At 38.4% G+C, this 72,089-nt stretch overlaps 4 protein-coding genes across 4 annotated transcripts; all 4 read right to left on the bottom strand.

Moving 5' to 3' along the window:
• Nucleotides 1-16,846: 16,846 nt before the first annotated feature.
• On the bottom strand, nucleotides 16,847-17,782 carry LOC129405789 (olfactory receptor 4C15-like). Its single transcript, XM_055143232.1, has one exon. The coding sequence runs from the start codon at nucleotides 17,780-17,782 to the stop codon at nucleotides 16,847-16,849; it is 936 nt and encodes a 311-aa protein (XP_054999207.1).
• Nucleotides 17,783-26,923: 9,141 nt separating this feature from the next.
• LOC129405674 (olfactory receptor 4C15-like) lies at nucleotides 26,924-27,859 on the bottom strand. Its single transcript, XM_055142669.1, has one exon. The coding sequence runs from the start codon at nucleotides 27,857-27,859 to the stop codon at nucleotides 26,924-26,926; it is 936 nt and encodes a 311-aa protein (XP_054998644.1).
• An 11,231-nt stretch (nucleotides 27,860-39,090) lies between these two features.
• LOC129406074 (olfactory receptor 4C15-like) lies at nucleotides 39,091-40,026 on the bottom strand. The gene has a single exon (XM_055143851.1). The coding sequence runs from the start codon at nucleotides 40,024-40,026 to the stop codon at nucleotides 39,091-39,093; it is 936 nt and encodes a 311-aa protein (XP_054999826.1).
• A 30,436-nt stretch (nucleotides 40,027-70,462) lies between these two features.
• On the bottom strand, nucleotides 70,463-71,401 carry LOC101544229 (olfactory receptor 4C15-like). The gene has a single exon (XM_004622113.2). The coding sequence runs from the start codon at nucleotides 71,396-71,398 to the stop codon at nucleotides 70,463-70,465; it is 936 nt and encodes a 311-aa protein (XP_004622170.2). The 5' UTR covers nucleotides 71,399-71,401.
• Between the last annotated feature and the right edge of the window lie 688 nt (nucleotides 71,402-72,089).

Genomic DNA, 72,089 nt, shown 5'->3' with positions numbered 1-72,089 from the left:
TTGAAAATTCAATGCTGCAGAAGAATATTATATTCTTATTGTTAACCCATCATTCATATTCCTCATCATCTAAAAGCTCAAGAGAAGGAGATCAGATGTAACTACAGTCTTCTAATTATTTTTTGTTTTGTTCTGCTTTTACTTTGGGGCTACACTCAGTGGTGCTCAGAACATTTTCCTGGCTCTTTGCTCAGGAATTATTCATGGCAGGGCTCAGGGGATCCCATATAATGCTGTGGACCAAATCCAGGATTGCAAAGTGCAAAGGAACCCCTACCTGCTGCGCTATCAATCCAGCCCCTGTCTTGTTTTCTATCCAGAATAATTAGTTTGCGTGCTTGGAACTAACATGCTAACATAATATACAATTTTATAATGAATGGTTTAATTATTGGAAACATTATCAAAGTGTTACTTCTTCTGTCTAATGTTCTTATCCTCAAAATTCATGGTGACATCAATTTAGCTCTACATACTCCTCTAGGAAGAAATGTATTCCAATCCTGATTGCCATAGAAAATTCTACAATCTTTTGATCCCATTTCCACTCCTGAAAGCGCTGTGTGTATCTCATTGATCTTCCTGGCCATTATCTCTACACTCAGGGATCTCTTGCGGCTCTGAACCTTGTATCTGACCTTTGTGGTGTCCCTACACACAAGAATTTCTTTCTGATTGTTTTGGCAACAAAATAGTTTTCTAATAACGTAATGACTCTTAATACAAATTTCAGTTTTAACTTTTAAATGGGTGCAATTTTCAAAATTATATGAAAATTTGTAGTAGATTAACTTTAAAGCTTTTAGTGTGGGATGGAGCATAGTGACATCTCAACAAACTGTAGTCCATGCAGGAGGCTGAATTTGAGGCACCACCAGGCACCCAGCACTAATATTGATCCCTGAAAAGCAGAAAAACTCCTGAACAACACCAGGTGTGAGTCATTCTAAAAGAATATAATACAACTCCATTATTTTCTTCCCTGTCGAATGTTCCTTAAACCCTTTGTAAATATGATTCAATATTACTGTATAGCATAAAAATAGAAGGTTTATTTTTTCTCTCTCTACCTAAACACCATAATATGTACTTTTCACAATAATCTGGGAATTATATTCTCTTCTCAGATCCGTTTCTCTACTCAAAGTAGAGTTGTGTTGGTTTATCTGATATTTAGAAATTTGGTGTACTAATATTGATGTAAGATTAAAATTCTCCTTTCTATTTTTCTAATATATATATTTTATGCTTTTTGGGTCATAACCAGTGATGCACATGGGTTACTCATGGCTCATGCACTCAGGACTTACTCCTGACAGTGCTCAGGAGACCATATGAGACGATGAGAATTGAACCTGGGTGGGCTGTGGGCAAGGCAAACGCCCTAGCCGCTGTGCTATTGCTCCAGCCCCTTTTCTGATACTTTTATAAATGCATTATTAAAATTTATGACTTCATGCTGACTGAGTTATAAAAGAATGAGACAAAACTACTGCCACTAATACAAAATCATCTCAGACTACCTCCACTGAAACATATCTGTTCAATTGCGGACAGAAAGGTCAATTTTTTTAATGTGATTCTAGTCCATTCTTCAGCATGAAAAATAATACTTATAGTTTTAAGTACTATATTACAAATTTTAATCCTTCCTGAAATCACAAAAATACAAATTCTACATCTCACCCTGTGTCAGAAATATCAAATATCAAATTTGCAATATTGATAACAATTATAAAATTTATTGGACTTTTTAAATGAAGGACTTGCTTTGTAACATACATCACTTTTTCAAGTCAACTAGACTTTTAGTGAAATACTCAATGGCATGTTTCATATCAATAGTCTATGAACTCTGAAAAGTATTTGCTTCTCAGTGCACCTAGTATCAGTCTCTATATAGCCCCTCAAATCTCAAACACCTGAGTGAAAAGAGTACTTGTGTTACCTGATAAAAGAAAGCTATAGGAAGAATAAATGAAGTGCTGATGGAGAGCTGAGACAGAGTAAGGCATGCTATTCTAACAACAGTGACTCCAAACACACTCCCAGAATATTTGTTTTCATATACCACATATTAATGACTGTTTATAATATCACAAATGCTGTTTTTTGACATAGATATGCTATTTTATTTGAGTTTTCAAAGTCTCAGGACTTGGAACTATAATAGAAAATTCTTAAGTATAATCAGATTCAGAAAAGTTTATGACTAGTTCTCATGCACACAATTAAATGACAGGCCTGTGATTTTAGTTAATTCAGAAGAATGAGAGGCAATACTTACAGTTTTAAGTGCTATATCACAATTTTTAATCCTTCCTGAAATCACAAAAATTCAAATTATACATCTCAACCGCTGGTAGTCTCTGGAAAGTTCTGGTGATGACAAACTCCTGTTCTCTGTGGATAAATGCCCATCCAGAGGCTGATCAACAAGTGAAGGTTGTTCCACAGTCCTAATACTACTTCTACGGGGAAAATTAAGAGTATCTCTGACTGACAGACTAGAGAGTGTTTTCCATTGCTTGTGCAGCACTGCTCTCAACATGATTTGATATTGGTGGGGATAAAGAAACCCAAATTGCCTCCGATTTCTGAATGTAATTTAAGAGTTTTACCCGGGAAATTATGGACCTATAGAATTGTGTCTCATTCTCCTGGGAATGTGGACATTTCCAAACAATACGGTCTTCAGTGCTTGGTACCTTACTCAACTTTAATGTAGTTTACTAATTAAGATTTTTTTATTTTTCATTCTTTACACCTGTTTTATAATTGCTCCTAGATTTCTCTTTGAAGATGCTTTCATTCCCATCAGAAGAAAGCATTGGATATTTATGGGTGAGATATATTGGATTTGCAGAATAAGCCTGAAATTTCTAATAGATAATCAAAGTTTTAATATTTTAGTTCAGAATCTCACAATCTCTTAGCTTCGGAAGAATTTACTCTGGAACTGTATCTCTGGCATTATTTTTATGTTTATCAAAAGTAACAATAGATGACAGGATAAATTTATTAAAAATTTACAATGTGTACGGAGTTTTTCCTTGGAATATTTCACTTAATTTTAAAGAAAATATTATTCTCATAGTACCCATTTATGACTCATACAGCTAAGAATTATAGAAGCTATTCAGCTAGGAAATAGGAAAGTTAGAATTTAAACTCAAAGCACCTAGTTCTAAAGTTTTACCTTCTTAGCTTGCTTGAATCTTAGATTTCTATTGGTAGGAACTGACCTTCATGTCAAGCATCCAAATCCTTCTTTCTCAGATATGATATTCTATATTCATAAGTAAGCCAAGACCTCTCCAAAAAATTGTATCAGTTAACTAAACCATAGTGTAACTATTCTGAGCAACATGAAATTAAGAATCACACCATAAATACACTCTTGCTATTATTGAAAAATATACTTCTCTCAAAATAAAGAGTACCAGTTGGCCCTTTGGACCCTGCCGCGGAGCGAGCATGATGGAAGAGCCCAAGGAAGCACCCTTGGACTCCAAGTAGCCCACTGAACTAATTCCGGCACGGGATCGGAGAACCCACGGCGGGCTGAAACAGTGGGAACCGGGCATCCCCCAATTCTTTTAACCTCTTTCTCTCAACTCCTTCCTCCCGAGCACAGCGCAGGGTCCGCGGCTTTCTGAGCGCAAAATGGAGATGCCGAGCCTCTCTCTAGGTTTCTCCATCTTATGAGCACCATAAAAGTGTAAAAGTTTGCAGTGATGTTATTTCTGGTTGTACTTTCCCTGGACTTTATACAGAAACCCAAAACCGCGCGGCCGCGGCAGCGGCCACGCAACCTAATGTCATCTTAGCATCAGCAATATGTAATGGTTCCTTTTTAATGGGTCAGACTTTTGTGGGATATCCTAACAAGAATAATAAGTCTGTTGCTGAAATATTGAAGGCAATCAAAGTGGTAGCCATCTCTCTAGACTGAACTAAGCTATATCCCCACGCCGGCTGAGAAGAAATTTTCTTCTTTCTCGGGAAGAAACGCGGCGTGTCGTCAACTACAGTGTGATGTCCATTAAGCAAACAGACCTGGTGGTGTGGGAATGGGATATAAGGGGAAAAATTATGTACATGGAACAGTGGGACGCTGGTGGAATCTCGAGCCAGAGCCGATACCAGCGCAAGACCTTCGGTTCCAGAAACTGCTTGCAGACACTCTACTAGTCTATCAACTAAGCCAGAGCCCAACGCCGGCTGATGACGGGAAATAACCATCCTTTTCGTTTTTTTTTCCCTTGTCAGGCAGCATGGTGATTACTAAACAGGCGTGATCTCGGTGGCGCAGGGCAAGGGGGAAAAAGAAAAGTTATGTAACAAACAGCGGGACTTAATATCTCTATATTCTTAGCAGTGGAAAACTATCAAATGTCTCCTTGGCAATAGGACTGTCTTTTTCTTTTTTGGGGGAAACCCCAACAACGGTAGTGAGTTGTGTGTTGAAACATGGAATGTAATCGAGATAAGGTGTAAACGAAGTGAAACTTATCACTTACAAGGGTGGGGACTGGGGAGGTGGAAGGGGGCGGAAGGTATACTGGGTGGTTGGTAATGGAAGATGGGCACTGGTGAAGGGAAGGGTGTTTGAGTATTGTATAACTGACATAATCCTGAGAACTATGTAACCCTCCACATGGTGATTCAATAAAATTAAAAAAAAAAAGAGTACCAGTTGGAAAAATAATTATTTCATAACATTTGTCCGAGATAGGCAGAATTTGACTAACAGTTCCTATTATCTATAAACATAAGTCTCAAATATGAAACACTCTTCATATAAGAGAAAGTATGTTTGTCAAAAAATCATGTTTATTTTTACTGATCGTTACATATTTCTCTATATTAGAACTGTGACTGATGCCTAAATAAAAATTCATTTCCTTGATAGAATTTTATATTTCTAATTGCCTATCTCATTTTTCAAATTTGGCAAGGATTAATTTTTCACTGGCTCTATTTCTTAATATTCTGACAATCATTTTAGTGATTCAATATTATTCAGTATGCTACAATATTATTCAGTATACTATTTTATATCTCAGAAATTTCTGAGCATAATATTATTTGCAGAGCCTGCCAAGCAATCCATGGCATACTCAATATGCTAAAAAGAGTAACAATAATGGTCTCATTGCTCTGAACCTCAAAGAGCCCCCAGTATTATACAATCAGGCGACACTATCATGCGAAAGGGATGAAAGGAGATGTTACTGGCTTCTGCTTGAGCAAATCAATGAACAACAGACTGACAGTGATACAGTGATACGGTGATAATTATTATCAATAGGTTTGAATTAATAACTATATATAGTGATAGAAGGAAATTAATATTTATATATATGCCTCATTAAGAGGTGCTCAGGGATGACTCCAGGCCAGGGCTTGGGGATCACATGTGGTAAGGATTAAACACAGGTTTGACAGCATGCAAGTCAACTACTTACCTATAGTACTATCTCTTCTGTCCAGTTACAAAGAATTTTACATGAGAGTACAACATGAATTTTGGGTCTAGAAGTTAAGAATTCCTAGCAAATCAACAGATTGACAAAATATTCCAAATGCCAACAAAGTAGAGTTATAGTCTATTCAGATTCTAGATCTATTCATTATTCACAACAGCTCATTGGTTTACCTAAATATTTCAACTATAATCTTTATGTTAATGGGATTCATAAGAAATTTCTATTTCTACCTCCTTTGATTAACGCATTGCTTTATTTTCTGTTTTTCTGCAGATTGAGTTTCTCTTAGGAGAGATAGACAACTAACACAAAACACATAGAGTTCTTGCATTTGAATAAATGTTATAAACTTCAGTCACAAATAGAAAGCTATTTGTTACATCATATGCATTTAAGACATGAAATGCAATTTTGTAATTGAAAAACTGTTAGAAGCTACTTTTCACCCTTGGTTTCCTTCCATGTGGTATTTGATAGGATTGTGTGTTAAAATATTAAGTCCAACTTCTGTAAATTGGGTGCATCAATTGAGTCACAATGTTCTTACTTTAGTATTCTTTAAATTTCATCTGACATCTAAAAGACTACAGTGGAAAAATATTTTTTTATTTATTTATTTTTTATTAGTGAATCACTGTGAGGGTACATTTACAGATTTATACATTTTTGTGCTCATGTTTCCCCCATACAAAGTTCGAGAACCCATCCCTTCACCAGTGCCCATTCTCCACCACCAGTAAACCCAGCATCCCTCCCACCCTCCCCAGTCCCATCTCCCCCCACCCCACACTGCCAATATGGCAGGGTATTCCCTTTTGTTCTCTCTCTCTGATTAGGTGTTGTGGTTTGCAATAAAGGTGTTGAGTGGCCATTGTGTTCAGTCTCTAGTCTACATTCGGCCCGCGTCACCCTTCCCACGTATGACCTCCGGCCACATTTTTCTTGGTGTTCCCTTCTCTGAGTTGCCCAGAATGGGAGACCAGCCTCCAAACCATGAGACAGCCTCCTGGTACTTATTTCTATTATTCTTGGGTGTTAGACTCCTAATCTATTATTCTATATCCCACAGATGAGCGCAATCTTTCTATGTCTCTCTCTTTCTGACTCATTTCACTTAGCATGATACTTTCCATGTTGATCCACTTATATGCAAACTTCATGACCTCCTTTTTTTAACAGCTGCATAGTATTCCATTGTATAGATGTACCAAAGTTTCTTCAGCCAGTCATCTGTTCTAGGGCACTCAGGTTTTTTCCAGATTCTGGCTATTGTAAACAGTGCTGCGATGAACATATAAGTGCAGATGTCATTTCTACTATACTTTTTTGCTCCTCTGGGATATATTCCCAGCAGTGGTATTGCTGGGTCAAATGGAAGCTCAACCTCTAGTTTTTTGAGTATCGTCCATATTGTTTTCCAAAAGGGCTGAGCTAGTCGGCATTCCCACCAGCAGTGTAGAAGGGTCCCTTTCTCCCCACATCCTCTCAAACAGTGGTAGCTTTTGTTCTTTTGGATATGTGCAAGTCTCTGTGGTGTGAGGTGGTATCTCATGGTTGTTTTGATCTGCATCTCTCTGATGATTAGTGATGTAGAGCACTTTTTCATGTACCTTTTGGCCATTCGTATCTCTTCCTTGGGAAAGGTTCTGTTCATTTCTTCGCCCCATTTTCTAATGGGGTTGGATGTTTTCTTCTTGTAGTGTTCTACCAGTGCCTTATATACCGTTGATATCAACCCCTTATCTGATGGGTATTGTGTAAATATCCTTCGCCATTCTGTAGATAGTCTTTGTATTTTGGTAACTGTATCTTTTGCGGTGCAGAAGATTTTTAGTTTAATGTAGTCCCATTTATTGATCTCTGTTTCTACTAGATTGCTTAGTTCCGTGTCATCTTTGAAGATACCTTTATCTTCAATATCGTGGAGTGGAAAAAGATTTTTTTAAATGTCTGGTTAAGTGTAAAAAACTAAAGTATGCCGAGGGCTGTGTGCACTCAAGGGCTCTCCGAGCAGCTCTGTCTCACTGCCCACATTCGGTGTTCTGGCACCGCCATGTGTGTTGTCAGTTAAGGGCAGGCAATGGAAGGAAGAAGGCCAAACTGGTTGCTAGATCAGTTCATTTCATTCTCTCTCTCTGCTTCTCTCCCGGCTCTTGATCTCTCTCAGGATCTCTGGATCTGACCCCCCAGCCACTCTTACAGCCTAGTTAAATCCCCCCAGCATGAGGGGATTGAGGCGTACACATAGGTGTGGTCACCATCAATAGGGGTAAGGGGATGCTTCTCCTAGGACTTAATTCTCTTTCAGCAGGAGGATCCACCCAAGGGCGGAGTCCCATGAGTGTGTTTCTCCTCTCCTCATCTAGCAAACATATAAGCATTCATAATATTAATCCTTTTGTATGGACACAATAAGAGATGCATTAAAGCTTATAGAATTGCTCTCCTGGGGCCATCTCAATCTCAGACTACAGTGCTCAGGCCAGATCAGTCTTTCCTATCCCTAGCAGGGTCATAGTCTCGTCATTTTGGATCATGACAGCATTTGTCTATAATCAAGCTCTTAACTTATAGTTAAGAATTAGTCACTTTGGCCAGGCCCATCTAGATGCCAGGGTAGCACATAACTCACGGCTTGCCCTGGATCCATCTCGTCCCTCATCGGGACCCTGATTTTGGGGTGCTAGGAACTGAGGGCAACTGAGGCTTATGTGGAGAAATCAGATGCCTGGGAATAAATAATATTCGAAGCCAATTAAGTCCCAAGTTACAAAAGCATAATATTGTCTTCTTCTGTCTATACAAAAAGGACATTGCTTTAAAGTAAATTATTCAAGAGGCATAAGGAGAGGAGAAAGGCAATATTATAATATTCAGTGTCCTAGGAAGGTCTTACCTTACAAATTAGCAGAGTCAGATTAGGGGAAAGCTGATTAACTGTTTAGGGGAAGAGAGCACAGAGAAGCGATTACAGCTAAACAAAGAGATGGAAGTGACTTGGGAACACCTTGATGGGTATGACTGGCGTAAGCCTAAACTCCAAGAAAAACCAGGATGCGCTCCTTGAGGCAAGGGAGGGGGGAAAGAACAAAGTAATGTCATCCTACAGTTAAGGAGAGCTTAATAAAGAATGAGTGCTAACAGAGAATTAACACAAAATGACGCATGTGCTTCATTTCCAATTCATATTTAATGTGAAAATTAAAATTAAAAAAAAGATGGGGGCCAGAGCAATATTACAGTGAGTAGGGCATTTGCTTTACCTACAGCCGACCCAGGTTCAATCCTCGGCATCCCATATGGTCCCCCAAGCACCACCATGAGTAATATTGGAGTGAGAACCAAGAGAAACCCTTGAAGATAGCTGGGTGTAATCCAAAAAGCAAAATAAATAAACAAATAAATAAATAAATAAAGTGATCCTTTGTTTTTTTTTAAGTTTTATTGAATCACCATGTGGAGGGTTACATAGTTCTCAGGATTATATCAGTTATACAATACTCAAACACCCTTCCCTTCACCAGTGCCCATATACCATCACCAACCACCCCAGTATACCTACCGCCCCCTCCCATCCCCCCGTCCCCGCCCTAGTAAGTGATAAGTTGCACTTTGTTTATGCTTTATCTTGATTACATTCCATGTTTCAACACATAACTCACTATTGTTGCTAGGGTTTCCCCCCAATAAGAAAAAGACAGTCCTATTGCCAAGGAAGCATTTGATAGTTCCCCATTGCTGAGAATGTATAGATATTAAGTCCCGCTGTTTGTTACATAACTTTTCTTTTTTCCCCCCTTGCCCCGCGCCACCGAGTTCATGCCTGTTTAGTAATCGCCACGCTGCCTGACAAAGGGAAAAAAACCGAAAAAATGGTTATTTCCCGTCATCAGCCGGCGTGGGGCTCTGGCTTAGTTGATAGTCTAGTAGAATGTCTGCAAGCAGTTTCTGGAACCAAAAGTAGTGCACTGGTATCGGCTCCAGCTCGCGATTCCAACAGCATCCCGCTGTTCCATGTACATAATTTTTCCCCTTATATCCCATTCCCACGCCACCAGGTCTGTGTTAGCTTAATGGACATCATACTATGGTTAACGCCACGCTGCGTTTCTTCCCGAGAAAGAAGGATATTTCTTCTCAGGCGGCGTGCAGATATGGCTTAGTTCAGTCTAGAGAGATGGCTACCACTTTGATTGCCTTCAATATTTCAGCAACAGACTTACTATTCTTGTTAGGATTTTTCCCCCAAAGTCCGACCCATTAAAAAGGAACCATTACATATTGCTGATGCTTAGATGACATTAGGTTGTGTGGCCGCTGCCGCGGCCACGCGGTTTTGGGTTTCTGTATAAAGTCCAGGGAAAGTACAGCCAGAAATAACATCACTACAAACTTTTACCCTTTTATGGTGCTCATAAGATGGAGAAACCTAGAGAGAGCTGGCTCGGCGTCTCCATTTTGCACTCAGAAAGCCCCGGAACCTGTGCTGTGCTCAGGAGGAAGGGGTTGAGAGAGAGAGGCTAGAAAAATTGGAGAATGCACGGCTTCCACTGTCGCAGCAGGGCGTAGGGTCTCCGTTCCCATGGTGGAATTAGTTCTGTGGCCTGCTTGGAGTCCAGGGGTGCTCTTTTGGGCTCTTCTATCATACTCGATCTGCAGCAGCGCCAAAAGGGCGATCCTTTGGTTATTAAAAACATATTTTATTATTAAATTAGTTTTTTTCAGTCACTTCCCCAAATAATTGTTTCCAGTAACAAATATTTATTGAGTGTGAATTATTTCACACATGCTGTCCTATAGAGACTGATATATCACTCATTTTCTGCTTGCAAATCCTTCAAACTAGTAAACATAATACAAATTTAAAAAACTGACTCTGAGCCAAAGTTGTACGTCATTGAGTGTGATCTAGTTAAATGATAAGCCTATAGTACTATGAAATTCAGAAGGCTCAAATACAACATCCATCATTTTACATGCTATATTACAAAGTGGGAAACTTTTTTAAATATTTCAGGTAAGCCAGGGACTTTTTGACTGAAATATCTCAGCCTTTTTGGAGTGGAGATGCACAACCTCCCCCGCCTCCTGTACTTCCCAAAACGTTGGTAGTCACCACATTTCATCCCCACTGCCATGTAGGCTCATCTACCTGTCCTGTTTCAGAGACTCATAATCAAATCTCCAAAGAAATCAATAGGGGCCAAAATTTCTTTGATGTACTCTCCTGGATGTCATTTCTGGGTTTAATTTAAAGGAGGATGACTCAAGTTTCCATCCTTTAAAAGCCCCACTGTACTCAGATCCCAACATCTGCCACAGTGCTCCAGATGGACTGCCTAGTTAATTATTCTGGATTTTTCTAGAGTGCATGGCCAAATTCATGGCCATGCCATTCATTTAAAGTCTACAATTCTAGCACTCCAGTACGTGTACCTGGGTGATTGGTTAGAAATGTAACGTTTGCTCTCTTGCTAGCACTGTAGCAGTGACGTCCATTGTTCATTGATCTGCTCGAGCGGGCACTAGTAAGGTTTCCATTGTGAGACTTCTTGCTACTGGTTTTGGCATATTGAATAGACCCTGGGTAGCTTGCCAGGTTCTGCCTTGCAGACAAGATACTCTCGATAACTTGCTGGATCTCCAAGAGGGACAGAGGAATAGAAAAAGGGCGGTTGCGTGCAAGGCGAACGCCCTGGCCGCTGTGCTATCACTCCAGCCCCCAAGCCCATGATTAATTATTATATATTGCTTGTTACATGTAACTGGTTAAAGGAATGATCAAAAAATGCTTCAGTCAAAGAAAATTTGTGAAAATTTCTCTATTTTGCCATGGATATATGAAGTCCTTATCTGGGGGTTATCACAGCTGTTTTTGTTAGTTAAGTCTTCTGTGGTACTGTTTCAAGGTCTCTGGTGGGAGTTGGGCCCATTTCCACCCTATCAAAATCCCAACAGCTGGACCCACACCCCAACAATTGTTGCCATGACTCTGGGTGGATTCCACTGCCTCACTGAGTTCCACAGAGAAGCTAACCTGATGAACATTTTTGGTACACGATGGATTTTATGGTCCCAAACTCTGGGCCTCAATGAAGTCGAGATGTACAACCACCTCCCACCTACCTGTATTTACCTGGTACGGCACCCATGATCCACTGCCTCTGCCTTTAAGTTCAATTACCTGCCACGTTTCAGAGGCTCATAATTAAATCTCAAAAGAGATCAACTAGCAGCTAAAATTTCAGAGACACCCAGTCCTGCTGAGATCTACAGGACAAGGTTTGTAAGAGAGTAAGACACGTTTTCCCCCTGCCAAAGTTTTGACAATCTCACTCATACCCAAACATCCGGCACCATTATTGCAGCTGGAACATCCAGTTAAATATTCTGGATTTTCTGGAGAGTATGGCAAGAATTTACTGTGGAACTGTATCTCTGGTGTTATTTTTATGTTTATCAAAAGTCAATAATAGGGGGCTGGAGAGATAGCACAGCGGGTAGGGCATTTGCCTTGCATGCGGCCGACCCGGGTTCAAATCCCAGCATCCCATATGGTCCCCTGAGCATGGCCAGGGGTAATTCCTGAGTGCAGAGCCAGGAGTAACCCCTGTGCATTGCCAGGTGTGACCCAAAAAAGCAAAAAAAAAAAGTCAATAATAGATGATAGGATTAATTTATTAAAAATTTACAATGTGTGTGGAGTTTTTCCTTGGAATATTTCACTTAATTTTAAACAAAATATTATTTTCATAGTACCCATTTATGACTCATATGGCTAAGAATTATAGAAGCTATTCAGCTGAGAAATAGGAAAGGTAGAATTTAAACTCAAGCACCAACATTCTAAAGTTTTATCTTCTTAGCTTGCTTGAATCTTAGATTTCTATTGGTAGGAACGGACCTTCATGTCAAGCACCCAAGTCCTTCTTTCTCAGACATGATATTCTATATTCATAAGTAAACCCAAGACACCTCCCAAAATTCTATCAGTTAACTAAACCATAGTGTAACTATTCTGAGCAACAGGAAATTAAGAATCACACCATAAATACACTCTTGCTATCATTGAACAATATATTTCTCTCTAAATAAAGAGTATCAGTAGGAAAAATAATTATTTCATGACATTTGTTTGAGATAGGCAGAATTTGACTAACAATTCCTATTACCTATAAACATAAATGCGCAAATATGAAACATTCTTCATATAAGAGAAAGTATGATTGTCAGAAAATCATGTTTTTTTACTGATCGTTAAATATTTCTCTGTATTAGTACTGTGACCGATGCATAAATAAAAATTCATTTCCTTGATAGACTTTTATATTTCTAATTGCCTATCTTATTTTTCAAAGGTAGCATGGATTAATTTTTCATTCGCTCTATTTCTTCATATTTTGACAATCATTTTAGTGATTCAATATTATTCAGTGTGCTACAATATTGTTCCGTATACTATTTTATAACTCAGAACTTTCTGAGCATAATATTATTTGCAGAGCCTGGCAAGCAATCCATGGCTTACTCGATATGCCAAAAAGAGTAACAATAATGGTCTCATTACTCTGACCCTCAAAAACCCCCAGTATGTCATCAGGCTACACTTGCATGTGACAGGGATGAATGGAGATGTTAATGGCTTCTGCTCGCGCAAATCAATGAACAACAGGATGACAGTGATATAGTGATACGTGATAATTATTAACAGTAGGTTGGACATAGTATCTATATATAGTGATAGAAGGAAATATATATATATATACATATATACATACATACAGATATATATATTTGCCACATTAAGTGGTGCTCAGGGATGACTCCAGGCCAGGGATTGGGGATCACCTGTGGTGGTGAGGATTAAACACAGCTTGGCAGCATGCAAGGCAACTACTTGCACACAGTACTATTTCTCCAGTCCATTTACAAAGAATTTTATATGATAGTACAACATGAATTTTGGGTCTAGAAGTTCAGAATTCCTAGCAAATGAACAGATTGACCATCAATATTCCAAATGCCAACGAAGTAGAGTTATAGTCTATTCAGATTCTAGGTCTCCTCATTACTCATAACAGCTCATTGGCTATCTAATGTGGTCGGTTGTGTGCAAGGCGAACGCCCTGGCCGCTGTGCTATCGCTCCAGCCCCCAAGCCCATGATAATTTATTATATATTACTTGTTACATGTAACTGGTTAATGGAATGATCCAAAAATACTTCAGTCAAAGAAAATTTGTGAAAATTGTTGCATTTTGCCGTGGAGATATGAAGTCCTTATCTGGGGGTTATCACAGCTGTTTTTGTTAGTTAAGTCTTCTGTGGTACTGTTTCAAGGTCTCCAGTGGGAGTTGGGCCCATTTCCACCCTATCAAAATCCCAACAGCTGCACCCACACCCCAACAGTTGCTGCCATGACTCTGGCTGGACTCCGCTGCCTCACTGACTTCCACAGAGAAGCTAACCTGATGAACATTTTTGGTACACGATGGATTTTATGGTCCCAAACTCTGGGCCTCAATGAAGTCGAGATGTACAACCACCTCCCACCTACCTGTATTTACCTGGTACTGCACCCATGATCCACTGCCTCTGCCTTTAAGTTCAATTACCTGCCATGTTTCTGAGGTTCATAATTAAATCTCAAAAGAGATCAACTAGCAGCTAAAATTTATGTGACACCCAGTCCTACTGAGACCTCCAGGACAATATTTGTAAGAGAGTAAGACAAGTTTTCCCCCTGCCAAAGTCTTGACAATCTCACTCATACCCAAACATCCGGCACCATGATTGCAGCTGGAACATCCAGTTAAATATTCTGGATTTTCTGGAGTGTATGGCCACACATGGCCACACCATACCTCGAAGTCTACAATAATAGCATCCCAATCGAAACACCCTTGATTAGATGGAATGTAACTTAGATGCCATATAATCTTGTCTAAATCATTTTAGATACCCATAGTTCTATAGGATATCTCTATATGATATAGAGCACAGTATGGGCCCCTGTTGGGAAAAACTGATCTAAAAATGTCAGGAGAAGAGGAACAATATGCATTATTTTAGAAAAATCATAGGTGATCTCCATTAAATCAACCTCTATGTTAAAACAAGATGTTGTGAGGTGAATTGACAAGGAGATAATGTGCAACCAGAAGAGCCAGATAATGCCATGTTTCAATTTAATAATCAAGTGAAGATTTGAGGTCATAAGCACAGGAAAGCAGTACAAGGCCATAAGCCTGTTTCAGTTCAGTTAAACACCACACCATCTGTGGCTGGATTCAGCCATGATTTCTTCACATTGTGAAAATTTGGGAATATGGACTTCAAAGTATACACTATCACCCCTTTTGAAAAACTCAATTTTTATTTTGATATGTTGAATTGTTTTTCATCTGGATGTTGGGCCATACAAAGCTGTTTTCAGGGGATTTCCTGGACTCAGAACACAGGGAATAATCCTGGATGGGGATGAGATCAGGGGCCATGTTGGTTGGTAAGGATTAAACTTGGATTCAGTTGCATTGGAGGCAAATGCCCTTCCTGCTATATTGTCTCTAAAGCCTTGGTCCGTTGACATTTTAGAAATTTCAGATTCTATCTTAAGCTGAAAAATAAACTTGTACAACATTCCCTTGCTATTTTTGCTTTATGATATGTCCATACAATATAGCCTAAATTATCTATATAATTATAAATTATCTGTATAATTATCTAAATTATCTGGGAACGTGAGCAGCACGTCCATGCACATGGTGTGTGCCATGTTTGTCAGCATGCAAATTCTTGGTTACAATATACCAATGGACCAAAAAACTGGGAGCACCTGTAAGGGAGATTAGAGGTCACCCCAAAAGCCTCCCACCTGCGCAGCAGAGCCTGACTATCCATGACAATTCAATACGCCAAAAACGGTAAGGATAATGGACCTCATTCCTTGGACCCTAAAAGAGACCCAAATATAGCAGCGTTGAGAAAGACAGACATAGAGAGGCTGCTAAAATCTCTTAGCTGAATTAGGCTTCCAAAATGAAGAAGGACTAAATGATTGTCTGCACTTTCAACGCATGTTCTCTGGTATCAGAAGCATCCATTGATGACCTGATGGTGCAAGCACAGAAGACCAAGTACAAATGTGATTTGAAGATGACCGATGAACTAGAGCTATTACTGACTGGATTCCACCAAATGTCAAAAGAATGCCTGGCCGCCCACCTACAAGATGGTTGGACTTCTTCATCAAGACCCTGAACGGATGTTTTGATTCTCTTCATGTTCCAATGGCAAGCAGATGTCATTGGGCTATATACTAGCGTGAGACAGAGATGAATGGAGACATTACTCGTGCCCACTAGAGCAAATCCATGAGCAACGGGATGACAAGTGACAAGTACCTAGTGTATTGTTATTTGGGTGCAAATTAAAAAAAAGTATTGTGAAAATTAAAATGAGTTTTCAAAAGTCTTTTAGAAACTAGAATTAGAAGTTACATGCAATTTTCTGTTTTCTACAAAAATACAGCATAGTTCAAATTTTTCAAACAAGGTTATTATTAGAAACTTTTACAAAGCTGACTTAAAGTCCTGGTGGCCAAATTAACTATGCTATGTGAGATAAGATGTTCTTGAGAAGAAATTGAACTCTGTGCTAAATCTAGAAAAGGTTTATAAATATCAAACTAGCAGAATCTTTATTGGATAAATGTACTCAATGAATACTTAAGCAGTTAAACAGAGCAGAGAAGGTTCAATCAGACTCCTTTGCAGGATATATGATACAGAATATTTTGAAACTTTAAAACTCCCTAGACGTCTAAATATAAAAATCATCTCTTTAGAAAAGTTAAGTTTGGGGCTGGAGCAATAGCACAGCGGGCAGGGTGTTTATCTTGCACGAGGATGACCCGGGTTCGATTCCCAGCATCCCATATGGTCTCCCAAGAACTGCCAAGAGTAATTCCTGAGTGCAGAGGTAGGAGTAATCCCTGTGCATTGCCGGTTGTGACCCAAAAATTAAAAAAAAAAAATTTTAAGTTTAGTTCCTAATACATAATGATATTTAGCCAAACTCACAAAGGAATTTTAATTATAACACAGATGGCAAGAGGCTGAAGAATACTTTATGTTAATTATTCTAATGACTTCATTTTAAATATGGGTGCAATTCAGTTCTAACTTTTAATAAGAAATCTGAAGTGATTTTCAACATAATGAAAACACTTCCACTAACCCTTTATACTTGCGTTGTCTGTTTAATTGCCTTCTTCCAAATAATACAGCCATATGAAATTTACATCAAGAGGATTTTATATTTTACAAGAAACTTTATTTTCTGTACTTAATAAATTACTTTTTGTCAGACAGAACCATTAATCTTTTCCACAATCTGGTCATAGCATTTTTCACCTCCTTATTCCTGAAAGTATAAATTAAGGGATTGAGCAGAGGAGTTAGCGTGGCGTAGAATAACTCCACCATTTTATCAAAAGAGAAAGCAGATGGAGGTCGTGTGTACTCAATTATACACGGGACAAACAACATAACCACAACAGCAATGTGAGATCCACAGGTGGAGAGGGCTTTCCTCTGTCCTTCAGTGCTCTGACTTCTCAGAGAGAACAAGATAACCCCATAAGACACAAGCAACAGGGAAAAGATTAGGATGCAGATGAATCCGCTGTTGGCCACCACTAAGAGACCAAACACGTAAGTATCAGTGCAGGCCAGTTTCAGTAATGGGAACAAGTCACACATGAAATGATCGATGATATTGGGGCCACAGAAGGGCAGCTGGGAAGTAAAGGCAATTTGGATAGTGGAATGTAGAAGTCCCCCAGTCCAGGCTACTCCAATCAAAATGCCACAGAGCCTTGATGTCATGATGGAAGAATAGTGTAAAGGCTTGCAGATGGCCACATACCTGTCATAGGCCATGGCTGCGAGGACTATTAGCTCTGTTGAACCAAAAAAATGTCCAACAAAGAGCTGGACCATACAGCCTCCAAAGGAGATGGTTTTCTTTTCATAGAGAAAGTCAGCAATCATTTTGGGGGCAGTGACAGAGGAGATGCACACATCCAGGAAGGACAGGAAAGCCAGGAAGAAGTACATGGGGGAGCCCAGGAGTGCTGGACTGCTCAGGATGGTCACCACATTCAGCAGGTTGCCACCAACAGTGGCGATGTAGACAACCAGAAGAATAAGAAATATTATTTTCTGAAAATCTGGATTCTGTGAGAGTCCCAGGAGGACAAATTCCGTTACAAAACTTTGGTTTTTCATGAATTCCCAGGAGAATATCTAAGCTACCAGAGCAGGCGTATAATATCTGCAAAAGAATAAAATATACACAACACATCATTTCAATAACATATATACAAATAATATATTTCTTTCTTGGATAAATTATAATAAATCCTCTACATTATGAGGTGCAACATTTGAAAATTATAAAAAGGGATGGTGTAGAATAGTGTGTTAAGTGTGATGGAGCACATGCTATTAAATTATATCAGAAAGCCTTAATTTTCACAATCTTATGTGAAAATGTTAAGAAGTAATTTTTTGTCAATAGTCAATTCTAATTATTTAAAATTTAATTCATCTAATAAATTGTAAAGAATGATCCTTTTAATTTGTAGATTCATGAGTGTTTGATACATGATCATTTTTTCTTCTTTTCTATATTTTATTTACAAATAAGCATGCAACATATGTACACATTTATTTTATAGCCTGACACTTTATTTTATCAACTTTTTATTTCTACTGATTTGATGACATTGTGAGTTCTTGATTTACAATACCATATCATTTGTCAATAGTAATAATTTGAAGCATTTATCACTTTAGCTCTATTCTTGCTTTCTTGTAGGTAAGAATCAAAAAAGAAATCTTAGGTAGTAGTGATGCAAATGTACATATCACAGAAAAGCCGTTAACTTAATCCCATGAAGCATAATGTTGCTTTGCAATTGCTGAATATAGTCTTTCTGATTTCTTCAACTTGCTTATTGTTGAGGGTTTTAATATATCAATATTTTCCTGTCTAAATTTTCTCCTCAAGGGTGCGAGGGAGATGGGAGAGTGGAGGGTTAATGAAACCATGGTGGTAGAGTGGTTTAAATAGCATTATCAGAAACAAACAATAATATAGAAACTATTATCACCCATATTACCTCAATAAATCATTTTTAAAAAGAGAATTGATAATTAAAATTTAGAATTCACATCTGATTTTCAGTTTTGACGAACTGAAAATATGGTCCCATATGGTCCCTCAGTACAGAACCATGTGTAAGCCCTGAGCACCATCAAGTGTGATCCCAAAACCAAAATTCAAATTTTAATTAAAAATAAAAGATAAGAGCTGTTCACCTTATCGAGCAGAATCTCCAGAGAAACATCTATTTCAAATTAATAGAAATATCTTGGGGCTGGAGAGATAGCACAGCGGGTAGGGCGTTTGCCTTGCACACGGCCGACCCAGGTTCAAATTCCAGGATCCCATATCCCAAATTCCAGGATCCCCTGAGCACCGCCAGGAGTAATTCCTGAGTGTAGAACCAGGAGTAACCCCTATGCATCGCCGGGTGTGACCCAAAAAGAAAAAAAAAAAATCACGGTGATATCAATATAGCCCTATAGCCTCTAGGAAGAAGCGCATTCCAATCCAGATTGCCATGGAAAATTCTACAGTCTTTTGTTCCCATTTCAACTCCTGAAAGCGCTGTGTGTCTCAGTGCTCCTCTTGGCCATTATCTCTAGACTCAGGGATCTCTTGGGGCTCTGACCTTGTAATTGACCTCCATGGTAACCCCACGGCCAAGAATTTCTTTCTGATTATTGTGGCAACAAAATACTTTTTTAATAATGTAATGACTCTTAATACAAATTTCAGTTTTCACTTTTAAGTGGGTGCAATTTTCAAAATTATATGAAAATTTGCAGTTGATTAACTTTAAAAGAATTTATGTGGGATGGAGCATAGTGACATCTGAACAGACTGTAGTGCGTGCAGGAGGGCTGGGTTTGAGGCACCACCTGGCCCCCAGAACTAGGACTGTTCCTTGCAGAGAGAAGCAGAAAAGCTCCTGATCAACACCAGATGTGAGTCATTCTAAAAGAATATAATAAAACTCCATTATTTCTCCCATCAAATGTGCGTGAAACGCATTGCAAATATGATTCAATGTCACTGTTTAGCATAATAATAAAGGTTTTATTTTTTGTCTATCTACTTAAACACTGTACTATTCATGATAATCTGGGAATTAAATTCTCTTCTCAGATCCTTTTTACTACTCAAAATAGTTGTTTTGGTTTATCTGAATATTTAGAAATTTGGTGTACTAATACTGATGTAAGTTTTAAATTCTCCTCTCTATTTTTATAATATATACACATTTTGCTTTTTGGGTCACACCCAGCTATGCACAAGGGTTACTTCTCGCTCATGCACTCAGGAATTTCTCCTGACAGTACTCGGGAGACCATATGGGATAATGGGAATTGAACCCGTGTCGGCCGTGTGCAAGGCAAACTCCCTAGCCGCTGTGCTGTTGCTCCAGCCCCTTTTCTTGTACTTTAACAAATGCATTATTAAAATTTATGACTTCATGCTGACTGAGTTTATTTAAAGAATAAGTCAAAACTACTGCAACCAATACAAAAGCATCTCAGACTACCTCCACTGAAACATATCTGATCAATTGTGGACAAAAAGGTCAATTTTTTTTATATGATTCTAGTCCATTCTGGAGCATGAAAAATAGTTTTAAGTACTATATCTCAAATTTTAATCCTTCCTGAAATCACAAAAATGCAAATTATACATCTCACCCTGTGTCAGAAATATCAAATATCAAATTTGCAGTATAGATAACAATTATAAATTTATTGGATTTTTCTTTTAAAATGAAGGACTTGTTTTGTAACATACATCACTTTTTCAAGTCAATGAGACTTTTAGTGAAATACTCAATGCTATGTTTTATATCAATAGTCTATGAACTGTGAAAATTATTTGATTCTCAGTGCAATTAGTATTAGTCTTTATATAGCCCTTCAAATCTCAAACAACTGAGTGAAAAGAGCCTTTGTGATACCTGAAAAAAGATAGCTATATGAAGAATAGATGAAGTGCTGAGGGATAGCTAAGTAAGGCATACTTCTATTCTAAGAACAGTGGCTCCAAACATACTCCAAAGTAAGGCATACTTCTATTCTAAGAACAGTGGCTTTAAACACACTCCCAGAATATTTGTTTTCATACACCAGATATTAATGACTACTTATAATATCAAAATGCTATTTTTTGACATAGATATGCTATTTCATTTGTGTTTTCAAAGTCTTGAGACTTAGAACTATAATATAAAATTCTTAAATATAATCTAGATTCAGAAAATTTTATGATTACTTCTCATGCGCACAATTAAATAACAGAACTGTGATTCTAGTCAATTCAGAAGGATGAAAAACAATACTGACAGTTTTATGTGTTATATCACAATTTTTAATCCTTCCTGAAATCACAAAAATTCAAATTATACATCTCACCTCGTGTCAAATGTATCAATCTCTGGAAAGTTCTTGTGCTGACAAACTCCAGGTCTTTGTGGATAAATACCCATCCAGAGACTGATCAACAAGTGAAGGTTGTTCCACGGTCCTAGTGGTACTTCTATGTGGAAGATTAAGTGCTTCTCTGGCTGACAGAGTAGAGAGTGTTTTCCATTGCTTGTGCAGCACTGCTCTCAACATGATTTGGGGTGGTGGGGATAAAGAAACCCAAATTACCTCAGATTTCCAAATGTAATTTAAGAGGTTTACCAGGGAATTTATGGACCTATAGAATTCTCTCACATTCTCCTGGGAATATGAACATTTCCAAACAACATCGTGTTCAGTGCTTGGTACCTTACTCAACTTAATGTACTTAACTAATTAGGAATTTTATTTATCATTCTTTACACCTGTTTTATAATTGCTCCTAGATTTCTCTTTGAAGATGCTTTCATGCCCATCTGAAGAAAGCATTGGATATTTATGGGTGAAATATATTGGATTTGCAGAATAATCCTGAAATAATCAAGTTTTAATATCTCAGTTCAGAATCTCAGTTCAGAATATCTCAGTTCAGAATCTCAGTTCAGAATCTCACAATTTTTTAGATTTGCAAGAATTTACTGTGGAACTGTATCTCTGGCATATTTCTACTTTTATCAAAAGTTAACAATAGATGATAGGATAAATTTATTAAAAATTTACAATGTGTATGATTTTTTTCCCTGGAATATTTTACTTAATTTTAAAGAAAATATTATTCTCATTGTACCCATTTATGACTAATACAGCTAAGAATATAGAAGCTATTCAGCTAATAAATAGTAAAGTTAGAATTTAAACTCAAAGCACCTACGTTCTAAAGTTTTATTTTCTTAGCTTGCTTGAGTCTTAGATTTCTATTGGTAGGAACTGACCTTCATGTCAAGCATCCAAGTCCTTCTTTTTCAGACATGATATTCTGTATTTATAATTATGCCCAAACCCCTCCATAAAATTCTATTAGTTAACTAAAACATAGTGTAACTATTCTGAGCAACATGAAATTAAGAATCACACCATAAATATACTCTTTCTGTCATTGAACAATATATTTCTCTCTAAATAAAGAGTACCTGTAGGAAAAATAATAATTTCATGATATTTCTCCGAGATAGGCAGAATTTGATTAACAGTTCCTATTATCTATAAACATCAGTACTCTAATCATGAAATATTCTTCATATAAGAGAGAGCATGATTGTCACAAATCATGATTTTTTTTGCTGATCATTAAATATTTCTCTGTACTAGAACTGTGACTGAAGCCTAAATAAAAATTTATTTCCTTGATAGACTTTTATATTTCTAATTGCCTATCTCATTTTTCGTAGTTGGCATGGATTAATTTTTTATTGGCTCTATTTCTTCATATTTTACAATCATTTTAATGATTCAATATTTTTCAGTGTGCTACAATATTATTCAGTATACTATTTTATAATTCAGAAATTTCTGAGCATAATATTATTTGAAGAGCCTGACAAGCAATCCATTGCATACTCGATATGCCGAAAAGAGTAACAATAATGGTCTCATTCCTCTGACCCTCAAAGAACCCCCAGTATGCCATCAGGCTACACTAGCATGCGATAAGGATAAATGGAGATGTTACTGGCATCTGCTTGAGCAAATCAATGAACAGGATGACAGTGATACAGTGATACAGTGATAATTATTATCAGTAGATTTGAATTAATAACTACATATAGTAATAGAAGGAAATGAATATTTATGTATATGCCACATTAATTGGTGCTCAGGGATGACTCTGGGCCAGGGCTTGGGGATCACATGTGGTGGTGAGGATTAAACACATCTTGGCACCATGCAAGGCAACTACTTACACACAGTACTATCTCTTCAGTCCAGTTACAAAGAATTTTACATGATAGTGCAACATGAATTTTGGGTCTAGAATTTAAGAGTTCCTAGCAAATCAACAGATTGACCATCAATATTCCAAATGCCAACGAAGTAGAGTTATAGTCTATTCAGATTCTAGATCCCTTCATTACTCACAACAGCTCATTGGTTTACCTAAATATTTCAACTTTAATCTCTATGTTAATGGGATTCATAAGAAATTTGTATTTCTACCTCCTTTGATTAACGCATTGCTTTTTTTTTAAAATTTTTTATTGTGGAAAGTTACAAAGTTACAAAGTTTTCAGGTTTAAATCTCAGTTATACATTGCTCGAATACCCATCCCTTCACCAGTGCTCATATTCCACCACCAAGAATCCCAGTATAGCAACGCATTGCTTTATTTTCTGTTTTTCTGCAGATTGAGTTCCTCTTAGGAGAGATAAACAACTAACACAAAACACATAGAGTTCTTGCATTTGAATAATTGTTATCAACTTGAGTCACGAATAGAAAGCTATTTGTGACATCATATGAATTTATGACATGAAATGCGATTTTGTAATTGAAAAACTGTTAGAAGCCACTTGTCACCCTTGGTTTCCTTCCATGTGATATTTGATAGAAAAACCCAGAGTGCCCCAAAACATATGACTGGTTAAAGAAACTCTGGTACATATACACAATGGAATACTATGTAGCTGTTCAGAAAACATGAAGTCATGAAATTTGCATATAAGTGGATCAACATGGGAAGTATCATGTTGAGTGAAATGAGTCAGAAAGAAAGAGACAGACATAGAAAGATTGTACTCATATGTGGAATATAATATAATTGAGAAGTGCAAGTTTGCAGTGATGCAATTTCTGGCAGATATTTCTCTGGACTTAGTTACTAAAATACTAAAATACAGAAACCCAGAACTGTGAGGCCACTAGGTCCGGTCACTCGACCTCATACCTCTTCATTCTCAGCAATGGAAAACAAATGATCAAATGCTTCCTTTTCAGCAGTTCTGACTTTCAGGGGGAGACTCTCCAAACAATAGTGAGTTTTGTTGAAATATTGAATGCAATCAAAGTGAAAGTAAAGTGAAATATATCAGTTACACAGGCAAGGGGGTGTAGGTGTGGTGGGGGGGCTAGGGGTGTGGGGGGACGGGGTGGAGCTATACTGTGATTTTTGGTGGTGAAATATGTGCACTGGTGAAGGGATGGGTGTTCGAGCAATTTATAACTGAAACTTAAACCTGAAAACGTTGTAACTTTTCACATGGTGACTCAATAAAAAAAATTTAAGAAACAAATAAATATTCTGGATTTTCCGGAGTACATGGCCACACATGGCCACACCGTACCTCGAGGTCTACGATACTACCATCCCAATAGGGGCACCCTTGATTGGATGGCAATGTAACTTAGATGCCATATAATCTTGTCTAAATGATTTTAGAGGGCTGGAGCCATCGCATAGCGAGTAGGCTGCTTGCCTTGCATGCGACCGACCTGGGTTCGATTCCCAGCATCCCATATGGTCCCCCAAGTACCACCAGGAGTAGTTCCTGAGTGCAGAGCCAGGAATAATGCCTGAGTGTCGCCAGGTGTGACACAAAAAGTAAATGATTTTAGATACCCATAGTACTATAGGATGCCTCTATATGCTATAGAGCACAGTATGGGCCCCTGTTGGGAAAAAATGATCTAAGTGTCAGGAGAAGAGGAGCAACACACATTATTTTAGAAAAAGCAAAGGTGATCTCCATTAAATCAACCCTTATGTTAAACCAAGATTTTGTGAGGTGAATTTACAGGAAGGAAATGTGCAACTAGAAGAGTCAGATAATGCCATGTTTCAATTTAATAATCCAGTGAAGATTTGAGGCCATAAGCACAGGAAAGCATTATTTGGTCATAAGCCTATTTCAGTTCAGTTAAAAACCACATCATCTGTGGCTAGATTCAGCCCTTATTTCTTCACAGACTGTGACAATTGGGGAATATGGACTTCAAAGTACAGACTATCACCACTTTTGTAATACCCAATTTTTATTTTGATATGTTGAATTGTTTTTCATCCGGATGTTGGGCCATACAAAGCTGTTTTCAGAGTTTTCCCTGGACTCAGAACACAGGGAGTACTCCTGGACTGGGCAAAGCTCAGGGGCCATGTGTGTTGGTAAGGATCAAACCTGGATTCGATTGTATGGAAGGCAAGTGACTTTCCTACTATACCGTCTCTAATGACTTAGTCTGTTGACATTTTAGAAATTTCAGATTCTATCTCAAATTAAAAAATAAAGTTGTTCAACATTCCCTTGCTATTTTTTGCTTTATGATATGTGCGTACAATATAGTCTAAATTATCTATATAATTATCTAAATTATCCAGGGACGTGTTTCAGTTCATTAAAATGAGTAAGAAGCATAAGAAGAGGTTGCTAAAATCTCAGGGTTGGGACGAATGGAGATGTTACTTGAGTAAATCGATGAATGAGATGGCTTGATATAGTGATACACGATCCCAAAACATGAGCAGCACATCCATGCACAAGGTGTATGGCATGTTTGTCATCGTCAGATTGTTAATTACAACATGCTAGTCGACCAAAAACCTGAGAGCACCTGTACGGGAGATTAGAGGTTGCCCTATAAGCCTCCCACCACATGCAATGCCTGATTAACCATGACAATTTGATATGACAAAAACAGTAACAATAATGGGCCTTATTCCTCAGACCCTGAAAGAGCCCCCAATTCGGCAGCATTGAGAAAGACAAACACAGAAAGAATGCTAAATTCTGAGGGCTGAACTAGGCTGCCAAAATGAAGAAGGACTAAAATGACTGTCTGCACTTTCAATGCACGTATGCTGGCATCAGAAGCATCCATGGATGACCTGATGTTGCAAGTGCAGAAGATCAAGTACGAAAGCGATTTGAAGATGATCCCTGGACTAGAGCCGTTTCCGACTGGATTCCACTGAATGTAAAAAGAATGCCTTGTCGCCCACCTACGAGATGGTTGGCCTTCTTCATCAGAACCCTGAATGGATGTTTTGATGCTCTTCACATTCCATTAGCGAGCAGATGCCATTGGGCTATATACTAGTGTGAGACAGAAATGAGTGAAGACATTACTGGCGCCAGCTCGAGCAAATGGATGAGCAATGAGCAATGGGATGACACGTGACAAGTGACAAGTAATTAGTATATTGTTATTTTGGTGCAAATTAAAAAAAGGATTGTTAAAATTAAAATGAGTTTTCAAAAGTCTTTTAAAACTAGAATTAGAAGCTACACACTATTTTCTGTTTTTCTAAAATACCACATAGTTCAAATTTTTCAAACAAGGTTATTTAATAAGTTATACAAAGCTGTCTTAAGGTCCTGGTGTCCAAATTAACTATGTTATGTGAGATAAGATGCCCTTGAGAAGAAATTGAACTCTGTGCTGAGTCTAGAAAAGGTTTATATATATCAAACTAGCGGAATCTTTATTGGATAGATGCACTCAATGAATCCATAAACAGTGCAGAGAAGGTTCACTCAGACTCCTTTGCAGGATGTATGACAAGGAATATTTTGAAACTTTAAAACTCCATAGATGTCTAAATATAAAAATCATCTCTTTAGAAAAGTTAGGTTAAGTTCCTAATACATAATCTTATTTAGATAAACTAACAAAGATATTTTAATGATAACACAAATGACAAACACTGATGAACTATTTATGTTTTTTTAAGGACTGGATTTTAAATATGGGCTCAATGCAACTATATCTTTTAAGTAAGAATTCAGATGTGATTTTCAAGATAATATAAACCTTTTCACTACCCTTTTATACTTGGGTTGTCTATTTCATTGCATTCTTTCAAATAGTATGGCCACATGAAATGTACATCCAGAGAATTTTCTATTTTACAAGAAACTTTATTTTCTGTACTTAATAAATTACTTTTTATCAGACAGAACTATTAATCTTTTACTCAAGTGTGTCATGGCATTCTTCATCTCCTTATTCCTGAAAGTATAAATTAAAGGATTGAGCAGAGGAGTTAGCATGGTGTAGAATATCTCCACCATTTTATCAAAAGAGAAAGCAAATGGAGGCCGTGCATACTCAAATATACACGGGACAAACAACATAACCACAACAGTAATGTGAGACCCACAGGTGGAGAGGGCTTTCCTCTGTCCTTCAGTGCTGTGACTTCTCAGAGAGAACAAGATGACCCCATAAGACACAAGTAACATGGAAAAGATTAGGATGCAGATGAACCCACTGTTGGCCACCACCAGGAGACCAAACACGTAAGTATCAGTGCAGGCCAGTTTCAGTAATGGGAACAAGTCGCACGCGAAATGATCGATGATATTGGGGCCACAGAAGGGCAGCTGGGAAGTAAAGGCAATTTGGATAGTGGAATGAAGAAGACCCCCAGTCCAGGCTACTCCAATCAAAATGCCACAGAGCCTTGAGGTCATGATGGAAGAATAGTGTAAAGGCTTGCAGATGGCCACATACCTGTCATAGGCCATGGCTGTGAGGACAATTATCTCTGCCCCACCAAAAAAGTGTCCAACAAAGAGCTGCGTCATACAGCCTTCAAAGGAGATGGTTTTCTTTTCATAGAGAAGGTCAGCAATCATTTTGGGGGCAGTGACAGAGGAGAGACACACATCCAGGAAGGACAGGAAAGCCAGGAAGAAGTACATTGGGGAGCTCAAGAGCTGTGGACTGCTCAGGATGGTCACCACAATCAGCAGATTGCCACCGACCGTTGCAATGTAGACAAAGAGAAATATAACAAATATTATTTTCTGAACATCTGGATTCTGTGAGAGTCCCAGGAGGACAAATTCCGTTACAAAACTTTGGTTTTTCATGAATTCCCAGGAGAAGATCTAAGCTACCAGAGCAGGCAGTATCTGCAAAAGAATAAAATGCACACAGCACATCTTTCAATAACATGTATACCAACAATATATTTCATTCTTGGATAAATTATCATAAATTCTCTACATTATGAGGTTCAACATTAGAAAATTGTAAAACGGGGTAGTGTAGAACAGTACGTCAAATGTGATGGAGAACGTGCTATTAAATTGTATCAGAAAGCCATAATATTCATAATCTTATGTGAAAATGTTAAGAAGTAATTTTTGTCAATAGTGAGTTCTAATTATTTAAAAATAAATTTATCAAACGAATTATACTGATCCTATTAGTTTTAGATTCATGAGTTTTTGATACATGATTGTTGTATTTATTTCCTCCTTCTTTTCTATCTTTTATTCACATATAAGCATGCAACATATATACACACTTAATTTGTAGCCTGACACTTTATTTTATCAACTTTTTACTTCTACTATTTTGATGACATTGTGAGTTCTTGATTTACAATGCCATATCATTTGTCAATAGTAATAATTTGAAGCATTTAGCACTTTAGTTATTTTTCTTGCCTTCTTGTAGTTAAGAATCAATAAAAAAATCTTAGGTAGTTGTGGTGCAAATGTACATATTACTGGAAAGCCTTTAACTTATCCCCATGAAGCATAATGTTGCACTGGAACTGTTGATTATGGTCTTTATGATTTCTTCAACTTGCATATTGTTAAGGGTTTTAATATATCAATTGTATCCTGCCTATATCTTCTCATCAAGGGTGTGAGGGAGATGGGACAGTGGAGGGTTAATGAAACCATGGTGGTAGAGTGGTTTAACTAGCCTTATCAGAAACAAACAATAATATAGAAACTATTGTCACCCATATTACCTCAATAAATCATTTCTAAAAAGAGAATAGAAAATTAAAAATTAGAATTCACATCTGATTTTCAGTTTTGAGGAACAATTATTCATTAGTTGTGTTAAGCATTGTATTCGAGTATGAAAGGAACCATTTTTTGACATCTTTGATAAGCAGTATAACTTATCTACAAATAAAATAGGAAAAATGCATCAAGATTCAAGGTATTTTAAAACTCATACTTTTCTCACTAATTTTGTGAATATTAAATTATATGGAGTATTTAAGATGACTTATTTATGTTTTTAAAAGAGCACAACCCCTATGAAAATGCTGTTTTATTAGTATACATTTACAACAATGAATATTCATGTGTTGATTGTTACTAATTATTTAAAGTTAAGTATAGAATTAATTAAAAATTTGTACCATTGCCATGCAAATTTTAAATTCAATGATGCCAGTAAGAGCCATTATTCTATCAGAATCACCTATAAACCGTCTCTGTTATATCTTATTATCCTCTCTTTACTAGAGAAAACTTATTCTGTAAAAGAAAAAAAACTGGTTCCAGAGAGATAGTTCAGCAGGTAGGACACTTGCTTTGCACTGGACTAACCTGTCTGTCTGGCATTACATATAATCCTGGTGCACTTCCAATATGGTCCTTCAGTACAGAACCATGTATAAGCCCTGAGCACCATCAAGTGTGGTCCCAAAGCCAAAAATCAAATTTGAATTAAAAATAAAAGATAAGAGCTGTTCACCTTTATCGAGCAGAATCTCCAGAGAAACATCTATTTCAAATTAATAGAATATCTTGTGAAATATAATTTTCATAGATAGCTTGTGAGTGCATAACACAGAATTAATGTGAGCATGATTTCCATTCATTATCCATGATTAGAATATGCAAAATGTTACCTACGATAGAATGCCCTTAACCAATAGAGGTTCCCATCCTCTCTGACTTACAAACCTGGAAAACTTTCCCTTTGGTTGTCCAGAAAATTACTAAAACACTTCAATTTCCATAGACTCAAACAGCGTCTAAGAATGATTGTGTTAACAGACACAGCAAGAGATGTTACATTTATATGGATATTAGTATACACATCTTCTATATTTAATATATAAGTAATGGTATACTTATTATCACTATTGTGCTTTCATCATCTCATGAATATCAAATATAATGGTCAAATAAAACAATGTTAATAAAGCTTTATGCTATTAGCTGCTTTTGATTTAATTGAGAGCATCAGATTCAAACACACCTATCTTCTAAACTAGTCTCCTCTATGCATTTCTATTATTTCATAGAGCAAATGACTTAAAGTTTCAGAGATACATATTCTAATTTTGCAATTCTTTTAATTAGAATAACTTTTATAAAATTATCTTGTGAGAAAAAATAAGAAAATACATGCTAAAACAAAGGTATTTCCAAAAGACATAGCGTCAATACATCCCAAAGCTAGAGACACAGAGAAAATGAAAATGAATTTATTTGCAACTTATGTTTCATCATGACTACAGCTTTTAATATATTTTCTAGTCGCTTATTTATGAAAAACATATAATAATTTGGATATAGGCAGATACAGAGCTTAAAAATCATGTAAGATTTGCAAAAGTCTAAATAATGTTAAGATAATTACTAGTACCCTGAATCCCCTGGATTTGAAGGTGTCACTCATTTTTTTTCAAGAAAGATAGCATTCATTTTTATATTAATTTCATTGAAAAATATCATAAAGAGAAAGAGCATTAATAGCAGAGGCGTGATCATTCATAGAGCCAAGCAGCAGGCATGCTTTGTTAGCTGGTGATGAATTATAGATGGTTCTGGAACTAATTGTGCAGGCACTATTTAGGAATACTGCCTAGCTGAGAAACATAATGGACATGATTATTCAGAATTTTAATGTAAATAAAAATCAGTTATCAACATTATTTAATTTCACTGTTTTATTGATACCCAGAGGACTCTCCCGACCTTGGGTTTATTCTTGGTGGGGGATGATTGTCCACACCTGGTACTGAACTCTAGAACAGGAATAGAGATGTTATATGAAAAGATAAGGATCTGTGAATACAACAGGATATTTTATTGAGAAAGAAAAGGAAATTATTCTCTCATAATTTGACAAATTTGTTTTGGTAATATTGGAAGATATTCATCAGAAATTAATATAAATTTTCATATACTGATGATTAATCTACAGTCAGAAGATATTTGAAATTTTAATGCTGCCGAAGAATAATATATTCTTTTTTTTTTTTTTGCTTTTTGGGTCACACCTGGCTCTGCACAGGGGTTACTCCTGGATCTGCACTCAGGAGTCATCCTTGGCGGCGCTCAGGGGACCATATGGGACACTGGGAATCGAACCCGGGTCGGCCGCGTGCAAGGCAAACTCCCTACCCGCTGTGCTATCGCTCCAGCCCCAAGAATAATATATTCTTAAATACAATTGTTAACACATTATTCATATTTCTCATCCTCAAAAAGCTCAAGAGAAGGAGATCAGATGTAACTACAATCTTCTACTTTTTTTTCATTTTATTCTGCTTTTATTTGGGGGCCACACTCAGTGGTGCTCAGAACTTTTTTCTGGCTCCTTGCTCAGGAATTATTCCTGGCAGGGCTCAGGGGATCCTATGAGATTCTGTGGACCAAATCCAGTGTTGCAAAGTGCAAAGGAAACCCCTAATTGCTGCACTATCACTCCAGCCCTCATCTTGTTTTCTATCCAGAATAATTAGTTTAAGTGCTTGGAACTAACATGCTAACATACTGTACAATTTTATAATGAATGGTTTAATTATTGGAAACTTTATACAAAATGTTACTTCTTATATCTAAGGTTCCTATCCTCAAAATTCACAGTGATATCAATTTAGCCCTACATACTCCTCTAGGAAGAAGCGTATTCCAATCCAGATTGCCATAGAAAATTCTACAGTCTTTTGTTCCCATTTCAACTCCTGAAAGCGCTGTGTGTGTCTCAGTGCTCCTCCTGGCCATTATCTCTAGACTCAGGGATCTCTTGGGGCTCTGACCTTGTAATTGACCTCCATGGTAACCCCACAGCCAAGAATTTCTTTCTGATTATTGTGGCAGCAAAATACTTTTTTTAATAATGTAATGACTCTTAGTACAAATTTTAGTTTTCACCTTTAAGTGGGTGCAATTTTCAAAATTATAGGAAAATTTTAAGTAGATTTAAGGAATTAGTGTGGCTTGGAGCATAGTGACATCTCAACAGACTGTAGTGCGTGCAGGAGGCTGAATTTGAGGCACCACCTGGCCCCCCCGTACTGGGAGTGATCCCTGAGAAGAAATGCAGGAAAGCTCCTGAACAACACCAGGTGTGAGTCATTCTAAAAGAATATAATAAAACTCCATTATTTTCTTCCCTGTCAAATGTTCCTTAAACCCATTGTAAATATGATTCAATATTACTGTTTAACATAATAAAGGTTTATTTATTTGTCTATCTACCTAAACACTGTACTTTGCACTTTTCATGATAATCTGGGAATTATATTCTCTTCTCTGATCCTTCTCTCTACTCAAAGTAGAGTGTGTTGGTTTATCTGAATATTTAGAAATTTGGTGTACTAACATTGATGTAAGTTTTAAATTCTCCTCTCTGTTTTTCTAATATATATATATATATACATATATATATACATATATTTCTTTTTGGATCACACCCAGCGATGCACAAGGGTTAGTCCTTGCTCATGCACTCAAGGAATTACTCCTGACAGTGCTCAGGTGACCATATGAGATGATGAGAATTGAACCCGGGTCATCTGTTTGCAAGGCAAATGCCCTAGCCGCTGTGCTATTCCTAAAGCCCCTTTTCTAATACTTTTACAAATGCATTATTAAAATTTATGACTTCATGCTGACTGAGTTTATTTAAAGAATAAGACAAAACTAGTGCAACTAATACAAAATCATCTCAGACTACCTCCACTGAAACATATCTGTTCAATTGCGGACAGAAAGGTCAAAATTTTTTATGTGATTCTAGTCCATTCTTCAGCATGAAAAATAATACTTATAGTTTTAAGAACTGTATCACAATTTTTAATCCTTCTGAAATCACAAAAATACAAATTACACATCTGACCCTGTGTAAGAAATACCAAATATCAAATTTGCAATATCAATAACAATTATAAAATTTATTGGACTTTTTCTTTTTCAATGAAGGACTCTTTTAACAAACATCACTTTTTCAAGTCAACTAGACTTTTAGTGAAATACTCAATGCTATGTTTTATATCAATAGTCTATGAACTATGAAAAGTATTTGATTCTGTGTGCACCTAATTAGTAGTTTTTAGATAGCCCCTCAAATCTCAAACACCTGAGTGAAAAAAGCCTTTCTGATACCTGATAAAAGATAGCTATAGAAAGAATCAATAAAGTGCTAATGGAGAGCTAAGACAAAGCAAGGCATGCTTCTATTCTAACAACAGTAACTCCAAACACACTTCCAAAATATTTATTTTCATATACCACTTATTAATGACTGTTTATAATATCACAAATGCATTTTTTGACATAGATATGCTATTTCCCTTGTGTTTTCAAAGCCTCGGAACCTGTAACTATAATAAAAAATTCCTAAATATAATCTAGAATCAGAAAAGTTTATGACTAGTTCTCATGTGCACAATTGAATAGCAGGCTTGTGATTCTAGTCAATTCAGAACCATGAAAAACAATACTGATAGTTTTAAGTGCTATGTCCCAATTTTTAATCCTTGCTGAAATCACAAAAACTCAAATTATACATCTCACCCTGTGTCAATCTCTGGAAAGTTCTGATGATGACGAACTTCTGTTTTCTGTAGATAAATACCCATCCAGAGGCTGATCAACAAGTGAAGGTTGTTCCACAGTCCTAGTGCTACACTAAGTGCTTCTCTGGCTGACAGAGTAGAGAGTGTTTTCCATTCCTTGTGCAGCACTGCTCTCAACATGATTTGGGATGGGTGGGGATAAAGAAACCCAAATTACCTAGATTCCCAAATGTCATTTAAGAGGTTTACCAGGGAAATTATGAGCCTATAGAATTCTCTCTCACTCTCCTGGGAAAGTGAACATTTCCAAACAATATCGTCTGCAGTGCTTGGTACCTTACTCAACTTAATGTAGCTAACTAATTAGGATTTTTATTTTTCATTCTTTACACCTTTTTTATAATTGTTCCTAAATTTCTCTTTGAAGATGCTTTCATTCCCATCAGAAGAAAGCATTGGATATTTATGGGTGAAATATATTGGATTTGTAGAATAAGCCTGAAATTTCCAGTAGATAATCAAAGTTTTAATATTTTAGTTCAGAATCTCACAATCTCTTAGCTTCGGAAGAATTTACTCTGGAACTGTATCTCTGGCATTGTTTCTGTGTTTATCAAAATTTAACAATAGATGATGGGATAAATTTATTAAAAATTTACAATGTGTATGAAGTATTTCCATGGAATATTTCACTTAATTTTAAAGAAAATATTATTCTCATAATACCCATTTATGACTCATACAGCTAAGAATTATAGAAGCTATTCAGCTACAAAATGGGAAAGTTAGAATTTAAACTAAAGCACCTAGTTCTAAACTTTTATCTTCTTAGCTTGCTTGAATCTTAGATTTCTATTGCTAGGAACTGACCTTCATGTCAAGCACCCAAGTCCTTCTTTCTCAGACATGATATTCTATATTCATAAGTAAGCACAAGACCCCTCAAAAAATTCTATTAGTTAACTAAACCATAGTGTAACTATTCTGAGCAACAAGAAATTAAGAATCACACCATAAATACACTCTTGCTGTCATTGAACAATATATTTCTCTCTAAATAAAGAGTACCAGTTGGAAAAATAATTATTTCATGACATTTGTCCGAGATAGGCAGATTTTGACTAATAGTTCCTATTATCTATAAATATAAGCCTCAAATATGAAACATTCTTCGTATAAGAGAAAGCATGATTGTCAGAAAATCATGTTTTTTTTTACTGATCATTAAATATTTCTCTGAACTAGAACTGTGACTGATGCCTAAATAAAAATTTATTTCCTTGATAGACTTTTATATTTCTAATTGCCTATCTCATTTTACAAAGTTGGCATGGATTAATTTTTCATTGGCTTCATTTCTTCATATTCTGACAATCATTTTAATGATTCAATATTATTCAGTATGCTACAATATTATTCAGTATACTATTTTATATCTCAGAAATTTCTGAGCATAATATTATTTGCAGAGCCTGACAAGCAATCCATGCCGTACACGATATGCCAATATCAGTAACAATGATGGTCCTCATTCCTCTGACATTCAATGAGCCCCCAGTAAGCCATCAGGCAACACTAGCATGCGACAGGGATGAAAGGAGATGCTACTGGCGTCTGCTCAAGCAAATCGATCAACAAGGGGATGAAAATGATGCAGTGATACAATAATAATTCTTATGAGTAGATTTGAATTAAAAACTATATGGTGAAGAAAATTTATATATAATTTATATATATATATATATATATATATCACATCACATTTATGGTGCTCAGGGAAGACTCCAGGCCAGGGCATGGGAATCACATGTGGTAGTCAGGACAAAACACAGCTTGGCAGTGTGCACGGCAGCTACTTACACACAGTACTATCCCTTTATTCCTGTTATAAAGAATTTTACATGATAGTGCAACATAAATATGGGGTCTAGAAGTTAAGAATTCCTAGCAAATGAACAGATTGACCATCAATATTCAAAATGCCAATGAAGTACAGTTATAGTCTATTCAGATTCTAGATCTCTTCATTACTCACAACAGCTCATTGGTTTACCTAAATATTTCAACTTTAATCTTTATGTTAATGAGATTCTTAAGAAATTTGTATTTCTACCTCCTTTGATTAACGATTGCTTTATTTTCTGTTTTTCTGCAGATTGAGTTACTGTTACCGGAGATAAACAACTAACACAAAACACATAAGGTTATTGCATTTGAATAAACATTATGAACTTGAGTCACAAACATAAAGTTATTTTGACATCATATGCATTTAAGATATGAAATGAAATTTTGTAATTGAAAAACTGTTAGAAGCCACTTTTCACCTTGGTTTCCTTCCTTGTGCTCTTTGATAGGACTTGTGTGTTAAAATATTAAGTCCAACTTCTGTAATTGGATGCATCAATTGAGTCACAGTGTTCTTACTTTAGTATTCTTTACACATTGTCTGATGTCTAAAAGATTAGAGTGGAAAGAGATTTTTTTAGATGTGTGGTTAAGGAGAGCTTTATAAAGAATGAGAGCTAACAGAAAATTAACACAAATATGACGCACTTGCTTCATTTGTAATTTATATTTAATGTGAAAATTTTTAAAAAAGAAAAAAGATGGGGGCTAGAGTGATAGTACAGTGGGTAGGGCATTTTCCTTGCCTGCAACTGACCCGGGTTCAATCCTCGGCATCCCATATGGTCCCTCAAGCACTGACATGAGTAATTCCTGAGTGCAGAGCGAAGCTGAGTGTAACCCAAAAAAGCAAAAATAAATAAACAAACAAACAAATAAATAAAATGATCCTTTGGTCTTTAAAAAAATATTTTATTATTAAATTCGTTTTTTCAACCACTTCCCCAAATATTTGTTTCCAGTAACAAATATTTCTTGAGTGTGAATTTTTTCACACATGCAGTCCTATAGAGACTGATATATCACTCATTTACTGCTTGCAAATCCTTCAAACTAGTAAATATAATCGAAATTTAGAAAAGTGACTCTGAGGCAAATGTGTATGTGATTAATTGAGTGTGATCAAGTTAAATAATAAGCCTATGGTTCTATTAAATTCAAAGGGTTCAAGTACAACATCCATCATTTTACATGCAATGTTACAAAGTGGGAAACTTTTTAAAATATTTCAGGTAAACTGTGAATTTTTTGGCTGAAGTCTCTGAGCCTTCTTAGAGTCAAGATGCACAGCCATTTCCCACCTCCTGTACTTCCCAAAGCATTCCCATAGAGTACATTATGGGACCCTTTGGGAAAAACTGATCTAAACTGTCACGAGAACAGGAGCAGCATGCATTATTTAAGAAAAGCATAGGTGATGTCCATTAAATCAACCTTTATGTTAAACCAAGATGTTGTGAGGTGAATTGATAGGAAGATATTGTGCAACCAGAAGAGCCAGATAATGCCATGTTTCAATTTAATAATCAAGTGAAGATTTCAGGCCATAAGCACAGAAAGCAGTACTAGGACATAAGCCTGTTTCAGTTCAGTTAAACACCACATCGTCTAAATGGTGGATTCAGCCATTATTTCTTCACATTGTGAAAATTTAGGAATATGAACTTCAAAGTATAGACTATCACCACTTTTGAAATACTCAATTTTTATTTTGATATGTTGAATTGTTTTTCATCTGGATGTTGGGCCATACCAAGCTGTTTTCAGAGTTTTTCCTGGACTCAGACACAGGGAATACTCCTGGACTGCCCAGAGCTCAGGGACCATGTTGGTTTGCAAGGATCAAACCTGGATTTAGTTGCATGGGAGGCAAGTGCTCTTCCTGCTATATTGTCTCTATTGTCTCTAATGCCTCTGTCTGCTGACATTTTAGAAATTTCAGATTCCATCTTAAACTAAAAAATAAACTTGTACAACATTTCCTTGCTATTTTTGCTTTATGATATGTGCATACAATATAGCCTAAATTATCTATATAATTATCTAAATTATCCTGAAACATGTTCAGTTCATTGAAATGAGTAAGGAGAGGCGGCTAAAATCTCAGGGCTGGGGACGCATGGAGAGGTTACTGATGCCTGCTCGAGTAAGTCGATGAACAATGGGATGACAGTGATACAGTGATGCAGTGATCCTGGACTATGAGCAGCACATCCATGCGCAAGGTGTATGTCATTTTTGTCAGCATGAAGATTGTAAGTTACAACATGCCAGTCAACCAAAAAACTGGGAGCACCTGTAAGGGAGTAGAGGTTGCCTCAAAAGCCTCCCATCCACACACCCAGCAAAGCCTGACTGTCCATGGCAATTCAATAAGACAAAAACAGTAACAAAATGGGCCTCATTCCTGGGACCCTGAAAGAGCCCCCAATATGGCAGCGTTGAGAAAGACGAACAGAGAGAGGCTGCTAAATTCTGATGGCTCAACTAGGCTGTCAAAATGAAGGACTAAATGACTGTCTGCACTTTCAACGCACATATGCTGGCATCGGAAGTATCCGTGGATGACCTGATGGCGCAAGCCCAGAAGATCAAGTATGAATGCGATTTGAAAACAACTGCTGGACTAGAGACATTTCCTATTGAATTACACTGAATGTCAAAAGAGTAGCTGGCCACACTTCTACGAGATGGTTGGACTTCTTCATCAAGAGCCTGAACAAATGTTTTGATACTCTTCATGTTCCAATGGCGAGCAGATGCCATTGGGCTATGTATTAGCATGCAACAGAGACAAATGGAGAAATAACTGGCACCCGCTTGAGCAAATCAATGAGCAACGAGATGACAAGTGACAAGTAACTAGTGTATTATTGTTTTGGTGCAAATAAAAAAAAGTATTTTGAAAATTAAAATTAGTTTTAAAATTTCTTTTAGAAACTAGACTTAGAAACTACACACCATTTTCTGTTTTTCTACAAAAATACCACATAGTTCAAATTTTTAAAACAAGGTTATTATTAAAAACATTTACAAAGCTTACTTAAAGTCCTGGTGGCCAAATTTACTATGTTATGTGACATAAGATGCTCTTGAGAAGAAATCGAACTCTATTCTGAATCTAGAAAAGGTTTATAAATATCAGCCTTGGGGAAGCTTCATTGGATAAATGCATTCAATGAATACATAAATAGTGCAGAGAAGGTTCAATCAGGCTCCTTTAAGGATATATCATAAAGATTATTTTGAAACTTTAAAACTCCATAGATGACTAAATATAAAAATCATCTCTTTAGAAAAGTGAAGTTTAGTTCCTAATACATACTCATATTTAGCTAAACTCACAAAGGTATTTTAATTAAAACAAACATGGCAAACACTCATGAATTATTTATGTTAATTCTTTATAAGGACTGCATTTTAAACATGGGCTCAATCCAACTCTAACCTTTACGACTCTAACTAAGAATTCTGGAGTGAATTTCAAGATAATTAAAACACTTTTAGGGGTCCTTTATTCTTGCGTTGTCTATTTCAGTGCCTTCTTCCAAATAGTACAGCCGCATGAAATTTACATCAAGAGGATTTTATATTTTACAAGAAATTTTATTTATTGTACTTAATGAATTACTTTTTATCAGACAGAACTATTAATCTTTTACACAAGTTGCTCATGGCATTCTTCACCTCATTATTCCTGAAAGTATAAATTAAGGGATTGAACAGAGGAGTTAGCATGGTATAGAATATCTCCACCATTTTATCAAAAGAGAAGGCTAAAGGAGGTCGTACATACTCAAATATACACGGGACAAACAACATAACCACGACAGCAATGTGAGATCCACAGGTGGAGAGGGCTTTCCTCTGCCCTTCAGAACTATGACTTCTCAGAGAAAACAGGATGAGCCCGTAAGACACAAGCAACAGGGAAAAGATTAAGATGCAGATGAATCCGCTGTTGGCCACCACCAAGAAGCCAAACAAGTAAGTATCAGTGCAGGCAAGCTGCAGTAATGGGACCAAGTCACATGCGAAATTATCAATGATATTAGGACCACAGAAGGGCAGCTGGGAAGTAAAGGCAATTTGGATAGTGGAATGAAGAAGTCCCCCAGTCCAGGCTACTCCAATCAAAATGCCACAGAGCCTTGAGGTCATGATGGAAGAATAGTGTAAAGGCTTGCAGATGGCCACATACCTGTCATAGGCCATGGCTGTGAGGACAATTATCTCTGCCCCACCAAAGAAGTGCATAACAAAGAGCTGCGTCATACAGCCTTCAAAGGAGATGGTTTTCTTTTCATAGAGAAGGTCAACAATCATTTTGGGGGCAGTGACAGAGGAGAGGCACACGTCCAGAAAGGATAGGAAAGCCAGGAAGAAGTACATGGGAGTGCCCAGGAGTGCTGGACTGTTCAGGATGGTCACCACAACCAGCAGATTTCCACTGACCGTTACAAGGTAGACTACCAGAAACACGACAAATAATATTTTCTGAACATCTGCATTCTGTGAGAGTCCCAGGAGGACAAATTCCGTTACAAAACTTTGGTTTTTCATGAATTCCAGAAGATATAAGCTACCAGAGTAGGCGAAGAGTATCTGCAAAAGAATAAAATGCATACATGAAACCTTTCCAAAACCATGTATACCAATAATATATATCAATCTTAGGATAAATTATCATAAATTCTCTACATTATGAGGTTCTACATTAGAAAATTGTAAAACGGGGTAGTGTAGAACAGTACGTCAAATGTGATGGAGAACATGCTATTAAATTGTATCAGAAAGCCTTAATATTCATAATCTTATGTGAAAATGTTATGAAGTAATTTTTTGTCAATAGTCAGTTCTAATTATTTAAAAATAAATTTATCAAACAAATTATACTGATCCTATTAGTTTTAGATTCATGAGTGTTTGATACATGATCGTTGTTATTATTTCCTCCTTCTTTTCTATATTTATGTTTACATATAAGCATGTAAAATATGTACACATTTATTTTGTAACCTGACACTTTATCTTATCAACTTTTTTACTTCTAGTTTTTAGATGACAATGTTAGTTCTTGATTTATAATACCATACCATTTGTGAATAGTAATAATTTGAAGCATTTAGCACTCTAGTTCTTTTTCTTGCGTTCTTGTAGCTAAGAATCATAATAAAATAAAATCTTAGGTAGTAGTGGTGAAAATGTACATATTACAGAAAAGCCTTTAACTTATCCACTTGAAGGATAATGTTGCTGTGGAATTGTTGTATATGGTCTTACGATTTGGAAACAAAACCCAACATTCTGCTGCCTACAAGAAAAACACTTGAACTAGCCAGAGCAAACACAGACTCAAAGTAAAAGGATGGAAAAAATCCTGCAAGCAAACAACTCCCTCAAAAATCCTTGGGTTGCCATACTAGTATTCAACAACATAAAATTCTGGTTGAAAAAGATACGAAGGGACAACGAAGGTCACTTTCTATTTATCAAGGGATATGTACAATAGGAAGAAATCACACTCTTAAACGCAGACTCGTATACGCACCTAATGAGCGACCAGCTAAATACTTAAAACAAGTGCTAACAGATTATAAGGAGGACATTGCTAGCAGCACAATAGTATTCAGAGACTTCCACACTGCCTTATCACCACTGGATAGATTGATAAGAATAAAAGCAAGGAAATACTGACCCTGAAGGAAGAAATAGAAGAGAGAGACCTAATAGACCTATACAGGGCATTACACACCAAAAAGAAAGAATGCACATTCTTTTCCAGTGCACACGGAACATTTTCCAAAATAGACCATGTACTGGGCCACAAAACCTCAACAGAATCGGAAAAATAGAAATTGTATTAACCACCTTCTCAGACCACGATACACTGAAGATAGAAGCTAACCAAACACAGATGCAGAGAATCAAAGCAAACACCTGGAAATTAAACAGCTTAGTGTTGAACAATGAATGTATCAGGAAGGAAATCAAGGAAGAAATCAAGAGATACCTCGAAACAAATGGAAATGAAGACACCAGCAACCAAAGCCTATGGGACTTAGCTAAAGCTGTGTTAAGGGGAAAATTTATAGCTCTGTAAGTATAATTTATTAAGGAAGAAAGGCCTACACAGATAGCTTGACTTCACTGCTCAAGGACTTAGAAAAGGACCTGAAAAAGGAACCCAAACCAGACCAAAGGAAAGAAATAATAAAAATTAGAGCAGAAATTAACAACATGGAAATCCAGAAAACAATTTGAAAGGTCAATAAAACCAAGAGCTGGTTCTTTGAGAAAATAAACAAGACTGATAAACCGCTAGCAAGACACACAAAGAAAGAGAGAGAGAGAACCCTAATAAACTGAATCAGGAATGGAAAGGGGGACATCACAAAAAAAGAATGAAATTCAAAAGATCATCAGAGACTACTTTGAAAGTCTATATGCCAGGAAACAAGAGAAACTAAAAGAAATGGATGAATTTCTTGACTTCTACAATCTCCCAAGACTGAACAAAGAGGACTTGGAATACCTGAATAGACCCATTAATATCAAGGAAATTGAAACTGTAATCAAAACTCTCCCCAAAAACAAAAGCCCAGGCCCAGATGGATTCACTCGCGAATGCTTCCAAACATATAAAAAAGACCTGTTACCAGTTCTCCTCAAGCTTTTCCAGGAAATTGAAAAAAACAGGAACTCTCCAAGAGAGTTTCTATGAAGCATATATCTCCCTAATACCAAAAGCAAACAAAGACACCACTAAGAAAGAAAACTATAGACCAGTATCCCTGATGAACACCAATATGAAGATCCTCAACAAAATATTAGCAAATAGGATCCAACAACTCATCAAAAAGGTCATACACCATGAGCAAGTGGGATTCAACCCGGGGATGCAAGGATGGTTTAACATTCGAAAATCAATAAACATAATCCATCATATCAACAAAAGTAAAGGTAAAAACCATATGATCATATCAATCGATGCAGAGAAAGCATTTGACAAGATCCAACATCTGTTCATGATAAAAATCCTCACAAAAATGGGTTTTAGCAGAACTTTCCTCAAGATAGTCAAAGCCATCTACCACAAACCTATGGTAAGCAATATCCTCAATGGGGAAAAACTAAGGGCCTTTCCTCTAAGATCAGGGACAAGACAAGGATGTCCACTCTCACCACTTCTCTTCAATATAGTACTGGAAGTACTTGCAATAGCTGTTAGGCAAGAAAAAGATATCAAGGGCATCCAGATAGGAAAGGAAGGAATCAAACTCTCACTATTTGCAGACGATATGAAACTATATTAGAGAAGACTAAATCCTCTACTAAGAAACTATTAGAAACAATAGACTCGTACAGTAAAGTTGCAGGCTATAAAATCAATACCCAAAAATCCATGGCCTTCCTATATGCAAACAATGAGACAGAGGAAAGGGACATGAAAAAAGCAATCCCATTCACAATTGTACCCAGAAAAGCTGTACTCGGAATCAGCTTAACTAAGGAAGTAAAAGACCTCTACAAAGAAAACTACAAGGCACTATCCATGAAATAAAAGAGGATGTGAGGAAATGGAAACATATACGCTGCCAATGGTTTGAGAGAATCAACACTGTCAAAATGTCAATACTCCCAAAGCCATTATACAGATTCAATGCGATCCCTATAAGTATACCCATGACATTCTTCAAAGAAATGGTTCAAGCAATCCTGAAATTCATATGGAACAACAAACGCCCATGGATTGCTAAGACCATTCTTGGGAAAAAGACCATGGGAGGTATGACCCTCCCCAACCTCAAACTTTGCTACACAGCATTAACCATCAAAATAGCATGGTACTGGAACAAAGGCAGAGGCGCAGACCAATGGAACAGGGAGGAATATCCCTACACACAACCCCAAATGTATGACCACCTAATCGTTGATAAGGGAGCAAGAGATGTGAAGTGGAGCAAGGAAAGCCTCTTTAACAAATGGTGCTGGCACAACTGGACAACCACATGCAAAAGAATGGGCTTAGACCTCTACCTGACACCATGCACAAATGTCAGATCAAAATGGATTAAAGACATCAACATCAGACCACAAACCATAAGGTACATTGAAGACAAGGTTTGCAAAACCCTCCACGATATTGAAGCTAATGGTTTCTTCAAAGATGACACACAACTGTCATCTTGAAGGAATGATGACAGTTCTTCTGTCATCCAACCAAGAGGAAACAGCGATAAACAAATGGGACTACATTAAGCTAAGAAGCTTTTGCACCACAAAAGATACAGTGACCAGAATACAAAGACAGTCTACAGAATGGGAAAGGATGTTCACCCAATACCCATCAGATGAGGGGTTGATATCAAGGGTATATAAGGCACTGGTTGAACTCTACAAGAAGAAAATATCCAACCCCATCAGAAAATGGGGTGAAGAAATGAACAGAAACTTTCCCAAGGAAGATATATAAATGGCCAAAAGGCACATGAGAAAATGCTCTACATTATTAATTATCATGGAGATGCAGATCAAAATAACCATTAGATACCACCTCACACTACAGAGACTGGTCCACATTGAAAAGAACAAAAGCAACCGCTGTTGGAGAGAATGTGGTAAGAAAGGGACCCTTCTACACTGCTGGTGGGAATGCCAACTGGTTCGCCCTTCTGGAAAACAATATGGAAGATTCTAAAAAAATTAGAAATTGAGCTCGCATTTGACTCAGCAATGCCACTACTGGGAATATACCCCAGAGAAGCAAAAAAGTATAGTCAAAAAGACATCTGCACTTATATGTTCATCAAAGCACTGTTTACAATAGCCAGAATCTGGAAAAAACCCGAGTGCCCAAGAACAGATGACTGGTAAAGAAACTCTGGTACATCTATACAATGGAATACTATGCAGCTGTTAGGAAAAATGAAGTCATCAAGTTTGCATATAAGTGGATAAACATGGAGTATCATGCTAAGTGAAATGAGTCAGAAAGAGAGAGAGACAGATATAGAAAAATTGCACTCATCTGTTGAATATAAAATAACAGAGTAGGAGACCAATATCTAAGAATAGTAGAAATAAGTACCAGGAGGTTGGCTCCATGGCTTGTAAGCTGGTCTCACATGCTAGTGGAAAGGCAGCTCAGATAGAGAAGGGAACACCAAGTCAAATGTGGTTGAAGATCCTACCCGGGAAGGGAGATGTGTGCTGAAAGTAGACTAGAGACTGAACACAATGGCACTCAATACCCCTATTGCAAACCACAACACCAATTGGAGATAGAGAGAGACCAAAACGGAATAAACTGTCACATAAGCAGAGGGGGGGGGGAGATGGGATTGGGGGGTGGGAGGAATACTGGGTTTATTGGTGGTGTAGAATGGGCACTGTTGGAGGGATGTTTTTGCGAACATTGTATGAGGGAAAAACAAGCTCGAAAATGTGTGAATCTGTATCTGCACCCTCATGGTGATTCACTAATTAAATAATAAAATAAATTTTTAAAAATTAATTAATTAATTTAAAAAAAAAGAAAACAATTGGTTCCAGAGAGATAGTGCAGCAGGTAGGACACTTGCTTTGCAATGGACAAACCTGTGTCTGTCTAACATTGCATATAATCCTGGAGCACTTCCAGCATGGTCACTCGGTACAGAACCATGTGTAAGCCCTGAGCGCCATCAAGTGTGATCCCAAAACCAAAAATCAAATTTTAATTAAAAATAAAAGATAAGAGCTGTTCACCTTATAGAACATAATCTCCAGGAAAAAATATATTTCAAATAAATAGAAATATCTTGTGAAATATAGTTTTCATAGTTTGTGAATGCATAACATAGAATTATTGTGAGGATGATTTCCATTCATTATTCATAATTAGAATATGAGAAATATTACCAACAATAAAATGCCTTAAAAGTAGAGGTTGTCACACTCTCTGACATACAAACCTGGAAAACTTTCTCTTCGGTTATCCAGAAAATTACTAAAACACTTCATTTTCTGTAGGCCGAAACATCACCAAAGTATAATTGTGTTAACAGACAGCAATAGATTTATATTCATATGAATATTAGTATACACATCTTCTATATTTAATACGTAAGGATGTACTTATCCCCACGATTAAACTTTCATCATATCATGAATATCAAGTATAATAGTCAAATAAAACAACATTAATAAAGCTTTATGCTATTAACTGCTTTTGATTTAATTGAGAACATCAGATTCAAACACACCTATTTTCAAAACTAGTGTCCTGTGTTCATTTCTATTATTTCATGGAGCGAATAACTTAAAGTTTCAGAGATACATATTCTAGTTTTGTAATTCTTTTAATAAGAATAACTTTTATTAAAAAAATCTTGTGAGAAAAAATAAGAAAATACATGCTACAACAAGTGTATTTCAAAAAGAGATAGTGTCAATAAGTCCCAAAGCTAGGGACACAGAGAAAATGAAAATGAATTTATTTGTAACTTATGTTTCATCATGACCACATCTTTTAAGTATATTTTCTAATCATTAATGAAAAAACATATAATATTTTGAATATAGGCAGATAAAGAGCTTAAAAACCATGTAAAACTTGCAAATGTCTTAATAATGTTCAGATAAATTACGAGGACCCTGAATCCCCTGGATGAGAAGGTATCACTCATTTTTTTTCTCAAGACAGAAACCATTCATGTTTAAATTACTTTCATTGAAAAATATCATAGAGAGAAAGCTCAGGAGTGGATTTTAATTTTAGGAAAGACCAAGCCTCCTATATCAGCCTGATAGTGAAATAACTCACAAGCTCTCCAATTCCTAATCAAAAATTTGCTAACAGATATACTATTTCAAAATTTAAATATCCACAATATGAAAACTCCAAATCCCTCTACTTTCATGAAAATATGGACAGCATAAAAAACTGGATATTACCACAAAGGTTCTTTATCACGAGGTCTATGATTTTAAGTTCATTGTAAGTTGTAGGGAATAGGTTAAAAATGTATGGTGATTCAATACATTATTTTATTCCATATGATTCAAAATGCGACCTGAGCATTCATCCAAAAGTGATATGTGAACACTACTTCCAAAGAGTATTTGTACTGCCTGGGCCTTGTCAGGAATTTTCACAGTAGCTTTAATGGGAATCAATCAAAATTAAAATAACAGAGGACTGCATAAACAGTTGTGATAGAAATCTTCAAAGATAGCCCAGTGCTACATTTTTTAAAAAGATTAACTTACACTTTGGGGTAGAATGGGTAGATCTGGAGGTGGTTATGCTAAGGGAATTTAGTAAGGAAGTATCAGACATTTATCAGACGACTTCACTCAATATGAATTGCTAAAACAATCTAGCAAGACATCTATCTTCTAGACTCAGTGAAAACTATGCTTCTAAAGTAAAAAAAGAGAGGTGAAAAAATGATCAAAGGAGTCTTTCGGGGGTTGCAATGGCAGTAAAATATGAGGTATGGTAAAGGTGAACATTACTATACATAGCTGTATGATACTGAGACCCTAAACATAAGAAGGCAAAGGAAAATTAATAGATAAACTAAAATTAAGGAAAAAGGAACTTGACCCAAATTCAACTTGTTGCTTTTATGGAAATTTACCCCAATAAATCCAATCCATTTGGCATCTTTGACCTCCATCTAGCACCGTCTTGGTAGAGAAGGAGAGGAACAAACACATATAGAAAGAAATGCACACAAGGGCTGGTCAAGGGTTAGGGTCTCCTGGGCATAAGTGAGCTCACTGGCTCAGCTTGTTCAATATATTATTGCTCCCCCACTCTCACTCCCAAGTATGAGCCATTGTTCAAGTTCATTGAGACATTCAGGACAATTGTAAGCACATCCAAATTCAATCAGAGCCTTAAGAGCAGAGGCTGAGATATTTCAAAGAGCCAATCAGCAGGCATACTTTGTTAGCTGGTGATGGTTTTGGAACTAATTGTTCGGGCACTATTTAGGAACACTGCCTACTGAGAAACATAATTGACGTGATTATTCAGAATTTTATTGTAAATAAAAATCAGTTATCAACATTATTTAATTTCACTATTTTACTGACTACCAGAGGACTCTCTGGACTTTCCTTTTTTCTTGGGGGAATGATTATCCACACCTGGTATTGAATTCTAGAACAAGAATAGAGATGTTATTTAAAAAGATAAGGATCTGTGAATACAACAGGATATTTTATTGAGAAAGAAATGGATATTATTCCGTCATCATTTGATAAAATTTTGGGGGTAGTATTGGAAAAAATTCATCAGAAGTTAATATGGATTTTCATATACTGGTAATTTATCTACAGTCAGAAGATACTTGAAATTTCAATGCTGCAGAAGAATATTATATTCTTATTGTTAACCCATCATTCATATTCCTCATCATCTAAAAGCTCAAGAGAAGGAGATCAGATGTAACTACAATCTTCTAATTATTTTTTGTTTTGTTCTGCTTTTACTTTGGGGCTACACTCAGTGGTGCTCAGAACTTTTTCCTGGCTCTTTGCTCAGGAATTATTCCTGGCAGGGCTCAGGGGATCCGATGTAATGCTGTGGACCAAATCCAGGATTGCAAAGTGCAAAGGAACCCCTACCTGCTGCGCTATCAATCCAGCCCCTGTCTTGTTTTCTATCCAGAATAATTAGTTTGCGTGCTTGGAACTAACATGCTAACATAATATACAATTTTATAATGAATGGTTTAATTATTGGAAACATTATCAAAGTGTTACTTCTTCTGTCTAATGTTCTTATCCTCAAAATTCATGGTGACATCAATTTAGCTCTACATACTCCTCTAGGAAGAAATGTATTCCAATCCTGATTGCCATGAATTTTCTACAATCTTTTGATCCCATTTCAACTCCTGAAAGCGCTGTGTGTATCTCATTGATCTTCCTGGCCATTATCTCTACACTCAGGGATCTCTTGCGGCTCTGAACCTTGTATCTGACCTTTGTGGTGTCCCTACACACAATAATTTCTTTCTGATTGTTTTGGCAACAAAATAGTTTTCTAATAACGTAATGACTCTTAATACAAATTTCAGTTTTAACTTTTAAATGGGTGCAATTTTCAAAATTATATGAAAATTTGTAGTAGATTAACTTTAAAGCTTTTAGTGTGGGATGGAGCATAGTGACATCTCAAGAAACTGTAGTCCATGCAGGAGGCTGAATTTGAGGCACCACAAGGCACCCAGCACTAATATTGATCCCTGAAAAGCAGAAAAACTCCTGAACAACACCAGGTGTGAGTCATTCTAAAAGAATATAATACAACTCCATTATTTTCTTCCCTGTCGAATGTTCCTTAAACCCTTTGTAAATATGATTCAATATTACTGTATAGCATAAAAATAGAAGGTTTATTTTTTCTCTCTCTACCTAAACACCATAATATGTACTTTTCACAATAATCTGGGAATTATATTCTCTTCTCAGATCCGTTTCACTACTCAAAGTAGAGTTGTGTTGGTTTATCTGATATTTAGAAATTTGGTGTACTAATATTGATGTAAGATTAAAATTCTCCTTTCTATTTTTCTAATATATATATTTTATGCTTTTTGGGTCATAACCAGTGATGCACATGGGTTACTCATGGCTCATGCACTCAGGACTTACTCCTGACAGTGCTCAGGAGACCATATGAGACGATGAGAATTGAACCTGGGTGGGCTGTGGGCAAGGCAAACGCCCTAGCCGCTGTGCTATTGCTCCAGCCCCTTTTCTGATACTTTTATAAATGCATTATTAAAATTTATGACTTTATGCTGACTGAGTTATAAAAGAATGAGACAAAACTACTGCCACTAATACAAAAGCATCTCAGACTACCTCCACTGAAACATATCTGTTCAATTGCGGACAGAAAGGTCAATTTTTTTAATGTGATTCTAGTCCATTCTTCAGCATGAAAAATAATACTTATAGTTTTAAGTACTATATTACAAATTTTAATCCTTCCTGAAATCACAAAAATACAAATTCTACATCTCACCCTGTGTCAGAAATATCAAATATCAAATTTGCAATATTGATAACAATTATAAAATTTATTGGAATTTTTCTTTTTAAATGAAGGACTCATTTTGTAACATACATCACTTTTTCAAGTCAACTAGACTTTTAGTGAAATACTCAATGGCATGTTTCATATCAATAGTCTATGAACTCTGAAAAGTATTTGCTTCTCAGTGCACCTAGTATCAGTCTCTATATAGCCCCTCAAATCTCAAACACCTGAGTGAAACAATAAGGTCTTCAGTGCTTGGTACCTTACTCAACTTTAATGTAGCTAAGTAATTAGGATTTTTATTTTTCAGTCTTTACACCTGTTTTATAATTGCTCCTCGATTTCTCTTTGAAGATGCTTTCATTCCCATCAGAAGAAAGCATTGGATATTTATGGGTGAGATATATTGGATTTGCAGAATAAGCCTGAAATTTCTAATAGATAATCAAAGTTTTAATATTTTAGTTCAGAATCTCACAATCTCTTAGCTTCGGAAGAATTTACTCTGGAACTGTATCTCTGGCATTATTTTTATGTTTATCAAAAGTAACAATAGATGACAGGATAAATTTATTAAAAATTTACAATATGTATGGAGTTTTTCCTTGGAATATTTCACTTAATTTTAAAGAAAATATTATTCTCATAGTACCCATTTATGACTCATACAGCTAAGCATTATAGAAGCTATTCAGCTAGGAAATAGGAAAGTTAGAATTTAAACTCAAAGCACCTAGTTCTAAAGTTTTACCTTCTTAGCTTGCTTGAATCTTAGATTTCTATTGGTAGGAACTGACCTTCATGTCAAGCATCCAAGTCCGTCTTTCTCAGATATGATATTCTATATTCATAAGTAAGCCAAGACCTCTCCAAAAATTGTATCAGTTAACTAAACCATAGTGTAACTATTCTGAGCAACATGAAATTAAGAATCACACCATAAATACACTCTTGCTATTATTGAACAATATACTTCTCTCGAAATAAAGAGTACCAGTTGGGCCCTTTGGACCCTGCCACGGAGCGAGCATGATGGAAGAGCCCAAGGAAGCGCCCTTGGACTCCAAGCAGCCCACTGAACTAATTCCGGCACGGGATCGGAGAACCCACGGCGGGCTGAAACAGTGGGAACCGGGCATCACCCAATTCTTTTAACCTCTCTCTCTCAACTCCTTCCTCCCGAGCACAACGCAGGGTCCGCGGCTTTCTGAGTGCAAAATGGAGACGCCAAGCTTCTCTCTAGGTTTCTCCATCTTATGAGCACCATAAAAGGGTAAAAGTTTGTAGTGATGTTATTTCTGGTTGTACTTTCCCTGGACTTTATACAGAAACCCAAACTGCACGGCCGCGGCAGCGGCCACGCAACTTAATGTCATCTTAGCATCAGCAATATGTAATGGTTCCTTTTTAATGGGTCGGACTTTTGTGGGAGATCCTAACAAGAATAGTAAGTCTGTTGCTGAAATATTGAGGGCAATCAAAGTGGTAGCCATCTCTCTAGACTGAACTAAGCTATATCCCCACGCCGGCTGAGAAGAAATTTTCTTCTTTCTCGGGAAGAAACGCGGCGTGGCGTCAACTATAGTGTGATGTCCATTAAGCAAACAGACCTGGTGGCGTGGAAATGGGATATAAGGGTGTAGGGAGCCAGAGCACGTGGAGCAAAGATGGCGCCGACGTCCGGCTGCCCTAGGTAATAAATAACCTCCAGAGCGCGGGCCCCGGCATCGCCCCCCATGGGGTGATTGGAGGGCAGCCAACTGGCGAGCAACACGTCAGAAGTGAGGGGTCTTCTCTATAAAAAGGGTATCGCTCTGAGGGTCGGGGCCTTCCTCCCCCCACTGGTGTACTTGTGGAGATCTCCAATAAACTTGCTGCAGAAGGACCCTCAACCGGTGTCGTCTCTCTTTGCTGGCGAAGGGAAACCGCGACAACGCGATTTACAACTGGTGCCGAAACCCGGGACGCCGGGTAAGTTTCATTCGCACCCTGGGGAAGGCCCCTTCGTTCCGAAGGGAGGGTTCAGAACTGCAGGACGGGGTGGCTCGAGAGGCAGACTACGGCCTGAAATTTTAGAAAGGGTCCAGGATAGTCTGTCAGAAACCGAGCGGTCGGGTACCCGAAACTAAGAAAAAAGGATTGCCTGATAGAGGCAAGGGCGAGGGAAGGGGGAGGGGAGAGTTCTCACCCCGCGCACTCGCAACCAAGGAAAAAGGACCGCCCGGAGGGGGCGAGAATGAGGCGGGAGAGGAGGAGGCCGCACCTCCCCCCACAGTTTGCGCACTGGCAACAAAGGAAAGCGGACCGCCCGGAGGGGGCGAGAATGAGGCAGGGGAGGCGGAGGCCACACCTCCCCCCACAGTTTGCACAACTTGCTCTAGACCGGGTGGGCCGAGGAAAATCTATCCCTGGGGGGATATGGCTGCAGCCAGCCTGAAACCCAAAGAGAGCTCTTCCGAAGACTCCCTTTCGAGCTCTGAAGAAGAGCAAATTCTAGACCAGGAAGCGGCACGCTACAAAGCGGCACACCGCTACGAAGCGGCACGCTATCGCCCCCCTGACCTCCGTAATCGAAACCGAAGCAGCAGAACGCACTTACCGCGCCCCGTACCCTCAGCTCCCCCACCCCCGCCGTACGCACGGGGGACGGAAGGAGCCCATGCATCCCGAACATCTTTATTTTCTGCTGACCTGCATAAGCAGATGAGACTAGCCTTTCCTGTCTTTGAGGGAGATGGGAATGGAAGAGTTCATGCTCAGGTAGAATTCAATCAGATTAAAGAGTTGGCAGAAGCGGTCAGAAAATATGGGGCCAATGCCAATTATACCATTTCCCTACTTGAAAGACTGGCCCAGGATAGGATGACCCCCCCCCCCTTTTGCCTCTAGATTGCTAGCTTCTTATTAGAAAGAGCCGGATGTACATTGTAGCAACCCCATTGTCAGGGGGACAAGACCAAAGGTAATGTGGACTCCCGTAGGGCAGGTTTAAGAATTTCTGTGTGAATGTGCTGCGTTGGGTGCGCACCGGAATGAAAGAGGACCGGTCCGAATGAGTGCAGGAGTGTGATTTGTGCGAGTGCCTTTAGTGTGTGTGTATATTTGTCTCATTATATTTCTCTTAGTTATGCTTATTATTATCAGCAGAGAAGTCAGGAAAATGCAAGATCATGTGGTTGAGTGTTTAATAATATCAGGAATGAAAAAGAGTGTCGCTAAGGTGGTCTATCCACCTCAGAAGTAGTCTTGATCTTAAAATTGTAACATCTGACAACTTAGGTTTCAACAACTTTGTCATGGATTGTTTTGCCGGCTTATATCAACAAAAGCGCTTTCTTGACCCGTTTTTAACAAGCAGGAAACTGGCTGGTCAGACAGAGAAACGGGGAGCAATGTTCCCAATCGGCCGACAGGGCTCAATTTGCCCTGGGGACTGCTCTTTCCTTTCTCTGTCTATCAGTTTTTCTCCCTGCCGTTTTTGAAGGGTCAGATCGATCGATCAAATGTATACATGTGCACATGTAGTGGTGTTTTTGTTAGTAAGTTCATTGTCTGTCTGTCTGTCTGTCTGTCTCTATGTGGAACACTTGAACTTGAGTGTTGGAGTCAGAGTGAAAATCAGCAGTAAAAATTAGACCAGGGAAAGCAGGATCACTACCAGAGATCAAAGTGGTATGTAGTCAAGCAATTTAAAGGGTTGAGGTGTTTTTTGGAACTTGTTAGACCAGGTTTAAACAAAGATTTCTTATCAGAATGTTGAGCCTACAGAGAATGCAAAATTCTCAATCTAGATTTCTTATTGTAAGAACATTAATGTTTATTAACAGTTGTAACTCTTCTGAAATTCGTAGTCAGTACTATCTAGGAAGAGCTGAGGAAGTAGCTCCTAAAACTAGCCTAAAACTAAAGTGAAATAACAATTCAGAGGATGCAAGTCTTTATCTTACAAGCCTCAGCTAATTTTAATGAAGAATTTAGCTGTTTTTAAAGCAACAGAGGTATAGAAACCACCAAAATAGACAAAGTTTTCTTATGTTTCCATAAACATTGATGGTCTGAGTGTTTTTTTTTTCTTTTCTGTGCTAAAATCAAAGGTTGGTTTAAAAAAATATATAAAGGGGGGGGTGGAGGCTCTCTCTCTGTATTTGAAAGGATGTCTGTATGGTGGACTTGTTTAAAGTTAGAGAGCTCATGATTTGAAATAACTAAGATACAAAAACTATTGGATTTAAGCCAAAGAAGGTTTACTCATGTTTTATAAAAATTGATGGTTTAAAGGTCTTATGCTGTTGTGTCAGTGTACATATGCATCTGCATTGGATTATTAGAATGTGAGCTGAAATAATTGTGGAAAAGCAGGTTCAAAGAGTAATAGTTTAGTTAAAATATGAGTTTCTAGAGTTATGAATTTGGTTGCAAATCTTATCCTACTGGTATTTTATTTGATCTCTGAGACTTTTGGTAACTAAAAATTCTAGAGATACTTAGCAAAGAATTATAATAGATTAATCTCAGGTGTCAGCCTGATAGTCTGAAGCCATAGCATTGTGCCTTGGTTAAAGTTTGAGATAAGAATGGAGTATTTCATGGAAAATGTGGGAAATTTTACTGACTATTGTTAAATCAGTCTGTCTAGTATATGAAAATGCATGTTATTATTCTGATAACTTTATTCATTGCAAAGCTTTGTCACCAGATATCATATCTAGCTCTGACCATCACATAGAAGTTTGTATGCAAGTGTGAGATCCTTAATGTTTTATGGTAATCTATGAGTGTTTTAATCTTTATATTTGTGTTTTCCTAGAAATCAGAATTCTAAGATGTCTCCTGGTTAATTTCTATGTGGAGTGAACCTTTGCCCAATGAATATGTTGTAAGAACTTTAGTTGTGAGCATCTTTAAAGTTGTTGAATATCTATAGAACTGACCTAATGCTTTTGAAATAACACTGAAAGTAGTTTTGTCATGTTAAATGAAATGATTGGTAATTTGTGCCCAAACTTGGAAGATCATGTTGTACTAAGTTCAGTAAAAATAAGAGTTTAAACTTGTGGGACTATAAAGAATATAGATGTATGTCTTAAGTCAGAAAGATAATGGATGCAGATATCATCAGTTGGAAAAAGGAAAGAAACTGATCACTGTTTTAAGAAACTCTTTAAATCACATGCAGAATTGTTCTAGTATGTTTTTGGTAGGATCTATGGAAAAGATATTGGATGGATTGTCTGGAACTCCTGTTACAGTGCTCTTAGATTATTGAATTCTTCAAAAGTTGTGGAAAATCAAGTGTTTTTTTAAATGGGATTAAATGAATTAGACATGTTTAACTGTACACTGGACTCCCATTACAGTGCTCTTATTAATGGGAAGTCAAGGTTTTCAACATGGAATTGAATGGGTTAAACATGATGTAAATTGTACACTTTTCCTCTACAGATTTTAGCTTCTTTGACTAGGACCCACAACAAATGGGTGTGTTGCATCTCACTGTGAGTAAAGTGAAATGTTTGCTTTTCTCTTCTTTTGTACCTTCAGTATGTTTTTGATGCTTCATGGCACTATGTTGGTTTGCATAAATCCAGATAAAAGTCTTTCCTCTCTGTAATAGGGTCTACCCCTCATGCAGACAGGAAAATCAGTTATGAGACCCCAAAGCCCTCTTTCAGGGAAAGAGTCAAGGGATTGGTCTAAATGACAGGAGCAGGTATTTAACAGGTACTGTTTCAAGTACCCTACAAACCTCAGGGAGACCCTAGAGGCCAGTTGGCTTAAGGAAAGAATGGAAATCATCACTGCTATGGAAAATGAGAAATCCGGCAATCTGTGTGACTGACACAATCTGGGCCTACTCAGCATCAAGAAAAACCCTGGAAACCAGGATCTCTCCCAGCCCTGAAAAAGGGAGGGGATGGACTCCTTTCTGCCAGGATGCATCTACGGAAAAGGCCACCTCCAGTTCTACCTGAAGGCTCGAGACCATCCAGTTCATCGTGGGACATTTATGGCCAGGCCTGGGTAACTCTGACGTGCCACATAGAATTAATGCCATTATTGGCGTGCCTCCTGTCTTTAGCCAACCCCCAGGACTTCTCAGTAAATAATGGGGTACCCCAAATGGAGAGTTCTCCAATCTTGCTGTATTTATGCAAAAGAACAAGTCAGATTTGTTAAGCCATCAGGCAAATTTTAAAATGAAGGTGGAGAGAAAACCATGTTTCTGTAACTTGCTTTTTAAAGAATCAGATTCAAATTCTACAGAGTAATCTAGTAAATGTATTCTAATCTGGATCTAAAAGGTATCCCTTTTGGGTAATTCAGGTATAATGTGTTTTGCTGACTGTAAAGTAAGCAGCCTAGTCTTTGGGACTCAATGTTGAACATGCTGTCACTAGTCTGACCAGGGTATTGGAAGCCAGAGCTTTAGTGGGGGGAACCTCAGCTCAAAGTGCAGAATTAATGCTTTCCCCCAACCTGTCACTTGGCTACAGTGCCAAGTGTGGACATCTAAACTGGTTCTAAGTATTCACTTTTAGTTCTATGAACACAGTCATTTGGAGAGAACTAGAATTTTAACAGCTCTTAATTCTCGTTCCATCAAGGGATTAATACGCCATCCAGATAATACTCATCTAAAATACGCTGCAAAAGAGGGACAATAGGCATTGGAACAATGTTTTCAAAAGGAAATTGATAGATAAAGGGTTACACTAAGCTTCCAACACTAGTGAAAGCCATCTTTCATGGGAAGGAACTCAGAACTGTGCTTTCTGTTTCATTAATGATTTGTGGTCCTCCTTTCCTAACACTTGTAACTTCAAGGAACTTGCCGAGGAAAGGATTGGCAGATTGACATGCAAATGATCAAACGCTCATATATTCAAGATACAAACATCTACTGCTTCCAAATGACAGCTTCAGTGGATGGGTAGCTTTTCCAACCTGAGAAGCGGTGTGGTGCTTCTAGGCCACTAGAAAAATCTGAACATAGGAAGTCATTTTCTATCAACCAGTGGGTGAAGCAGTTATTCCTTTCCATTGTTTTTATGACAGAAATAGGTGTAGGATTATGTTGTGTTGGTTTCTGCTGCTTTAATTTCTGTCTCACCATCCCAGGCAGAATGTTATCTAAAACTGTAGATCACTCTGCTCTTGCTAGATCAGAGGCAATATTCTACTCCAAGGTCTAATCATTTCAAAGTGACATTCCTCAGTCTAATTGATCTGATCTTTTCTTTCAGACAACTTCAGGATCCCAACCAGTTCATTGCCTGGGGCCCACTAAAACTAAGGTAGCATGAGGTTTCACCCCTTGTGCAGGCAGGGCCAGCGCCCCTTTGTCAGCATGAAGCAGCTCCAGAAGATGGACCTTCAGCCATTTTCCCCTTAAAGATTTAAGGTGGTGAAATCTCTAGGGGGGAATATGATGTAGGCAGGTAGATAGGGAAAGGCCCCTGGCAATGAAACTTAGATCATCAAAGTCTCCAGGGAGGAGAATCCTGAGACCCCTCCCCCCCTGTGAAACCGCACCTGATAAGACCTTCAACAGACTCTGAGGATAGTAGACCCCTCCCCAGGAGGTTCCCCAAAGAAGGCTATCACCACTCCCAACCTCCCTGGTATACTTGAAAAGAAACCGCATGTGGGTGGGGGCAGGTTGTAAAGAACCTATAAAAAACAGCCCAATAGTCCATTCAAGGCTCTCTATCTTTGGAGGAGCCCGCGTTCTTTCTTGAGCGCGTTACTCCTACTGCTTTCTCCTTTTCCACTTATCTCTTCCTCCTTCCCTAAGACCTTCTAAATAAAGTCTGTTACTTCAAAAAAAAAAAAAATTTAAGCTACTTAGCTCAGGGTCATAAGGAGTGAGAGTTTTTAAAGATTTCCGAGTCCGCAGAATGCTCCAGGGGGAACCCCTGAGAGGGATTCTCTCTTTTCTTCTTACAGAGAACATGCGGCTCGTCGTCCGGTGCCGACCCTGCGGGTTTGCAATGATGATCCTGCTGCTGACTGTGCAACCCACGGAGGCCGGATTGGGCCGGCCGGCTGACCCTACACGCCTCCTACAACAGCTGTATGGGACCCCGTGCAACTGTCAGGGAGGACAATCTTCGGTGACCCCAACGAGCTACACGAAAACCGTGGACTGTGGGACTCTGACTATATATCTCGTCACGCGGCCCAGTGCTCGGGGCGGACTAACCCAGTTTTGGCAGTGCGTGCCCAAGCCTACTTTTATAAATAAGGGGGATCCCTGTCCTCAAAACTGTCAAGTGGTAGACCAGATGAATGCCATGTGTTATACCAGCTATTCTGAATGTACCCTAGGAGGAAAGAGGTATTTTAGCCCCATATGTCCTACGAGGGAACGTTCGGGGGTGACTGGTCAGTCGTCCCCTCCAGCAGAGGGAACCCTAAGTATGCTGCTGCCTCATGCACGGCCCCAGTGGGCAAAGATGCCTGCTGGCCCACGCGAGCCCCCTTACACGTTTCCGATGGGGGGCCTACTGATGTGGTCCGGGAGGTGGAAGTGGGGCAGAAAATTCAACAGCTGATTCTTGCCCGATTTCCTCAGATTGAATATCATCCCCTGCTACTCCCGAAACCCCGGGGCATGGATTTGGATCCCAGTACTGAGAACATTTTGGCCGCCACACATTCGGCATTGAATGTTACTAACCCCACCCTGGCCGAAGATTGCTGGCTATGCCTACCATATGGTGACTCCTGGCCTTTGGCAGTGCCCTCTTCTTTAGCTAATGACTCCACCCCCTCTGCTGTGCAGGTTGACAACTGCTTTGCCAGCCTTCCCTTCAAGGTACAGCCTCTTGGCTTTAATTTTAGTTATTGCTATTATAGGATTGCTAATAATGATTCGTATGACATTGATGTCGGGGTGCTGTCTACCTCTGGGTGTGAACAGTCTATTAATAGCGCTGGCCCGCTGTGTGCTGGGACCAGCCGAGTTTTTGTGTGCGGCAGCAATCAGGCCTACGCCCTTCTCCCGACGAATTGGACTGGCCTCTGTGGGCTAGCTATGCTACTCCCTGATATTGACTTACTTAAAGGTGATGAACCAGTCCCCATCCCATCTATAGATCACATTGTCCCTCGCCATAAGCAAGCAGTGCAGTTCATTCCATTACTACTGGGCCTGGGTGTCTCCGCGGCCGTGGGCACGGGTTTGGCGGGATTGGCCACAGCCCTTTCCTCCTACTCCAAGCTGTCCCAACAACTAGCAGACGATGTTACTAAAGTTTATCAATCCATTAAGGATCTCCAAGACCAAATAGATTCCTTGGCAGAAGTGGTACTCCAAAATAGGAGAGGTCTGGACCTCCTCACTGCGGACAGAGGGGGAATTTGCCTGACACTTCAGGAGAAATGTTGTTTTTACGCCAACAAGTCGGGTATAGTGAGGGACCGGGTTAGAAAACACCAAGAAGAATTAGAAAAAAGGAGACATGAGTTTTATGAGCGCCCGTTTTGGTCGGCGTGGGGGGGGTGTGTTGCCCTATCTCCTCCCCCTTTTGGGGCCCCTTGTTGGAGCATTATTACTGATCTCCTTTGGTCCTTGGGCATTCCAACGCCTAACTCAGTTTATTAAAGATCAGGTGAATGCCGTGACCTCACGTAAGGTGGAAGTGTACTATCACCGCCTGGTGCAAGCCTACCCAGGGGAAGACTCTGAATGATACTTGTACAACATTCTGCTCTGCACCTCCGTATAATACCGTGCCTTGTTTTTGATTGCGTATAATACCGTGCCTTGTTTTTGATCGCGTATAATACCGTGCCTTGTTTTTGATTGAATCTTGGCAGAGTGTAAGTTGGCGTAGGTGATGATGCCTAGTCTTTTTAGATCGTTTAGTCCCAATGGTTGCTCAGCCTAGGTGGTCTGTTCCCCCGCCGGAGACATCGCCGCTTTAAATCAAGCTGCTCCGTGCTTTTTTTTTTTATATGCTGAGTGTAGCCCCTGCACACTCGGGATCTGTGGATCCATTGCACGAGTTTGGGTGCACCGGCAATGGTCTCAGGGAGGGGTGTCAGACTAGATGGTACTGCACTGGGTCTCTCTCCTCCCGGACCCAGGGCGATGAGCCGCTTGCATAGGGCCGCCGTCGAAATTTTGCCCTGCCTGGAAAAGCGGACGGCGGGACAGGAGGAGCCTCATCGGATCCTGAAGAGGGACCCGTTGAGGCCACCTCAGTCCCTGGTATTTTTACAGGCAGTGGTGTCCGTCGCCCCCTTTCTCGCAGAGACCGGCTCCTTAGTAAAGAGATAAGGGGGAGTTGTAGGGAGCCAGAGCACGTGGAGCAAAGATGGCGCCGACGTCCGGCTGCCCTAGGTAATAAATAACCTCCAGAGCGCGGGCCCCGGCATCGCCCCCCATGGGGTGATTGGAGGGCAGCCAACTGGCGAGCAACACGTCAGAAGTGAGGGGTCTTCTCTATAAAAAGGGTATCGCTCTGAGGGTCGGGGCCTTCCTCCCCCCACTGGTGTACTTGTGGAGATCTCCAATAAACTTGCTGCAGAAGGACCCTCAACCGGTGTCGTCTCTCTTTGCTGGCGAAGGGAAACCGCGACAACGCGATTTACATAAGGGGAAAAATTATGTACATGGAACAGTGGGACGCTGGTGGAATCTCGAGCCGGAGCCGATACCAGCGCAAGACCTTCGGTTCCAGAAACTGCTTGCAGACAGTCAACTAGTCTATCAACTAAGCCAGAGCCTCACGCCTGCTGATGATGGGAAATAACCATCCTTTTCGGTTTTTTTTCCCTTGTCAGGCAGCGTGGCGATTACTAAACAGGCGTGATCTCGGTGGCGCGGGGGAAGGGGGAAAAAGAAAAGTTATGTAACAAACAGCGGGACTTAATATCTCTATATTCTTAGTAGTGGAGAACTATCAAATGTCTCCTTGGCAATAGGACTGTCTTTTTCTTTTTGGGGGGAGACCCCAACAACGGTAGTGAGTTGTGTGTTGAAACATGGAATGTAATCGAGATAAGGCGTAAACGAAGTGAAACTTATCACTTACAAGGGTGGGGACTGGGGAGGTGGGAGGGGGCGGCAGGTATACTGGGTGGTTGGTGATGGAAGATGGGCACTGGTGAAGGGAAGGGTGTTTGAGTATTGTATAACTGACATAATCCTGGGAACTATGTAACCCTCCACATGGTGATTCAATAAAATTTTAAAAAAAAGAGTACCAGTTGGAAAAATAATTATTTCATGACATTTGTCCGAGATAGGCAGAATTTGACTAACAGTTCCTATTATCTATAAACATAAGTCTCAAATATGAAACACTCTTCATATAAGAGAAAGTATGTTTGTCAAAAAATCATGTTTATTTTTACTGATCGTTAAATATTTCTCTATATTAGAACTGTGACTGATGCCTAAATAAAAATTCATTTCCTTGATAGAATTTTATATTTCTAATTGCCTATCTCATTTTCCAAATTTGGCAAGGATTAATTTTTCACTGGCTCTATTTCTTAATATTCTGACAATCATTTTAGTGATTCAATATTATTCAGTATGCTACAATATTATTCAGTATACTATTTTATATCTCAGAAATTTCTGAGCATAATATTATTTGCAGAGCATGGCAAGCAATCCATGGCATACTCAATATGCTAAAAAGAGTAACAATAATGGTCTCATTGCTCTGACCCTCAAAGAGCCCCCAGTATACCATCAGGTGACACTATCATGCGACAGGGATGAAAGGAGATGTTACTGGCTTCTGCTTGTGCAAATCAATGAACAACGGAATGACAGTGATACAGTGATACAGTGATAATTATTATCAGTAGGTTTGAATTAATAACTATATATAGTGATAGAAGGAAATTAATATTTATATATATGCCTCATTAAGAGGTGCTCAGGGATGACTCCAGGCCAGGGCTTGGGGATCACATGTGGTGAGGATTAAACACAGGTTGACAGCATGCAAGTCAACTACTTACCTATAGTACTATCTCTTCTGTCCAGTTACAAAGAATTTTACATGAGAGTACAACATGAATTTTGGGTCTAGAAGTTAAGAATTCCTAGCAAATGAACAGATTGACAAAATATTCCAAATGCCAACAAAGTAGAGTTATAGTCTATTCAGATTCTAGATCTATTCATTATTCACAACAGCTCATTGGTTTACCTAAATATTTCAACTTTAATCTTTATGTTAATGGGATTCATAAGAAATTTCTATTTCTACCTCCTTTGATTAACACATTGCTTTATTTTCTGTTTTTCTGCAGATTGAGTTTCTCTTAGGAGAGATAAACAACTAACACAAAACACACAGAGTTCTTGCATTTGAATAAATATTATAAACTTGAGTCACAAATAGAAAGCTATTTGTGACATCATATGCATTTAAGACATGAAATGCAATTTTGTAATTGAAAAACTGTTAGAAGCTACTTTTCATACTTGGTTTCCTTCCATGTGGTATTTGATAGGACTGTGTGTTAAAATATTAAGTTCAACTTCTGTAAATTGGGTGCATCAATTGAGTCACAATGTTCTTACTTTAGTATTCTTTAAATTTCATCTGACATCTAAAAGACTACAGTGGAAAAAGATTTATTTATTTATTTATTTTTTATTAGTGAATCACTCTGAGGGTACATTTACAGATTTATACATTTTTGTGCTCATGTTTCCCCCATACAAAGTTCGAGAACCCATCCCTTCACCAGTGCCCATTCTCCACCACCAGTAAACCCAGAATCCCTCCCACCCTCCCCAGTCCCATCTCCCCCCACCCCACACTGCCAATATGGCAGGGTATTCCCTTTTGTTCTCTCTCTGATTAGGTGTTGTGGTTTGCAATAAAGGTGTTGAGTGGCCATTGTGTTCAGTCTATAGTCTACATTCGGCCCGCGTCACCCTTCCCCCGTATGACCTCCAGCCACATTTTTCTTGGTGTTACCTTCTCTGAGTTGCCCAGAATGGGAGACCAGCCTCCAAACCATGAGACAGCCTCCTGGTACTTATTTCTACTATTCTTGGGTGTTAGACTCCTAATCTATTATTCTATATTCCACAGATGAGCGCAATCTTTCTATGTCTCTCTCTTTCTGACTCATTTCACTTAGCATGATACTTTCCATGTTGATCCACTTATATGCAAACTTCATGACCTCCTTTTTTCTAACAGCTGCATAGTATTCCATTGTATAGATGTACCAAAGTTTCTTCAGCCAGTCATCTGTTCTAGGGCACTCAGGTTTTTTCCAGATTCTGGCTATTGTAAACAGTGCTGCGATGAACATATAAGTGCAGATGTCATTTCTACTATACTTTTTTGCTCCTCTGGGATATATTCCGAGCAGTGGTATTGCTGGGTCAAATGGAAGCTCAACCTCTAGTTTTTTGAGTATCGTCCATATTGTTTTCCAGAAGGGCTGAACCAGTCGGCGTTCCCACCAGCAGTGTAGAAGGGTCCCTTTCTCCCCACATCCTCTCCAACAGCGGTTGCTTTTGTTCTTTTGGATGTGTGCTAGTCTCTGTGGTGTGAGGTAGTATCTCATGGTTGTTTTGATCTGCATCTCTCTGATGATTAGTGATGTAGAGCACTTTTTCATGTGCCTTTTGGCCATTCATATCTCTTCCTTGGGAAAGGTTCTGTTCATTTCTTCGCCCCATTTTCTAATGGGGTTGGATGTTTTCTTCTTGTAGAGTTCTACCAGTGCTTTATATACCGTTGATATCAACCCCTTATCTGATGGGTATTGTGTAAATATCCTTCCCCATTCTGTAGATAGTCTTTGTATTCTGGTCACTGTATCTTTTGTGGTGCAGAAGATTTTTAGTTTAATGTAGTCCCATTTATTGATCTCTGTTTCTACTAGATTGCTTAGTTCCGTGTCATCTTTGAAGATACCTTTATCTTCAATATCGTGGAGTGGAAAAAGATTTTTTTTAATGTCTGGTTAAGTGTAAAAAACTAAAGCATGCCGAGGGCTGTGTGCACTCACGGGCTCTCCGAGCAGCTCTGTCTCACTGCCCACATTCGGTGCTCTGGAACCGCTGTGTGTGTTGTCAGTTAAGGGCAGGCAATGGAAGGAAGAAGGCCAAACTGGTTGCTAGATCAGTTCATTTCATTCTCTCTCTCTGCTTCTCTCCCGGCTCTCAATCTCTCTCAGGATCTCTGGATCTGACCCCCCAGCCACTCTTACAGCCTAGTTAAATTCCCCCAGCATGAGGGGGTTGAGGCGTACACATAGGTGTGGTCACCATCAATAGGGGTAAGGGGATGCTTCTCCTAGGACTTAATTCTCTTTCAGCAGGAGGATCCACCCAAGGGTGGAATCCCATGAGTGCGTTTCTCCTCTCCTCATCTAGCAAACATATAAGCATTCATAATTTTAATCATTTTGTATGGACACAATAAGAGATGCATTAAAGCTTATAGAATTGCTCTCCTGGGGCCATCTCAATCTCAGACTACAGTGCTCAGGCCAGATCAGTCTTTCCTATCCCTAGCAGGGTCATAGTCTCGTCATTACTTTTGGATCATGACAGCATTTGTCTATAATCAAGCTCTTAACTTATAGTTAAGAATTAGTCACTTTGGCCAGGCCCATCTAGATGCCAGGGTAGCACATAACTCACGGCTTGCCCTGGATCCATCTTGTCCCTCATCGGGACCCTGATTTTGGGGTGCTAGGAACTGAGGGCAACTGAGGCTTAAGTGGAGAAAGCAGATGCCTGGGAATAAATAATATTCGAAGCCAATTAAGTCCCAAGATACAAAAGCATAATATTGTCTTCTTCTGTCTATACAAAAAGGACATTGCTTTAAAGTAAATTATTCAAGAGGCATAAGGAGAGGAGAAAGGCAATATTATAATATTCAGTGTCCTAGGAAGGTCTTACCTTACAAATTAGCAGAGTCAGATTAGGGGAAAGCTGATTAACTGTTTAGGGGAAGAGAGCACAGAGAAGCGATTACAGCTAAACAAAGAGATGGAAGTGACTTGGGAACACCTTGATGGGTATGACTGGCGTAAGCCTAAACTCCAAGAAAAACCAGGATGCGCTCCTTGAGGCAAGGGAGGGGGGAAAGGACAAAGTAATGTCATCCTACAGTTAAGGAGAGCTTAATAAAGAATGAGTGCTAACAGAGAATTAACACAAAATGACGCATGTGCTTCATTTCCAATTCATATTTAATGTGAAAATTAAAATTAAAAAATGATGGGGGCCAGAGCAATATTACAGTGAGTAGGGCATTTGCTTTACCTACAGCCGACCCAGATTCAATCCTCGGCATCCCATATGGTCCCCCAAGCACCACCATGAGTAATACTGGAGTGAGAACCAAGAGTAACCCTTGAAGATAGCTGGGTGTAATCCAAAAAGCAAAAATAAATAAACAAACAAATAAATAAATAAAATGATCCTTTGTTTTTTTTTAAGTTTTATTGAATCACCATGTGGAGGGTTACATAGTTCTCAGGATTATGTCAGTTATACAATATTCAAACACCCTTCCCTTCACCAGTGCCCATATTCCATCACCAACCACCCCAAAACACCCTTCCCTTCACCAGTGCCCATATTCCATCACCAACCACCCCAGTATACCTACCGCCCCCTTCCACCCCCCGTCCCCGCCCTAGTAAGTGATAAGTTGCACTTCGTTTATGCTTTATCTTGATTACATTCCATGTTTCAACACATAACTCACTATTGTTGCTAGGGTTTCCCCCCAATAAGAAAAAGACAGTCCTATTGCCAAGGAAGCATTTGATAGTTCCCCATTGCTGAGAATGTAGAGATATTAAGTCCCGCTGTTTGTTACATAACTTTTCTTTTTCCCCCCCTTGCCCCGCGCCACCGAGTTCACGCCTGTTTGTCAGGTAATCGCCACGCTGCCTGACAAAGGGAAAAAAACCGAAAAAATGGTTATTTCCCGTCATCAGCTGGTGTGGGGCTCTGGCTTAGTTGATAGTCTAGTAGAATGTCTGCAAGCAGTTTCTGGAACCAAAAGTAGTGCACTGGTATCGGCTCCAGCTCGCGATTCCACCAGCGTCCCGCTGTTCCATGTACATACTTTTCCCCCTTATATCCCATTCCCACGCCACCAGGTCTGTGTTTGCTTAATAGACATCATACTATGGTTAACGTCACGCTGCGTTTCTTCCCGAGAAAGAAGGATATTTCTTCTCAGGCGGCGTGCAGATATGGCTTAGTTAAGTCTAGAGAGATGGCTACCACTTTGATTGCCTTCAATATTTCAGCAACAGACTTACTATTCTTGTTAGGATTTTTCCCCCAAAGTCCGACCCATTAAAAAGGAACCACTACATATTGCTGATGCTTAGATGACATTAGGTTGTGTGGCCGCTGCCGCGGCCACGCGGTTTTGGGTTTCTGTATAAAGTCCAGGGAAAGAACAGCCAGAAATAACTTCACTACAAACTTTTACCCTTTTATGGTGCTCATAAGATGGAGAAACCTAGAGAGAGCTGGCTCGGCGTCTCCATTTTGCGCTCAGAAAGCCCCGGAACCTGTGCTGTGCTCAGGAGGAAGGGGTTGAGAGAGAGAGGTTAGAAAAATTGGAGAATGCCCGGCTTCCACTGTCGCAGCCGGGCGTAGGGTCTCCGTTCCCATGGTGGAATTAGTTCTGTGGCCTGCTTGGAGTCCAAGGGTGCTCTTTTGGGCTCTTCTATCATACTCGATCTGCAGCGGCGCCAAAAGGGCGATCCTTTGGTTTTTAAAAACATATTTTATTATTAAATTAGTTTTTTGCAGTCACTTCCCCAAATATTTGTTTCCAGTAACAAATATTTATTGAGTGTGAATTATTTCACACATGCTGTCCTATAGAGACTGATATATCACTCATTTTCTGCTTGCAAATCCTTCAAACTAGTAAATATAATCCAAATTTAAAAAACTGACTCTGAGCCAAAAGTGTACGTCATTGAGTGTGATCTAGTTAAATGATAAGCCTATAGTACTATGAAATTCAGGAGGCTCAAATACAACATCCATCATTTTACATGCTATATTACAAAGTGGGAAACTTTTTTAAATATTTCAGGTAAACCAGGGACTTTTTGACTGAAATATCTCAGCCATTTTGGAGTGGAGATGCACAACCTCCCCCGCCTCCTGTACTTCCCAAAACGTTGGTAGTCACATTTCACCCCCACTGCCATGTAGGCTCATCTACCTGTCCTGTTTCAGAGACTCATAATCAAATCTCCAAAGAAATCAATAGGGGCCAAAATTTCTTTGATATACTGTCCTGGATGTCATTTCTGGGTTTAATTTAAAGGAGGATGACTCAAGTTTCCATTCTCCAAAAGCTCCAGCACTGTACTTAGATCCCAACATCTGCCACCGTGCTCCAGATGGACTGCCTAGTTAAATATTCTGGATTTTTCTGGAGTACATGGCCAAATTCGTGGCCATGCCATTCCTTTAAATTCTAGCACTCTAGTAGGTGTACCTCTGATTGGTTGGAAATGTAACGTTTGCTCTCTAGATAGCACTGTAGCAGTGACGTCCATTGTTCATTGTTTTGCTCGAGCGGGCACCAGTAAAGTTTCTATTGTGAGACTTCTTGCTACTGTTTTTGCCATATTGAATACGCCCTGGGTAGCTTGCCAGGTTCTGCCGTGCGGACGAGATACTCTCTGTAACTTGCTGGGCTCTCCATGAGGGCGGAGGAATTGAATCCAGGTCGGTTGCGAGCAAGGCAAACACCCTGGCCGCTGTGCTATCGCTCTAGCCCCAAGCCCATGATAATTTAGTATATATTGCTTGTTACATCTAAATGGTTATTGGAATGATCAAAAAATACTTCAGTAAAAGAAAATTTGTGAAAATTTTTGTATTTTGCCATGGAGATATGAAGTCCTTATCTGGGGGTTATCACAGCTATTTTTGTTAGTTAAGTCTTCTGTGGTAATGTTCAAGGTCTCCAGTGGGAGTTGGGCCCATTTCCACACTATCAAAATCCCAACAGCTGCCACCAGTCACCAACAGTTGCTGCCATGACTCTGGCTGGACTCCACTACCTCACTGAGTTCCACAGAGAAGCTAACCTGATGAAAATTTCTGGTACATGATGGATTTTATGGCCCAAAACTCCAGGCCTCAATGGAGTTGAGATGCACAACCACCTCCCACCTACCTGTATTTACCTGGTAGCCGCACCCATGATCCACTGCCTCTGCCTTTAAGCTCATTTACCTGCCACATTTCAGAGACTCATATTAAATCTCAAAAGAGATCAACTAGCAGTTAAAATTTCTGTGATACCCAGTCCTGCTGAGACCTTCAGGACAATGTTGGTAAGGGGGTAAGAAAAGATTTCCCGCTGCCAAGTCTTGGCAATCTCACTCACACCTGAATATCTGCTCCCGTATTTGCAGCTGGAACAACCAGTTAAATATTCTGGATTTTCTGGAGTTCATGGCCACACATGGCCACACCATACCTCGAAGTCTACAATACTAGCATCCCAATAGGGGCACCATTGATTAGATGGAATGTAACTTAGTTACCATATAATTTTGTCTAAATGATTTTAGATACCCATAGTACTATAGGATATCTCCATATGCTGTAGAGTACAGTATGGGCCCTGGTTGGGAAAAACTGATCTAACAATGTCAGAAGAGGAACAACATGCATTATTTTAGAAAAAGCATAGGTGATCTCCATCAAATCAACCTTTATGTTAAACCAAGATGTTGTGAGGTGAATTGATAGGAAGATATTGTGCAACCAGACGAGCCAGATAATGCCATGTTTCAATTTAATAATCAAGTGAAGATTTGAGGCCATAAGCACAGGAAAGCAGTACTAGGACATAAGCCTGTTTCAGTTCAGTTAAACATCATACCGTCTGTAGCTGGATTCAGCCATTATTTCTTTACATTGTGAAAATTTGGGAATATGGACTTCAAAGTATACACTATCACCACTTTTGAAAAACTCAATTTTTATTTTGATATGTTGAATTGTATTTCATCTGGATGTTGGGCCACACTAAGCTGTTTTCAGGGTTTTTCCTAGACTCAGAGCACAGGGAATACTCCTGGACCTGGCTGAGATCAGGGGCTATGTTGGTTTGTAAGGATCAAACCTGGATTTAGTTGCATTGGAGGAAAATGACCTTCTGCTATACTGTCTCTAAAGCCTTGGTCTGTTGATATTTTAGAAATTTCAGATTCTATCTTAAATTAAAAAATAAACTTGTACAACATTGCCTTGCTATTTTTCCTTTATGATATGTGCATACAATATAGCCTAAATTATCTACATAATCATAAATTATCTATATAATTATCTAAATTATCTGGGAACGTGAGCACAAGGTCCATGTAGATGGTTTGTGGCATGTTTGTCAGCATGCAGATTCTTAGTTACAACATACCAACGGACCAAAAAATTGAGAGCACCTGTAAGGGAGATTAGAGGTCACCCCAAAAGCCTCCCACCTGCACAGCAGAGCCTGACTACCCATGACAATTCAATATGCCAAAAACAGTAACAATATTGGGCCTCATTCCTTGGACCTTGAAAGAGCCCCCAATATAGCACCGTTGAGAAAGATGAACTCAGAGAGGCTGCTAAAATCTCATGGCTGAATTAGGCTGCCAAAACGAAGAAGGACTACAATAACTGTTTGCACTTTCAACGCATGTAGGCTGGCACCGGAAGCATCCATTGATGACCTGATGGTGCAAGCACAGAAGACCAAGTACAAATGCGATTTGAAGAAGACTGCTGTACTAGAGCTATTACTGACTGAATCCCACAGAATTTCAAAAGAATGCCTGGCCGCCCACCTACGTGATGGTTGGACTTCTTCATAAAGACCCTGAACGAATGATTTGATGCTCTTCATGTTCCAGTGGCAAGTAGATGCCATTTGGCTATATACTAGCATGAGACAGAGACAAATGTAGACATTACTAGAGCAAATCGATGAGCAACGGGATAACAAATGACAAGTACCTAGTGTATTGTTATTTTGGTGCAAATAAAAAAATTGTGAAACTTAAAATGAATTTTCAAAAGTCTTTTAGAAACTAGAATTAGAAGTTACACACCATTTTCTGTTTTTCTACAAAAATACCACATAGTTCAAATTCTTCAAACAAGGTTATTATTAAAAGCGTTTACAAAGCTGACTTAAAGTCCTGGTGTCCAAATTAACTATGTTATGTGACATAAGATGTTCTTGAGAAGAAATGGAACTCGATGCTGAATCTAGAAATGGTTTATAAATATCAAACTAGCAGAATCTTTATTGGATAAATGTATACTTGAATGAATATTTAAGCAGTTACACAGTGCAGAAAAGTTTCAATAGGACTCCTTTGCAGGATATATGATATAGAATATTTTGAAACTTTAAAACTCCCTAGATGTCTAAATATAAAAATAATCTCTTTTAAAAAGTTAAGCTTGGGGCTGGAGCAATAGCACAGTGGATATGGCATTTCCCTTGCAAGAGGATGACCCGGGTTTGATTCCTAGCATCCGATATAGTCTGCCAAGACCCGCCAGGAGTAATTCCTGAGTGTAGAGCTAGGAGTAACCCCTGTGCATCGCTGGGTGTGACCCCCCAAAAAATTTTTTTAAAGTTATGTTTAGTTCTGAATACATAATCATATTTAGCTAAACTCACAAAGGAATTTTAATTATAACACAGATGGCAAAAGCTGAAAAATTATTCATGTTAATTATTCTAATGACTGGATTTTAAATATGGGTGCAATTCAGCTCTAACTTTTAATAAGAATTTGAAGTGATTTTCAAGATAATAAAAACACTTTCACTAACCCTTTATACTTGCGTTGTCTGTTTCATTGCCTTCTTCCAAATAATAGAGCCACACGAAATTTACATCAAGAGGATTTTCTATTTTACAAGAAACTTTATTTTCTGAGCTTCATAAGTTACTTTTTGTCAGACTGAACCATTAATTTTTTCCACAATCTGGTCATGGCATTCTTCACCTCCTTATTCCTGAAAGTATAAATTAAGGGATTGAGCAGAGGAGTTAGCGAGGTGTAGAATAACTCCACCATTTTATCAAAGTAGAAAGCAGACGGAGGTCGTGCATACTCAAATATACATGGGACAAACAACATAAACACAACAGCAATGTGAGCTCCGCAGGTGGAGAGGGCTTTCCTCTGTCCTTCACTGCTGTGACTTCTCAGAGAGAACAAGATGACCCCATAAGACACAAGCAACATGGAAAAGATTAGGATGCAGATGAATCCGCTGTTGGCCACCATCAAGAGACTAAACACATAAGTATCAGTGCAAGCCAGTTTCAGTAATGGGAACAAGTCACACATGAAATGATCGATGATATTGGGGCCACAGAAGGGCAGCTGGGAAGTAAAGGCAATTTGGATAGTGGAATGAAGAAGTCCCCCAGTCCAGGCTACTCCAATCAAAATGCCACAGAGCCTTGAGGTCATGATGGAAGAATAGTGTAAAGGCTTGCAGATGGCCACATACCTGTCATAGGCCATGACTGTGAGGAGTATTAGCTCTGTTGCACCAAAAAAGTGTGAAACAAAGAGCTGGGTCATACAGCCTTCAAAGGAGATGGTTTTGTTTTCATAGAGAAGGTCAACAATCATTTTGGGGGCAGTGACAGAGGAGAAGAACACATCCAGGAAGGATAGAAAAGCCAGGAAGAAGTACATGGGGCAGCCCAGGAGCGCTGGACTGCTCAGGATGGTCACCAAAATTAGTAGGTTGCCACCGACTGTTGCGATGTAGACAACCAGAAATATAACAAACATTATTTTCTGAACATCTGGATTCTGTGAGAGTCCCAGAAGGACAAATTCCGTTACATAACTTTGGTTTTTCATGAATTCCAGGAGAAGATCTAAGCTATCAGAGCAGGTGTATAGTATCTGCAAAAGAATAAAATGCACACACCACATCTTTTCAATACCATGTATACCAACAATATATTCCATTCTTGGATAAATTACCATAAATTCTCTACATTATGAGTTGCAACATTAGAAAATTTTAAAACGGGATGGTGTAGAACAGTTTGTCAAATGTGATGGAATACAAAATTATATCAGAAAGCCTTATGTGAAATGTTAAGAAGTAAATTTTTGTCAATAGTCAATTCTAATTATTTAAAAGTTGATTTATCTAACGAATTATAAAGAGTGATCCTTTTAGTTTTTAGATTCATGAGTGTTTGTTATATGATCATTTTTATTTCCTCCTTCTTTTCTATATTTTATTTACATATATGCATGCAACATATCTACACACTTATTTTGTAGCCTAACACTTTATTTTATCAACTTTTTACTTCTACTGTTTTGATGACATTGTGATTTCTTGATTTACAATACCATATCATTTGTGAATAGCAATAATTTGAAGATTTAGCACTTTAGTTCTTTTCTTGCCTTCTCGTAGGTAAGAATCAAAAAAGAAATCTTAGGCAGTAGTGGTGCAAATGTACATATTACAGGAAAGCCTTTAACTTATCCCCATGAAGCATAATGTTGCTTTGGAATTGTTGAATATAGTCTT

The sequence above is a fragment of the Sorex araneus genome, chromosome 6 (assembly GCF_027595985.1).
Source record: "Sorex araneus isolate mSorAra2 chromosome 6, mSorAra2.pri, whole genome shotgun sequence".
NCBI lineage: Eukaryota > Metazoa > Chordata > Mammalia > Eulipotyphla > Soricidae > Sorex > Sorex araneus.
This window is presented reverse-complemented; position numbering and strand designations above follow the sequence as displayed.

Excerpts from the sequence above, each read along its gene's own strand:
- LOC129405674 (XM_055142669.1), bottom strand. The coding sequence starts at position 27,859 with ATGAAAAACCAAAGTTTTGTAACGGAATTTGTCCTCCTGGGACTCTCA.
- LOC129405789 (XM_055143232.1), bottom strand. The coding sequence starts at position 17,782 with ATGAAAAACCAAAGTTTTGTAACGGAATTTGTCCTCCTGGGACTCTCA.
- LOC129406074 (XM_055143851.1), bottom strand. The coding sequence starts at position 40,026 with ATGAAAAACCAAAGTTTTGTAACGGAATTTGTCCTCCTGGGACTCTCA.
- LOC101544229 (XM_004622113.2), bottom strand. The coding sequence starts at position 71,398 with ATGAAAAACCAAAGTTATGTAACGGAATTTGTCCTTCTGGGACTCTCA.